Source organism: Lepus europaeus, chromosome X (assembly GCF_033115175.1).
Source record: "Lepus europaeus isolate LE1 chromosome X, mLepTim1.pri, whole genome shotgun sequence".
NCBI lineage: Eukaryota > Metazoa > Chordata > Mammalia > Lagomorpha > Leporidae > Lepus > Lepus europaeus.
The window spans coordinates 104626500-104698588 of record NC_084850.1 but is presented as its reverse complement, the minus strand read 5'-3'; the positions used below and the strand labels follow the sequence as shown (position 1 = coordinate 104698588).

General features: G+C 42.0%; 1 protein-coding gene across 1 annotated transcript; it reads right to left on the bottom strand.

Annotated features, from left to right (window-relative positions):
• Positions 1-22302: 22302 nt before the first annotated feature.
• Positions 22303-43549, bottom strand: FUNDC1 (FUN14 domain containing 1). The gene is made up of 5 exons (XM_062183535.1): positions 43405-43549; positions 42546-42702; positions 37688-37763; positions 30046-30174; positions 22303-25941 (listed from the first exon to the last, which is right to left on the bottom strand). The coding sequence occupies exons 1-5, from the start codon at positions 43430-43432 to the stop codon at positions 25864-25866; spliced, it is 468 nt and encodes a 155-aa protein (XP_062039519.1). The 5' UTR covers positions 43433-43549; the 3' UTR covers positions 22303-25863.
• Positions 43550-72089: the final 28540 nt, after the last annotated feature.

Here is a 72089-nt window from a genome sequence, read left to right as displayed (position 1 = left end):
CTGCCACCCATGTAGGAAACCTGGGTTAGTTCCTGGCTACCACATTTGGCTCAGCTTAACCCCAGACAGTGCTGGCATTTTGGGATTGAACCAGTATGTGGGAGATCTCTCTCTCTCTGACTCTCTGTCTCTGTCTCTCTCTCTACATTTCAATCAATTTTTGAAAAGTTTTAAGTAAAAAATTAAGCCACACATCTACATGAAATCATGGGTGAATTCTATAACTCAAGAATACAAAAAAAGAAAAAAAATAAAAACCTTAACTAGGACTCAAAATCAGAGCAAGAAAGGAAAAATAATGTTAAATTTAGCTATTTAAAGCTGAAAAAGTAAAGCACATGCCAAAAAACACCAGAAACCAAAGAAAATAGCAAATGGCAAATTGAAAAAAAATTTGCAACTCACATCACAGAAAAAAGGTTTAATTTCCTTTAAATTTTGTTTAAAAATAGAGAACAAAAAGGCCATCTACTCCACAGAAAAATGGGAAAGGGAAATGAACACACATTGCAAGAAAGAGAAATGCAAATGATCCTTAATCATATGAAAAGATGCTTCACCTCCCTGGTAATAAAAGCGATGCAAATTAAAGTTACACCAAGATACCATTTCTCACCTATCAGATTGGCAAAGTCCCCAAGTTTAATAACACACTGGCTAGAGTCTCCAGTACAATGTTGAATAGAAGTGGTCAAAATAGATTTTCTGATCTCTTTCCAAATCCACTCAGTATTTCACCATAGAGTATGATGCTAGCTGTAGGCTTTTTGTAGGTAGCCTATATTGAAGAAGCTCTCTTTTATTCTTAGTTTGTTGAATCCATATTTTTAATTATAAATAATTTTTAAATTTCATTAAATGCTTTTTTTTTTTTGTATCTAAAGAATAATAATGAAAGGCCACTACAAAACACACCAAACACTGCAATCTAAAGGAAAGGTTTATTGTCGGGTAGGGGGAAACCCAACAGGCTGGAGGGAGAGAGTGAAAAAGAGAGTGAGCCTGTGTGTAAAAGCAAACCTTGTTATAGCTTTGCGGGTATGATGGAGTAGGAACAGCAAATCCCGTTAGAGTGGGGGTGGGGTTGCCGCTTATGGCTGAGCCATTCGGTTACCTGACTCCTAGTAAACCAGGCTGGGTCCTGGAGAGGCCGAACCTAGTGTACAAGGTGGTGGCTGGACCAGATCCCAAGATGGCATCCAGGGCTTAAGATGGCGCCTCAAATAACAGCATCACTAACAAATAATGTGGCTTTTCCCTTTATTCTGTTAATGAGGTGAAATACACAGATTGTTTTATAAATGTTAAACCCATCTTGCATTCCTGAAATGAATCCCACTTGGTCATGATGTATTGTCCTGTTTTTACATTTTCATTTGTAATATTTTTTCAGGATTTAAGAGTCTACATTCTTAGGACATATTAGCCTTTAGTTTTTCTCTCGTAGTGTCCTTGTTAGGTTTTGGTATTAAAATCATGATGACCTGATAAAACAGCTTTGGGAGTGTTTATGTTATTTTTATTCTTTGGAGAAATTTTACTAAGAATGACCTTGGGGCCAGCACTGTGGCATAGCGGGTAAAGCCGCCGCCTGCAGTGGCAGCATCCCATACAGGCACTGGTTCAAGTCCTGGCTGCTCCACTTCTAATCCAGCTCTCTGCTATGGCCTAGGAAAGCAGAAGAAGTTGACCCAAGTCCTTCGACCCCTGCACCTGTGTGGGAGACCCAGAAGAAGTTCTTGGCTCCTGGCTTTGGATCGGTGCAGCTCCAGCCGTTGTGACCATTTGGGGAGTGAACCAGGGGATGGGAAACCTCTCTTTCTCTGCCTCTCCTTCTCTCTCTGTGTAACTCTTTCAAATAAATAAAATAAAATATTTAAAAAAAAGAAAAGAAAAGCATCTGGGGGATTGGTAGAGGATAATGTATTCTGTGCATAGTGAACAATGCATGGGAAATGTCCAGGTGATCCACAGAGAAAAAAAAATGACCTTATTTCTTCTTTAAGTGTCTGGAACAATTCATCATTAAAGCCATCTGGGCCTAGGGTTTTCTTTATCAGAGACCTAAAATTGTGCACTGAAATTTCTTTACTGAATATAAAAATCCATAAATATTACTCATATTTTTTATTTCTCCTTGAGTAAATTTTGGTAAATTATAGCTTTTGAAAATTTATACTTCCTGCAAATGTCCATAACCTGCCTTTCCTGTACCTAAAAGTAAACAGATAGCTAATAAGGAAATGTTTTTTATAAAAGAATTCAAGCGCATACATTCTTTGTTCAAGAGCAAAGAATTAACTTAGAACACAGTTGTTTTGTAATCCCAAATGAAATATGAAAAGTATTCAAAAAGCTCATAGAAAATGCATTATGAGAAAAGTATACATGGGTTTCTTCTTTTGCACCAAAGTAAACTTATCTTTTAATTTCACTTTTTCCATGCATTTTTTTAAAGTCCCCTTGTAATAGATTTAGGCAGTGATCATTAATGGCTGCTCAAAACATTCAAGTGATAAGCTGGAAGAAAATGTTATGACTGACATAAGCTGACATCATCTGAAGCCACTGATCAACCTTTTCTTATTTATTTACATTATTTTCATTTGATTTGAAAGGCAGTGTGACAGACACGTGGAGGTCACCTGGACACCTGGCAATCCAGAAGTCGTTAGTGAAAATGCCCAGCAATAATAAACCACTGGTGACGGAAGAGCCCTCAGCCAGCAGCAATCTGCCTCAGATACGTACCTCCCAGATTATAATCCATGTTGCAACAGTAGTCAGCTCCCAGCTGGTCTGCTTGCCCTCTGCTCCCTTGCAGTACATTTAATAAACCTAACTCTGTTCACTCTTGTCTCTCTGACTGCTGCTGAATTCCTTCACCACGAAAGACAGAGGCAGAGAAATCTTTTATCAGCTGGCTCTCTACCCAAATTCCCACAGTAGCCAGGGCTAGGCCAAGTCAGGAGCCAGGAGCCAGGAGCCATGGACTCCATCCAGGTCTGCCATGTGGGTAGCAGGGGCTCAATACTTGAGCCATCACCTGTTATCTCCCACAGAGTGCATTAGCAGGAATGCTGGAATCAAGCAGAGACTGGACACAAACCCAAGTACTCCCATAAGGGATGCAGGTGTCCCAAGCTATGCCTTAACCGCTATGACAAACATCCACCCCTAAAGCCACTGATCAGTCCTAACATCTCCAAAAGAGAAATAACCAGACATTATGTGTCACTTCTTGTGATACAACAGAGAAAGTACATACTACTGCCTAGGAAATGCCACCCCCCCCCAAAAAAAAAAAAAACCTGAATTTGATTATGTCTGTAGATTTTTTTCAAAGATTTTTAATTTATTTATTTAAAAGGTAGAGTTACAGACAGTGAGAGAGAGACACAGAGAGAAAGGGCTTCCATCCGATGGTTCACTCCCCAAATGGCCGCTATAGCCAGAGCTACACCAATCCAAAGCCAGGAGCCAAGTGCCTCCTCCTGTTCTCTCACGCTGGTGCAGGGGCCCAAACACTTGGGCCATCCTCCACTGCCTTCCTGGGCCACAGCAGAGAGCTGGACAGGAAGAGGAGCAACCAGGACTAGAACCCTGTTGGCACCGGGTACCAGAAGAGACATCTACGATCAGAAGCTAACATTACAGCCAGTGGACAACTCAACGATCTCTCTACAGATGGGAACCAACAAAGTTGCTTCCCAGAAAGGAATGAGTGTGTACGGGCTTGGGCGGCAGGTGTATGATCCCAAATACTGTGCCGCCCCGACAGAGCCTGCCATTCACAATGGAAGCCAAGGGACAGGGACAAATGGGTCGGAAATCAGTGATAGCGATTCCCAGGCAGAATACCCAGATGAGTATCATGGCGAGTACCAGGATGACTACCGCAGGGATTACCAGTATGGTGACCAGGGCATTGATTACTAGATACACCCAGAGGAGCCCAGGATCCAGTCCATCGCTCCTGTTCAGTGAGAACCAAGCTAGCCTTGAGTAATTTTTATCTCGTCTTCCTAAAACACTATTATGCTTATTATACCTAAAAAAGAAATTGCCTTACATACATTCCTTTTTCCTTTCTCTGCCTCTTCCCTCAATAGTTGCCTTTTAGTGCTGTAACAGTTAAATCCTACAGCATAACCAGTAACTCGCACATGAAGTAAAAAGGAATACTGTGAAAGGGGAGTACTCTTGTACAGCCAACTCTTATTAAAGATCTATGCATTTTTACAATCTTAAATCGGTATTTTCAAACAGTAGGAACTCTTTTTTTTTTTTTTTACAGTTCAGTGTATCTGGTTTCTACACGGAAGACTAAACTCATGCTTCTTGCTAATTGTGGTTTTTGCCAACTAAATCTAAGATATGCAGCATTTTAGAAATTTACATATCAATGTTTCTACAGTATTGTTTGCTAATTTTTAAATAAAGTCCTGATCAGTGTGCACCTGTGATTATATGTGTACTCATTCTCTTACCCAAGCTGACAAGATCTTTTCAGAGCGGTGTTGCTGAAGGAGCGTGCACAGAAGCGGCCTGCAGCCTTCCGGGCCTTTGGTGGTGCATGCTCTTCCTGTTTGTGCCAATGTATCAATGTAGAGTTGCTCTGTTTTCTTCAGCTGTATTTATTGCTGCATTTCTCAGCATAAACTTATCCCATTGTATTTTTTATAAATAAATATTTTTTTGAACATTAAAAAAAAAAAAAAAAAGAACCCGGTGCCCATATGGGATGCTGGCGCTGCAGGTGGAGGATTAACCTAGTGTGCCACGGCACCGGCCCCTGTCTGTGGATTTAATTACCAGTTTACAACTGGTAATAAAAGGGACAGCAGAAGGACATGTTAAATATCACAAAGAGGCTGGTGCCGTGGCTCACTAGGCTAATCCTCTGCCTGCGGCGCTGGCACACCGGGTTCTAGTCGCGGTTGCTCCTCTTCCAGTCCAGCTGTCTGCTGTGGCCCGCGAAGGCAGTGGAGGATGGCCCAAGTGCTTGGGCCCTTCACCCGCATGGGAGTCCAGGAGGAAGCACCTGGCTTCCGGCTTCAGATCGGCGCAGTGCGCTGGCCGTAGCGGCCATTTGGGGGGTGAACCAGCGGAAGGAAGACCTTTCTCCTCTCTGTCTCTCTCTCTCTCACTGTCTAACTCTGCCTGTCAAAAAAAAAAAATCACAAAGATACAATCAGCAATATCCAAAATGTCAGAAATTCTGTAGAAAAATGACCTGGTTCCTTTAACAACCTGTAAGGGGGGTGGAGGTGGGAATAGATCCAAGAAATTAAGAGAGAATTATCAGTTAACAGCAACCAAATACAATGCGTGGACCAAGTTTCAACACTGATTTGAAAAAATCAACTGTAATGAAAACAAAAAAGTTGAGATAATTGGGAAAATTTTAACACTGAGAGGATATTTACTACTATTAAGGGATTAATGTTAATATTTTAATGTTATATCAGTAACAATTTTTTTTAAAAAAATGAGTTCTCTTTTAAAGATGCATACAGAAATATTTACTAGTAAAATGATATATCTGAGGGGCTGGCTCTGTGGCATAACGAGTAAAGCTGCCGCCTGCAGTGCCGGCATACCATATGGGCACCAGTTCAAGTCCCAGCTGTTCCACTTCTGATCCAGCTCTCTGCTATGGCCTGGGAAAGCAGTAGAAGACAGCCCAAGTGCTTGGGCCCCTGCACCCAAATGGGAGACCCAGAGGAAACTCCTGGCTCCTGGATTTGGATCGGCGCAGCTCTGGCCTTTGCAGCCATCTGAGGAGCGAACCAGCAGATGGAAGACTTCTCTCGTTCTCTCTCTTTCTGCCTCTGCCTTTCAAATAAATAAATAAATCTCTTTTTTAAAAAAATGATTTCTCGGGGCCAGCACCATGGCTCACTTGGTTAATCCTCCACATGCGGGCAGGCATCCCATATGGGCGCCGGGTTCTAGTCCTGGTTGCTCCTCTTCCAGTCCAGCTCTCTGCTGTGGCCCACAAAGGCAGTGGAGGATGGCCCAAGTGCTTGGCCCTGCACCCCATGGGAGACCAGGAGGAAGCACCTGGCTCCTGGCTTTGGATTGGTGCAGTGTGTTGGCTGTCATGGCCATTTGGGGGTGAACCAACGGAAGGAAGACTTTTCTCTCTGTCTCTCTCTCACACTAACTCAATCTGTCAAATAAAAAAAAAATGATATCTCTGAGACATACCAAAGCAGTTCAAGAAGCTCATGAGGCAGAGGTCAGCACTGTGGTGTAGCAGGTTAAGCACTACCTGTATCCCATACTGGAGCATGGGTTTGAGTTCCAGCTGCCCCACTTCCAATCCAGCTGCTCCCAATCCAGCTGTCTGCTAATGCATCTGGGAAAGCACTGGAAAATGGCCCAAGTACTTGGGCCCCTGTCACTCACATGGGAGACCCAGGCTGTTGCCCTCATTTGGACAATGAACCAGCAAAGGAAGCTCTCCTTCTCGCCTTGTCACTCTGGTTTTCAAATAAAAGAAAATAAATCTTTTTTTCTTTTAAAGCATCTCTCCTTAGGGGAAAAAAAAAAGTTCATGGGGTGACTTGTTGCTGTAGATTTGTTCTGAGAAGAGAAGCGTGGTGGGGGCAAGAGGCGCGGAGTCACCACACAGGTCCCGGGAGCAGGGTGAAAGCAGGCCAGAGGCGAGCAGCCTGCAGACTCCTTTAATTTCAGTTGGTACAGCAGCTTATATAGCCAAGGTAGCCAATCTGATCAAGGGGCAGTCTATGCCCTAACCAATCACAGCCTGCTGCCAGGCAGTTTCTGAAGCCATCCAATTATAGCCTGTTGTTAGTCAGGCTCCATTGTCATGTGGTTTCCGAAGCCATCCAATCACAGCCTGTTGTCAGGCTCCGTTGTCATGTGGTTTCCAAAACCATCCAATCACAGCCTGTTGCCAGGCAGTTTCTGTTGTTGGTGGCCATCTTGGCATGGCCTTCTCATTCCACCACAGTGACTATTGTGGTACAGCAAGTTAAGTGGCTGCTTGAGATGTTAGTTAGAGTTCCAGTTACTCAGCTTCCTGCTGATGCATCCTGGGAGACAGCAGATGATGGTCCAAGTGCTTGGGTCCCTGCCACTCATGTGGGAGACCTAGATGGAGCTCCAGGCTCCAGGTTTCGGCTTGGCCCAGCCCTGACTGTTGCAGGCATTTGGAGAGTGAACCAGGAGATTGAAGGTCCTTCTCTTTCACTCTTTCAAGTAGATGAAAAGAAAGATTTTTAAAAAGTGTTCATGAGAAATAGAACTAAAAGATAAGTTTGTGCTGGTGCAAAAACAATTTTGAATTCCATGCAGTTTTTCCATAATACACATCTTTTCACAAACTGTTTGAAGAACCCTTGTACACATGGATTTCAAAGTGTTTTGCATGAAGTGGGCTTGTGGTGCAGTGAAGCTACTGCTTGGGGTGTCCACATCCCATATCAAAGTGCCTGGTTGGAATCCCAGCTATTCTACTTCCATTTTGGCTTCCTGCTAATGTGCCTGGGAGGTAGCAGATGATGGACCAAATGCTTGGGTCCCTACCACCCACATGGGAGACCTGAATGGCATTCCTCACTCCTGGCTTCCACTTGGCCCAGCCCTGGCTGCTGCAGGCATTTGGAGAGTAATCAAGCAGATGGACAACTTCTTTCCCTCTTTCTCTCTCTCTCACTCTAACAAAAAAAAAGTAAAAAATTTTTTTTTCACCAAAATGAACATCTTTTAATTCTGTTTTTCCACAGACTTTTGGAAGTACCCTCATACTTCAAAATAATTAGGGAGTGTTGCTAAAATAAGACTGGCCTGTGGTGATCACTGTTGAAGCTGAGTGACAGGTTCATGGGGTTTCATTATATTATGCCTCGTACACTTACATATGCTTGGAAATTACCATAATAAAAGGTTTTCAAAAACCTTAACAGTGTTGGAAAACAAAGGTAGCATTCATAGACCAAAAATTGTGTGCAATTCAGGGACATTTGAAAACACGTGGGCTCAGAACAGAAGAGAAGGTAGAGGGCAAGAAACCTCAGATCAACTCATCAAAAGGGTTTTTACCAAAGGGACCTTGGAGAAGGGGGCGCTGGGTTGTAGGACTACCTAGTTATTTATTTTCAAAGCTTAATGGCAGAAGTAGGGACATACTCAGCATAGACTGCTTTCTCTCCACCCTACTTGTTTTTCCTTTACCTGAACAAAACTGCTGGCAGCAAAAGTCCAAGAATGGTCTCTAAGGAAAATGCAATGCCAAAACCTGAGAATGTAGAGTTGGCACTATCCTAGGGACAAGGAATGGGAAGCTTCCCTGGAGTTGCCTTCGCTTACCCCTCCAGAAGTAGAGCAGCCAGGACTTGAACTGGCACTCAATTGGGATGCCAGCATCACAGGTGTCATGTTAATTGGCTGTGCCACAACACTGGCCCCTGACTTGTCAATCTTAAAAAATAAATTGGAAAAAAAAAAGAAAAAAGAAAAAGAGCCACCTGTTAGGGATGCCCACCAGCACAGCTGCCAAGGAAACACACCCTGGCTATCTACAGTAACCAAAGCAGTCTCTCAATTCATAAACAAAACCAGAAAATGAAGAATTGCCAGATCTTGGAGAAAAACTCATACCATAAAAGTCTCAATACGAATGATGAACAGAACTAATCCTTAGAAGAAACAGTGATTTTGGAGATAGAAGTGAAAAAAAACAGGCTGCAATAAAAAAAAAAGAACATCCAGAGAGACAGAAGCTTCTTTGAAAATGGATAAATGAATGAATGATTACTGACATTCTACTCCTGGGAATTTACCCAAATAAAACGAAATCAGCCTCTGAAAGAGTTATCTGTAACCCCATATTCACTGCAGCACAACTCGCAATTGCTAAGCTATGGACTCAACCCGGATGCCCATCAACTGTTCACTAAATAAATTATGGTGGGGCCAGTGCTGTGGTGTGGCAGGTAAAGCCGCTGTCTGCAGCGCTGGCATCCCATATGGGCGCCGGTTCAAGTCCTGGCTGCTCCACTTCTGATCCAGATCTCTGCTATGGCCTGGGAAAGCAGTAGAAGATGACCCAAGTGCTTGGGCCCCTGCACCCATGTGGGAGACCCAGAGGAAACTCCTGGCTCCTGGCTTTGGATCAGTGCAGCTCTGGCCATTGTGGCCAACTGGGGAATGAACCAGCAGATGGAGAACCTCTCTCTCTCTGCCTTTCCTTCTCTCTCTATGTAACTCTGACTTCAAATAAATAAATAAATAAATAAATCTTTTTTTTAAAAAAAAGGCAAAGACATGAATCTTCAGAATGAAAGAACCTAAGGAAAGTTGAGTATAATAAAAGAAAAACACTCAAATTATTATGTGTTTTACTTCCATGATTCTGAGTCTCTCCCTCTCATAGTTACTAAATGCTTATATTTGGGCTCTTCACAATTGAGGGAGTCAGTTTTGACCCTCCCACTTGGCTGCAGTTTTTCAACGCTTTTCAATGTTAGTTATGTGTATGTTCTTTGGAATGATCACAATGCCCAGGGCTGGTATTGTGGTATAGTAGGTAAAGCTGTTGCCTGAGATACCTGGCATCCCATATGGGCAAAGGTTTGAGTCCCAGCTGTTCCACTTTGGATCCAGCTCCATGCTAACATGCCTGGGAAAGCAGCGGAAGATAGCCCAAGTGTTGGGAGACCCAGATGAAGCTCCTGGCTTCAGCCTGGCCCAGCCCCAGCCATTGTGCCCATTTGGGGAGTGAACCAGCAGATGGAAGACCTCTCTCTCTATCTCTCCATTTGTCTGTAACTCTGCCTTTCAAATAAATAAAATAAATCTTTAAAAAAATGCCCAGTGAAAGAACACTAATGTGAGTTTTGTAAGTTCTCTAATTCAGTTTTTTAAAGCTCACACTTAGAAATAAACATATTGAGTTTCAAACTCCAAAGCAAAAGGAAAAATCCAAAAGCTTTCAAAGAAAAAAAAAAGAAACAAAAGAAAAGGTTACTGAGAAAGGTTTCAAATCAGACTGACATCACATAGCATCAGATACTAAGATACGAAAATATAATGAGGTGATACCTTCAAATTTCTAAGGGGAAAAATACTGTCAATCTTGAATTGCATGAGAACAAGGTATTTTAAGACACACAAGAATTCAGCAAGTTTACCTCCCACACTCTGTAAGAATTACTCTTGAAAATAGTTGAACAAAAATACAAGTAATCCAAGAAAGACGATATAAGACTTAAGAAACAGTAGGTACTGGGTCTGTCCCAAACTAGGGGTAGGGACAGGAAGATTAAAAAAAAAAAAAAGTAAGAGGCTTTATTCTATCTCAACGCCAAGAAAATTCTCCATTGAATGGTGAAGTTTTATAAACATTTCCTTTTCTATGAGCTAATCCCACTACTTCATTCCACACACAAAGATGTTTATGAAAACATCACATTGTGAATTCTGTTCATTTTTTTCTTTTGAAGGATGTTACTATTTGCATTTATTTTTGCCAACTTATTTTATGCTTCCTCTTTATCTTGCTTTTTTGTTTCTTTCTTCTTCCTTTTCCAGTCTTCGTTTAGATTGGATTGCTTGTTTATATATTTGAAACCTATCTGTTCACATTAATGGGAACACATTTAGGGACTGCCTTTAGAATTGACCATGCCTGCACACTCCATGGCTGAGGTTAATCAATATGTTCTGGAACAATACAAGTTCTTTGTACAACAGCTCCAAATATTTAGTTCTATATCTGTTTTAGTGCCCTCTCCTCCCCGACTCAAGTGGCCAGAACTATTGTCTGACACATAAAGTGTTGGCTTAGCTTTGCCCACTGCAGTGGACATCACTGGTGTCCCGTCCAGATCCTTTTTACTGGGACAGTTATACCCACAAGCCAGCTCAAGTACGAGCTGCTGAAGGCCAGCAGTGGTTCCATTCTCCTGAGGACAGGGCCTTCCTGGCTCGTAGGTTACCCATGCCAGTCCCTGAGAGTACAGTGCATCTAACACCTTACTGATTCAGAACAGAAAAAGCCAGCCCCCACAATGTTCCAGGGGGGAAAACTTGGGTGCCTGTATACATTTTCCATTGCAGCTTTAACAAATTACCACAAACTTAGTGGCTTAAAACAATGTAAATTTATTATCTTACAGATCTGGAGGTGAGAAGCCTGGCATGCACCTCCCTGGGCTAAAATCAAAGTGTCAGCAGAGCTGTGTTGCTGGCAGCAGAGGAGAATCTTAGCTTTCCTTTGCCAGCTCTAAGAAGCCACCAGCAATCCTTGGCACGTGGCCCCCTTCCTCCATCTTTAAGGACAGCAACATAGCATCTGTCCGAGCATTCTTCAAACTCATCTCTCTGTCTTGGGCCTCCCTCTTCTTTTGTAAGGACTTTAGGGATTACACTAGGCCCACCTGAATAATCTGTTGATTTGAGGTCTGCAAGCATCTTTAATTCCATCTGCAACCTTAATTCTCCTTGGCCATGTAGCCCAACATATTCAGAGTTTCTGATGATTAGGATGTGGATTTCATTCAGGGTTATCATTCTGCCAACTACGGTGCCCTTCATGCCCCAGAGCTATCTGCAGGATCAGGTGAAGGCTAGATTCCAGCTGAAGCCACAGGAGGGGATTGGTAGGAAATTGTGTCTCTGTTCAACCGTAAACAGTATTTGTCATAATAATATACACAATTTTATAAGAATTTCATAAATTGTTACAAGGATGTGAAAAGGAAGGTATTATAGAGCTAAATCTACATCTACCATAAAAGGAACTCTGAAGGTGAGTCATTTATCAAAACAGAAAGTCTAAAAATATGATTGTAGTAAATACTGAGAAATAAGTAATATCATTGAAACTTTTCTAGGGAAAAAGCCATTAAGTTGGAGAGAGAGAACAAAGAAATGCTCTTTTTTCTTTAGAAGAATTATAACAATATTTGACTTCTTAAACTATGTGTATTATATTGTTAAGAACAACTTAGCGGGAGGTGGGGGGCAGCGGTTAAGATGTTGCTTGGGAAGCCTGCATCCCTTATCTGAGTACCTGGGTTCAGGTTTCAACTATACTCCTGATAAAGCACACCCTGGGAAGCAGCAGTAATATCCCAAGTGACTGGAATCCTGCCACTCATGTGGGACACTGGGGTTAAGTTCCAACTTGCAACGTAGATGGGGGAAAGGGAGCACTGTGCACATTTTGAGCGATGAACCAGCAGATGGGAACTCTCTGACCCTCAAATCGATAAAATAGTAATATAATAATAATTTTAAATTCCTATTTGGGGTTCTAAAAATTGACCATATATTAACAACTCTTGTGTGTATATTTATGTTTGCTGGAATATTTTTCCAAAAACTGTGACATTTGTTTGCCATCTGATTTTATCCCTAATATGTGTATATCTTTGTAGATCAATTATATAGCTCTACATTGCTCTTAATAACGGTATAGAGGCAACTTCTAAGATGGTGCAGTAGGGAGGGAGCTTACTGCTCTAGTCTAGAAGATAGTTTAAAAAAAGTGGAGAGGGAGCCAGCACTGTGGCGTAGTGGGTAAAGCTACGTCTGCAGTGCCAGCATCCCATATGGGTGCCGGTTCGAGTCCTGGCTGCTCCACTTCTTATCCAGCTCTGTGCTACGGCCTGGGAAAACAGTGGGAGATGGCCCAAATATTGGGCTTCTGCACCCACGTGGAAGATACAGAAGAAACTCCTGGCTCCTGGCTTTGGATCGGCTCAGCTCCAGCCATCGTGGCCAATTGGGGAGTGAATCAGCAGATGGAAGACCTCTCTTTCTCTGTCTCTCTGCCTCTACTTCTTTCTCTGTGTAACTCTAACTTTCAAATAAATAAATCTTTAAAAAAAAAAAGTGGAGAGAATGCAATCCTAGGTAAGAGGGAGAAAACAGCAAAGGAAACTATACAAATTAGAAGGACACAGTGGACCTATGTGGAAGGTGTGGATTCGCGCAACTCAGGACCCCAAATGCCAAGAGCTTCCCCACCAGCATTGGAGAGTGAGGCGAGACCAGACTGCAGCAGCCCAAGCCACTGACAATAAAAATGCAGGAAGAGCCTAGAGGGAACCCAACTTGGAGCCCTGTGGGGGATAGTGTACCTGCCCAACTAGAGGAGAAAAAAAAGGAGGGGCACATTTCTCTCTCCCTGATCACCCTGCAATGGCATCCTGTAGCAAGCCAATATAGCAGGCGTCATTTTGGACATACATAACAGCTGTACCAGCTTATGTCCGCGCCTAGCAACTAGCCAAGTGGAGACTCCTGAGTCTGGTGGGGAGAACAGACAAGGGGATGGGTGCTCAATACTGTGGGAGGCTTGTGTGCTGAGACTGTGAAAACACTGAGGCTGTGTGGGAGGGCTCACAGTGTGGCTGAGATGTTGGGCAGTCACTGTGGGAGGCTCCACATGCTCAGGGCTCCCTGGTTACCTGCTGAGGGGGACATTGTTGGGGAATCTGAGCATACACTGAGGACTGCGCAGATCCTTTGTGTGGTTCTTGTGGCAGAACGGACAAATATTATACCCACTGGGGCTAGTGTCCAGGCACCGGTCTCCTTTGAGGAGAGGAGATCAGCTGAGCAAAGGTAAACCTCCCTTCTGATTAAAAAAAAAAAGGGGGGGGGGATTTACCATGCCAAATCTGGATGTGTCACCTTAGACATGCCCTTGACACTGGAGAACTGAACAGAGCTCCCTGCCCACACCCACCACAGGCCTCTTGATAGTCACTGAAAGCAGACACTCCACTTATCTGCAGAGGCATAGTACAAAGATAAAAGCTACCACAGCAAAAAAAACAAAAAAGAAACCAACAAGTATGTCTACAAATGCCAAACAACAAACGCACCAATTGAAGAAACAAGAATAAGAAAGACAACATGATGCCCCTAGAAGAATAAAACACTTCACACTAGATTGTTCAGAGGATGAGATTGAAGAAATGCTGGAAATGGAATTTAAAAAAATGATCATAAGATTAAATAGAAGTAATCAGAAGCAAATGCACGAACTAGGACTGCATTCTCTCCATTTTTTTTAAAAAGATTTATTTATTTGAAAGTCAGAGTTACACAGAGAGAGAATTAGAGGCAGAGAGACAGAGAAAAAGAGGTCTTCCATCCGCTGGTTCACTCCCCAATTGGCCACGATGGCTGGAGCTGAGCTGATCCGAAGCCAGGAGCTTCTTCTGGGTCTTCCACGCAGGTGCAGAGGCCCAAGATTGAAATCCATACAGGACATGAAAGAAAATTTCTCCTACAAAATTGAGATCCTAAAGAGAAATCAAAATGAAAGGAAGAATTCAATAGAGTGAATAAAAAATGCAGTGGAAAGGCTTAAAAACAGAATCAGTGATGCAGAAGAAAGAATATCTGACTTAGAAGACAAAGCACAGGAAATTATACAGTCAGACCAAAGAAAAGAAGAGGAAATAAGAAAAATTAAAAAAACACTGTTGGTAATCTACAGGATACTATCAAAAGACCCAACATACGGGTTCTAGGAGTTCCCGAAGACATGGAAAGAGAGAAAGGATTAGAAGGCCTTTTTAGTGAAATAATACCAGAAAACTTCCTTAATTTGGAGAAAGAAAGGGACAGAAAAGATCTTCACCACAACATTTTGTAGTCAAACTCATCACAGTAAAAGATAAATATTCTAAAATGCACATGAGAGAAATTCCAGATTACTTTCAGAGGATCTCCAATTAGATTTACAGTGGACTTCTCCTCAGAAACCTTACAGGCTAGGAGAGAATGGCAAGATACATGCCAAGTTTTAAGAGAAAAGAACTGTCAATGCAGAATACTATATCCTGCAAAGCTTTGATTTATGAATGAAGGTGAAATAAAGACCTTGCATAACCCACAGAAATTGAAAGAATTTGTCACCACCCGTCCAGCCCGCAAAAGACACTTAAGGATGTGCTGCACAGAGAAATACAAAATATGGTCATCATCACAGAAGAAAGTAAAGGAAGAAAATCTCCCAATAAAAATAAAAAGGAAATCCAACATAGAAAATAGAGATATTTTTGGGAAAATGGTAGAGCAAAGTTGTTACTTGTCAATAGTCACCTTGAATGTAAATGGCCTTCATTCTCCAGTTAAAAGACACAGACAGGCTGAATGGATTAAAAAACTAGATCCATCTATTTGCTGTCTACAAGAAACACATCTCACCAACAAAGATGCATGCAGATTGAAAGTGAAAGGTTGGAAAAAGATATTCCATGTCAACAGAAACCAAAAAAGAGCTCCTGTAGACATCCTAATATCAGACAAAATAGACTTTAACACAAAAACTGTTGAAAGAGACAAAGGACACTATGTAATAATTAAGGGATCAATTCAACAGCAAGATGTAATTGTTGATCAACCAGACAGAAAATCAGCAAGGAAACAACAGATTTAATCGACACTATAGACCAAATGGACCTAACAGATATCTACAGAACTTTTCATCCCACAGTTGCAGAATACACATCCTTCTTACCAGTACATGGAACTTTCTCTAGAACTGACCACATGCTAGGCAATAAAAGCAAGTCTCAGCAACTTGGGATGGGAGAGGGAGTAGGAGGTGGGATGGGAGTGAGGTTGGGAGGGAGGGTATGGGGAAAAGAAACACTATATTCCTAAAGTTGTACCTGTGAAATTTGCATTCATTAAATAAAAGCTTTAAAAAAAGACATAGATCTTGCTACTGCAAAGAATGTAAATGAGTACAAGCATTATGGAAAACTGTTCTTCCAAGCATTTAAAATAAAACTGCCATAGGATCCAACAACAAAAAAAACCTCAAAAAAATCTAAATCATACTATGTATCGTCTCAGACCACAATGCAATGAAGCTGGATATCAGCAACTCAGGAATCTCTAGAACATATGCAAACATGTGGAGACTGAACAACATGCTCCTGAATGAAGAGTGGGTCATAGAAGAAATCAAAAAATTTCTGGAAACAAATGAAGATGACAATACAACATTATCAAAACTAATGGGAGACACCAAAAGCAATGTTAAAAGAAAAACAACAAACCAAACCCAAAACTAGTAAGAGAAAAGAAATAATTACAATTAGAGAAGAAATCAACAAAACTGAAACAAGGCCGTCGCCGCGGCTCAATAGGCTAATCCTCCGCCTTGCGGCGCCAGCACACCGGGTTCTAGTCCCGATTGGGGCGCCGGATTCTGTCCCGGTTGCCCCTCTTCCAGGCCAGCTCTCTGCTGTAGCCAGGGAGTGCAGTGGAGGATGGCCCAAGTGCTTGGGCCCTGCACCCCATGGGAGACCAGGAGAAGCACCTGGCTCCTGCCTTTGGATCAGCGCGGTGCACCGGCCACAGCCGCGCCAGCCATTGGAGGGTGAACCAACGGCAAAGGAAGACCTTTCTCTCTGTCTCTCTCTCTCTCACTGTCCACTCTGCCTGTCAAAAAAAAAATTGAAACAAAAAAAAATACAGAAGATCAGCAAAACGAAGAGCTGGTATTTTGAAAAAATAAACAAAATTGACATACCATTGGCCCAACTAACCAAAAAAAGGAGAGAGAAGACCCAAATCAATAAAATTAGAGATGAAAAAGGAAATGTAACAGACACCACAGAAATAAAAAGAATCATCAGAAATTACTACAAAGAGCTGTATGCCAACAAATTGGGAAACCTAGAAGAAATGGATATATTCCTGGACAACTGATCCATGAAGACACAGAAAACCTAAAAAGACCCACTAACAAGATGGAAATTGAATCAGTAATAAAGACCCTCCCAACAACAAAAAACCCAGGATGGGTTGCCTTCACTGCTGAATTCTACCAGACATTTACAGAAGAACTAACTCCAATTCTTCTCAAGTTATTCAAAACAATTGAAAGGGAGGGAATCCTCCCAAAATCCTTTCTATGAAGCCAGAATCACCTTAATTCCTAAAACTGAAAAAGATATAACAGAGAAAGAGAACTACAGAGCAATTTACCTGATGAACATAGATGTAAAAATACTCAACAAAATTCTAGCCAACTGAATCCAAGAACACATCAGAAAGATCATCCACTCAGACCAAGTTGAATTTATCCCTGGTATGCAAGCATGGCTCAACATTCACAAATCAATGTGATACATCATTTTAACAAACTGAAGAACAAAAACCATATGATTGGGGCCGGCGCTGTGGCACAGCAGGTAAAGCTGACATCTGCAGTGCAGGCATCCCATATTGCAGCCAGTTCAAGTCCTGGCTGCTCTACTTCCAATCCAGCTCTCTGCTAATGACCTGGGAAAACAGTAGAATATGGTCCAAGCCCTTAGTACCCTGCACCTGCGTGGGAGACCCAGAAGAAGCTCTTGGTTCCTGGCTTCAGATCAGCATAGCTCCAGCTGTTGCGGCCATCTGGGGAGTGAACCAGCAGGTGGAAGATCTCTCTCTCTCTCACTGCTTCTGCCTCTTTGTAACTTTGCCTTTCAAATAAATAAATCTTTAAAAAAAATCCATATGATTATCTCAATAGATGCAGAAAAAGCATTTGATAAATTACAACATCTATACATGATGAAAACTCTTGAGCAAATTGGGTGTAGAAGGAACATTCAACACAATAAAGGCAATTTATGACAAACCCAAGGCCAACGTCCTATTGAATGGGGAAAAGTAGGAAGCATTCTCAACTGAGATCCAGAACCAGATAAGGATGTCCACTCTTACTACTACTATTTAATATAGTCCTGGAAGTTTTAGCCAGAGCCTCTAGGCAACAAAAAGAAATCAAAGGGATACAAATTGGGAAAGAGGAAGTAAAACTATCCCTATTTGCAGATGACATGATTCTATACTTAGAGGATCCAAAATATTCCAAGAGACTATTGGAACTCATAGAAGAGTTTGGTAAAGTAGCACGATATAAAATCAACACAAAAAAATCAATAGCATCTGTATGCACAGACAATATCAAGGCTGAGAATGAACTTCTAAGATCAATCCCATTCACAATAGCTACAAAAAAATCAAATACCTTGGAATAAATTTAACCAAGGATGTTAAAGATCTCTACAATGAGAATTACAAAACATTAAAGAAAGAAATACAAGAAGACACAAATAAATGGACAAATCTTCCATGTTCATGGGTCGGAAGAATCAATATTATCAAAATGTCCAAACTACAGAAAGCAATTTACAGAGTCAATGCAATACCAATCAAACTACCAAAGACATTCTTCACAGATCTGGAAAAAATGGTGCTGAAATTCACATGGAAACACAGGAGACCTCGAATACCTAAAGCAATCTTATACAACAAAAACAAAGCCGAAGGCATCACAATACTAGATTTCAAGACATACTACAAGGCAGTTATAATCAAAATAGCCTGGTACTGGAACAAAAACAGATGGATAGAGCAATGGTCAGAATAGAAATGCCAGAAACCAATCCAAGCATCTACAACCAACTTATATTTGACCAAGGAGCTAAAACCAATCCCTGGAGCAAGGACAGTCTCTTCAACAAATGGTGCTGGGAAAACTGGATTTCCACATGCATTAGTATGAAGCAAGATCCCTACCTTACACCTTACACAAAAATCCACTCAAAATGGATTAAAGATCTAAATCTATGACCCAACATCATCAAGTTATTAGAGAACATCAGAGAAACCCTGCAAGATATTGGCACAGGCAAAGACTTCTTGGAAAAGACTCCAGAGGCACAGGCAATCAAAGCGAAAATTAACAAATAGGATTACATCAAATTGAGAAGTTTCTGTACTGCAAAAGAAACACCCAGGAAAATGAAGAGGCAACTGACAGGATGGGATAAATGATTTACAAACTATGCAACTGATAAAGGATTAATAACCAGAATCTACAAAGAGATCAAGAAACTCCACAGCAATAAAACAAACCATCCAATTAAGAAATGGGCAAAGGATGTAAATAAACATTTTACAAAAGAGGAAATCCAGGGGCTGGCGCTGTGGCATTGTGGGTAAAGCCACCGCCTGCAGTGCTGGCATCCCATATGGGTGCCATTTCGAGTCCAGGCTGCTCCACTCCCGATCCAGCTTTCTGCTATGGCCTGGGAAAGCAATACAAGATGGCCCAATTCCTTGGGCCCCTGCACCCATGTGAAAGACCTGGAAGGAGCTCCTGGCTCCTGGCTTCGGATTGGCACAGCTCTGGCCACTGCGGCCAACTGGAGAGTGAGCCAGCAGATGGAAGACCTCTCTCTCTCTCTCCCTCTCTCCTTCTCTCTGTGTAACTCTGACTTTTGAATAAATCTTTAAAAACAAAGAAACGAAAAAAAGAGGAAATCCAAATGGCCAACAGACACATGAAAAAATGCTCAGGATCACTAGCCATCAGGTAAATGCAAATCAAAACCACAATGAGGTTTCACCTTACCCCAGTTAGAATGGCTTTCAAACAGAAATCAACAAACAACAAATGCTGGAGATGATGTGGGGAAAAATGTACCCTAATCTACTGTTGCTGGGAATGTAAACTGGTAAAGTCACTATGGAAGACAGTTTGGAGATACCTCAGAAATCTGTATATGGACCTACCATATGACCCTGCCATCCCCCTCCTGGGAATTTACCCAAGAGAAATGAAATCAGCATATCAAAGTTATCTGCACCCCCCCCCCATGTTTATTGCAGCTCATTCACAATAGCTAAGACATGAAATAAACCTAAAAGCCTGTCAACCAAAGACTGGATAAAGAAATTAAGGGGTATGTATACTATGGACTACTACACAGCAGTAAAAAAAGAATGAAATCTGGTCATTTGCAACAAAATGGATGAATCTGGACAATATCATACTTAATGAAATAAACCAGTCCCAAAGAGACAAATTACCATATGCTCTCCGTGATCTATGATAACTAATAGGTGATATCTGTAGAAGTGAAATTGACACTTTGAGTAGCAATGAGTTGAACAGCCCTTGTCTCAACTGTTGAGGAACAGTTTTTTTTTCTTCTTAATATTTGTTGAACTTTTACTTAACATAATCATATGTGTATAAAGTCAATTGAAATTGATCTCAGTAAAAAGAGTGGGAATAAGAGAGGGAGGAGGAAGTTTGGAACTGTAAAGCTGTATAGTTCTGCATATATTCCAATGAACTTACTTCTAAGGGTACAGTTTAAAAACTTGTCATGGGACCTCAAACCCCATTAAGCTGGGTGGTAAAAATGCCATCTCATGTGCTAAAGTGATATTGTTAAATGTTAACAATGTGTTAAAGTGAACATAGGATTAAGTGTTAAAGGGATCATATAAATAGGATCAAGTGTCTGATAATAATAATAGTTAGAATTAAAAAGGAGAGAATGTTCCAACGTGGGAACAGTCCACATAACAGACTCTTAGAATGACAATCGCTTTAAGTAGCACTCTGACCTCAGAATCAATCCTTAAGGCATCCTGGTCTGGCTGAAAAGCCCATGATAGCATTCCAGGCATGGAAAGCCAAGACATTGTGGCAAAAAATGTCCTACATGAAGGATCTCTGTGAGACACCAGTGGAAAGAAGTGGCCATCAAAGAAGGATGTACTTTTCCCTAAAGGGAAAAGAGACCTTCCACTTTGCTTATGGCCCTGCCTAAATTCTGACGGAGTTTGTGGTCTCAAAAGGCTTCCATAGCCTAGGCAGCTCATGTCAAGAGCCTCAGGTGGTCATTGATACCATATATGAGTGTTATTGTTAAATTAACAACAGGAGTGACTGTGCACTAACTTCCCATGTAGGAACTCTGTTCTTAATAAGTTGTCTTATGAGAGTTAACTATAAAACTTTTTCTCAAACAGTTGTGTGTGTTTGTTGAATCTTTATTTAGTATAGTTAGTCTTCTGTGTACAAAGTTAATTGAAAATGAATCATAATGGAGAATGGGACTAGGAATAGGAGAGGGAGGAGGAGGGGTGAGAGTGTGGGTTGGAGGGCAGGTATGGTGGGAAGTATAACTTTATTCCTAAAGTTGTACTTATCAAACTTGTATTCATTAAATAAAAGGTTTCTTTTCAGAAAAAATAATTGTATAGAATTCTATCATTTGAATTTACCATTAAAATAATAATTTAACAAAAATTAGGAGGGAAGAGATGCTTTATTGCCTTTATCTTTTTTAAAAATTTATTTATTTGGAAGGTAGTTACAGAGAGGCAGAGAAAGAGATCTTCCATCCACTGGTTCACTCCCCAAACGGCCACAACAGCTGGAGCTTGGCCTATCCAAAGCCAGGAGCGAGGATCCAGGAGCTTCTTTCAGGTCTCCCATGCAGATGCAGGGGCCCAAGCACTTGGGCCATCTTGTACTGCTTTCCCAGGCCACAGCAGAGAGCTGGATCAGAAGTGGAGCAGTCGGGACATGAAATGGTGTGCATATACGATGCTGGTACTAGCAGGTGGCGGCTTTACCAGTACACCACAGCACCAGCTCCTACTGCCTTTAACTCTCATTGGATAGAATTAGAAGATATTAACTAACATTGGCAAATGAAGACAGAAAAATTAAAGTATAATATTTAAAGTAATAAAGGCAACCTTCCTGGTGATTTCTTTTTCTATAATTAACATATTTCATTTGTACTGTATTTGAAATAAGAAAGCACTATAAAAAATAGTCCATTTATGTGAAGAGGGGGTGGAGAGGACTGCAGCAATAAAAAAATAACATGTCAAAATGTCCCTATATATCTTCCAAAACCCAGGCACAAGATAGCTATAGTTCATATACTCAAGTGTGAATAAATCTTGGGAACAGTCTTTCTGGCTGCAAACATAAAAATCCTCATTTTAGACAAAGGTAAGCTATATAGGCTTTTCACAGCAACCAGGTCTCACCAACTCATTTCTGATGGAGTCTCTGACTTACTGGGCTGCTATATAGAGAAGAAACACAGTTTATTAGGTTGACATTAAATTTAGCACTGTAATATGCTTTTCACATGCTTCTGTACTCATTCACATGAACTGAACATCTACTGTGGGCAAAGCACTACACTACATGCTTTATGCGTTTAAGATTGATTAACACGAAGACTACCTGAAGTAGTGTCCAATGCAGTGGGAGAAAACTGCAAGAACAGGAGGCAGAACAAGTAGTACTACCAGGAATGGGAGAATTAGCGAGAGCACTGATAAGATCTCACATTTGCACACAAATATTTTCAAACACTGCAACAGATACTTACAAATGTATACATAAAAATGAAGCACAAATGCCTAGTACACTGCCTGGTTCATAGTAAAACCTGAATGAATGTGAGGCACGAGGCATCATTCTTTAAGAAAGATTATTTTATTTATTTGAAAGACAGAGTTACAGAGAGAGGGAGAAAGAGAAAGAGCAAGAGCGAGAGCGAGAGCGGTCTTCCATCTTCTGGTTACTCCCAATATGCTGCAACAGCCAGGGCTAGGTGAGGCCAAAGCCAGGAGCCAGGAGCTTTTTCCAGGTCTCCAAGGTGGTGCAAGGACCCAAGGACTTAGGCCATCCTTCCCTGCTTTCCCAGGTACATTAGCAGGGAGCAGGATTGTAAGTAGAGTAGCCAGAACTCACACTGGCACCAATATGGGATGCTAGCACTGTAGACCAGGATTTTAACCTGCTGAGCAACAGTGTCAGCCCAAGTCATCATTCTTCAGACCTTACTTGGTAATCCTTTTATTAGGGTGTAAGATGAAATAATTCACATGACTAATATATGACTTTGTTGAAAAGTAGCAAATTCTTGGGCTTCCAGTTATTTACTGATCAATGGCTTGGATCAGAGAGCTCATTTGATACCTTTTGTGGTTAGTTCTGATAATATTTTAGATCTATGTTTAACCCAGAGAGAAAATATCACCTGAAAGATATCATAGTGACTAACAGGAAAATGGTTTACTGCTGTTAACAGCAAACAGGGGCTGGTGCTGTGGAATAGCGGGTAAAGCTGCCGCCTGCAGTGCCAGCATCTCATATGGGCACCAGTTCAAGTCCCGGCTGTTCCTCTTCCAATCCAGCTCTCCGCTATGGCCTGGGTAAACAGCAGAAGATGACCTAAGTCCTTGGGCCCTTGCACCCACGTGGGAGACCTGGAAGAAGCTCCTGGCTCCTAACTCAGATCGGCACAGCTCCAGCCACTGCAGCCAATTGGGGAATGAACCAGCAGATGGAAGACCTCTCTCTCTGTCTCTCTGCCTCTCCTTCTCTCTCTGTGTAACTCTTTCAAATAAATAAATAAATCTTTAAAAAAAAAAAAAAAGTAAAGCTCATTTCTTTCTTGCCAAAGTAACACATTCTGATGCTGTGATCATGTTCTACTAAAGAAGTTTTCTGAATCAAATGATTCGGCAGATGAATTCATTTCTTGTGAGATGTACAACGCAGCCAAGGTTCTTGCTATTGTCTCACTGACATGCTCTAATCCCACTGGCTAGAGAACTGATTGATTATTTGCCTTGGCAAGAGAGAAATTCTGTTTGGACACTCTCTTTAAGTTTGATGATACATTATTCACTGAGTGCTTGAGAAAAATGTAAAAAGGAAAAAACAGTCAAAATCCAATTTGAGTAGATTCCATTTGCAATAGCTAGAAAAGTCCTTTTTTTAAGATTTATTTACTTATTTGAAAGGTAGAACTACAGAGAGATAGAGAAAGAGAGAGCAAGCAAGTGAAAAGGCTTCCATCTGCTGGCTCACTCCCCAAATGGCCACAATGGCCAGGGCTAGGGCAGGCCAAAGCCAGGAGCCAGGAGTTTCTTCTGGGTCTCCCATGCCGGTGCAGGGGCCCAAGCACTTGGGCCATCTTCTACTGCCTTCCCGGGCCATAAGGAGAGCTGGATTGGAAGAGGAGCAGCTCGGACATGAATCAGCACTGCAGGCAGAGGCTTAGCCTACTACGCCACAGTGCTAGCCCCAAGTCTGTTTTTCAAATAAAACTTTTTATTGACTTAAGGCTAAAACAAAAGAGTGACTATTCTTGTAAATATTCTAAAAAGAAGTTACAATAGCAAAATAAATAAATAAAGTGCTATCTCTCAAAGTTTTCATTTCTATATAAGGACTCTCAAAGTACCTATCTTTCCAGGTACCCCTCACTTGTCAGGTCCTCATATTCTAGTATTATTACAAAATTCTTCATAAGAATATCTGGATATCTATTCAATTGAAAGCTTGAGGGCAGACATGTTGTACCCCCTCACACCCTTTCTGAGTGAATCATGCGCAGAACACACATGAGCATTTTCAAACTGAACAAACTGAGCCAGCTATAAGAGCTTTCCATTGTAGCCTGCTTCACTGTATCACATCAGACAGGTGTGGTGCACAGAAGCATGGTAAAGGTTCTACCTAAAGTGACTTGACCAGACTCGTGAATATTTGTCCCTTTTCATCCACAGCCAAGAAAAGCTTAGCAAACTAGAAAGAGATAGCCTTGAAGAAGAACCAACAAGTATTTATAAGCAAAAGCACTTCATATTAAGAAAGTCTGAGATTTATTCAGCATTGTATCTGAGGCACTAATGAGAATAAATAAATAAATTTGAGTTCACATTTAATTTTAAGGAGTCTCGTGATAATGAGAAAGTATGAAATGTTGTATGTTTACAATACACAAAAGAGACTAGGGAATTCCCTATGACAAGTACATGGTCTGAATACCTGCCAAGTCTCTTTTCAGTCTAAAGACTCCAATTTACATTGCTCTCTACCTTCTTCCCTAATTTCAACCTAGAACTATGTGGACAAAACTAAAATCCAGAAAGCTTTTTTTGGGCAAAGGAACCTTTTAGAGAGTGTGACATTGGCCCTGAGAAACAAGTAAACTGGTCTAGTGTTCAAGTAACATAATGCTACCAAAAGCCTGAAAGCCTTGGTAGTTACATCTCAGACTAGATCAAGGAGACAATTCTCCTACAATGCCATGGTTAATGCAGAAAATTAAAGTTCTTAAGAAAGTAAATTCATACTACACTACTAAATCTTTTAAAGTGATTTTTACCTCTTGGTGAAGGGGCCAAACTAATTAGGATTTTCAGAATGAAAATGGAGGTGTTTTCAAAGTTAATAGTCTAAACCAATGGCCCAACTATATGTACCCTCAAACTAATGAGTCTGACTCAGGCTGTAGACAAATAAAACAAATTAGAAGCTGACACACAAGAAGATATTTTAAAAATGACAGACATCAAAAAAGGACAAAGAGCTTTAGACCATGTTTTACCTTTCCTTAGAAGAGCCTTCTTTGAAATGTACAGTTATTAAATAAGCAAAGTTAAGAATTGCAAAAAAAACCTAAAAATTGGTTTTTGATTCCATCAGCAGAATCTATTTAACATCTTTAATAATTCTATTATTTCTAAAGCCTTCCACACAAGGGCATTGTGGTTCTTCAGTTTATTGCAAGGATATCTTTAAAAACGAAAAGCCTTACTATTGAAGCTATAATACAATTTTAATTATCAGTACTATACTGTAAAGCACAATGAATAACACCTTATTTAAACAGAGGCTAACACTGGGCAACAAGTCCAACAGATTCTTTTTTCTCTTCAAATCTACATGTAATGGTGATATTTTATAGGCTAGTTTCTAAAGAGACACAAATTTTTAAAAAGTAATGAAAGCCATGTCTTGCTCAGGAATACTATTATTCACATACCACATAGGTTGTTTTACAGCAGATACTAGTTTGTCAAGCTTCAGATGGCAAGATGCTAAGTTGTGAGTTCAGTTTTGTCCAGCTAGTTGGTTCTCCTTGCCTGGGAGACTGTGGCAGCACGTACTTTGAGAGAGCATCCCGTCGCCTCCACTTCTCTTCTCACATTTGAATCCACTGTGGTAGAACCTTCATGTCCTTAAGAGGCAAGGCCTAGCAAAAAGCCTCCCACAAAGCCACTGGATATCACAATGTTCTGTTTGATAAATTCGGTTGCCTGAAACATGAAGTACATTTAAACACAAACACTCTTAATTATGGATGAAATTTGAAAACATGTTAAACGGAATAAGGCAAACAAAAAAGGACAAACATTGCATGATTCCACTTACATGAACAGTCAAATTCATGGAGTCAGGAAGTATAAGACAGGTATCTGGCCTAGCAATTAAGATTGCCTGCATCCAGGGCCGGCACTGTGGCACAGTGGATTAAGCCACGGCCTGCAGCACCGGCATCCCTCATGGGCCCCAGTTGGAGTCCTGGCTGCTGTACTTCTGATCCAGCTCTCTGCTGTGGCCTGGGAAACCAGTGGAAGATGGCCTAAGTCCTTGGGCCCCTGCACACATGTGGAAGACCAGGAGGAAGCTCCAGGCTCCTGGCTTCAGCCTGGCCTAGCCCCAGTTGTTGTGGCCAATTGGAGTGTAAGCCAGCAGATGGAAGATCAGTCTTTTTCCTCGTTCTGTAGCTCTGCTTTCAAATTAATGAATAAATCTTTAAAAAAAAAAAAAAAAAAAAGGATGCCTGCACCCCACATCAGAGCACCTGAGTGAATCTCCACTTTCGCTTCTGACTCCAGCTTTCTATTAATGCAGATCCTGGGAGGCAGTGGTGATGGCTCAAGTGACTGGGTTCCCACCACCCAAGAATGAGACCTGGATTGGGTTCCCAGCTCTCAGCTTCAGCCTGGCCCAGTCCCAGCCATTGTAGGCATTTGGAGAATAAACCAGCAGATGAAAGCCCTGTCTCTCTCTGCCTCTCAAATAAATAAAGAATTTTTAAAAGATTTATTTTATTTATTTGAAAGTCAGAATTACAGAGAGAGGGAGAGACAGAGAGAGACAGAGATCTTCCATCCACTGGTTCATTCCCCAAATGGCCACAATAGCCAGGGCTGGGTCAGACTGAAGCCAGGAGCTTTTTCGGGGTCTTCCAAGTGGGTACAGGAGCCCAGGTACTTGGGCCATCTTCTGCTATTCTCTCAGGTCCATCAGCAGGGAGCTGGACTGGAAGTGGGGCAGCCGGGACTTGAATCAGTGCCCTTGTGGGATGCCGGTGTCACAGATGGTAGCTTATCCCGATACGCCACAGCACCAACCCCAGTAAAAAGAATTTCAAAAGAAATACAAAAAAAAAAAAAAAAGAAAGAAAGAAAAAAAATACAAAAAAAAAAAGAAATAGAAAACAAAACAAAAAAAAAGAATTTCAAAAGAGACAAGCATTTGGTGCCTGCAACCCATATTAGAGTGCCTGATTCAAGTCACGGTTACTCTACTTTCCCATCCAGTTTCCTGTTAATGGAAACCCTAGGAGGCAGGAGATGACGGTTAGAGTACTTGGGTCCTTGCCACCCAGATGGGAGACCCAAATGGAATTCCTGGCTACTGGCTTCAGTCTGGCCCAGCCCTGACTGTTGTGGGCATTTAAGAAGTGAATCAGTAGATGCAAAATCTCTGTCTCTGAAATAAGTGAAAATAAATAAATTTTTAAAAAATTTTAATTAAAAAAGAGAGATTACCAAGGGCTGGAGAGAGGGAGAAACTGTGGGAATTGGTGTCTAATGGGCACAGAGAATGACAGGAGTGATAAAGTTCTGGAAATGGATATTGGTCATGATTGCAGAAAAGTACAAATATACTGAATGCCACTGAACTGTACACTTAAAAATGGCTAAAACAGCAAATTTTGTTATATATATTTTATCACAATAAAAATGCAAATTTTAAAAATATATTGAATCTGGAGCTAAGTAACATCCTCAACTATTTTCCTTAATTCAATATTCAGCAAAAAATTCTATGCACCTACTTCACCAGGTGCCAAACACCATATAGGATGCCAGAGCTGCCCATTGCAACCTGAAGGAAGCTGCCCATTGCACTCATAGCTAGCCCCAGGAAGCTCCCTGGCTGCACAGATAGTAAGTACATGGGCAGCTATAAGCTCATGGGCACCTGTAGGGCAGATGTCAATGGTCCATTCATCCAATTATTAACACAGATAATTTAATACATTGCCACAGCAGGCACAAAAATATTTGTTAGTAGTTCATTTAGCCAGTTAGAAAAAATGTGCAGGATCAAAAGAAACATCACCTTGGTAAAATGTTTAACCTAATTAAGATCACAAGGAAGCCATTAGACAGGGCCAGAGTGTGAGAAAGTCTGCCTAGATGCCTGCCGGTGCCAGGAAAGATGGGGAAAGAACAACAAGATGAGAGAACGGTTTAATCTAAGACTAAAGGAGACTTCAGAGACACGACAACCAAAAGCAACAAATAATTCTTCATTAGGACAAAATTCATTAAAAGTATTTTATAGAAAAATGTTAATATGAACTGTACATTACAAAGTATTATGGTATCATGTTAAATTTTTTAATAACAGTGGTATTTGGAGTTATGCAAAAGAATGTCTGTATTCCTAGGAGAAACATGCTAAAGTTATTTAGGAATGAAAAACCATGGTGTCTTAAATAGCTTGTCAAAATAAAAAAGCATAAATCTCACCCAGACAGAGATAAAGCACATGTGGTAAAACAAAGAATTTGGTAATTTGGGTATTCAGTGCATTTATCTTTAAGTTTTTCAATTGGTTTCAATTTTTCATATTAAAAGGCTGGGGGAAAGCAAATGATGAAATACAAAGGCAAGGGAACATCAAATTCACTTCCAAACAGAATACGAGATGCACAAAAATGTTAAAACTGATATATTAATCATATTGATAAACAGAAGGAATACATTTTCAAACTATTCTACCTCTAGAGAAAAATGAGGGGCCAGCTCCGTGGCATAGCGGGTGAAGCCTCCACCTGCAGCACCAGCATGCCATCTGGGCGCCAGTTTGAGTCCTGGCTGCTCCACTTCCAATCCAGCTCTCTGCTATGGCCTGGGAAAGTAGTGGAGGACGGCCCAAGTCCTTGGGCCCCTGCACCCACGTGGGAGAACCAGAAGAAGCTCCTGGCTTCTGGCTTCAGATCACACAGCTCTGGCTGTTGCAGCCAACTGGGGAGTATAGCAGCAGATGGAAGAACTCTCTGCCTCTGCCTCTCTACCTCTGCCTTTCAAATAAATAAATAAATCTTTAAAAAAAGAGAAATGAGTTTTAGTTTTACTATACCTCGTATATACACATACACATTTACAAAAACAGGAAAGATATGTGCGTTTTTTTTTTTTTAATGTTTTTTCTTCTACTTGAAAGGCAGAATAAGAGAGAGAGAGAGAAACAGAGAAAGAGAGAGAGAGGCCTTCCATCCACTGGTTCACTCCCCAGATGCCTACAACAGCCAGAGCTAGCCAGGCTGAAACCAGGAGCCTGGACCTTCATCTGGGTCTCCCACATGAGTGGCAGGAAGCTAGAGTGGAAGTGGAACAGCCAAGACTCAAACCAGCACTCCATTATGGGATGCTGGCATTACAAGCAGTGGCTTAACCTAGTGTACCACAATACTAGCCCCCTTTTAAAGTTTTATTTATTTACTTACTTGAAAAGCAAGAGGAAGAGGGGGGAGGAAGGAGAAAGGAAGAGAAAGAGATCCATCTTCCATCTGCTGGTTCACTCCCCAAATGCCCACAATAGCCAAGGCTAGGTCAGGCCAAAGCTGAAGGCCCAGAACTCCATCTGGTCTCCCACACGGGTGGCAGGGACCCAAGTACTTTATTAGCTGCCATTTCCCATGGTTTGTACCAGTAGGAAGCTGGAACCCAGAGCAGAGCCAAAGCACTCTAATATTGGATGCAGGTGTCCGAAGTGGCAGTTTAATCTGCTGCACCACAAACCCAGTCCCCAGAGGAAAGAATGTGGAAACAAAAGGTATCAGCTTTTATATGCAGATCAAAGTAGGTAGGAGATGGGCAGAGGAACCTATGTTAACTGCCAGAAAATTAATGACCGATTTAAACTGTGGCTTGATTTTCACTAGCACTCTAGATATAGGACTAAAAGCACCTTTTACTAGCACTCTAAATATAGGACTAAAAACACCAATTTTTTTTTAAAAGAAGATAATCCTGTCACATTTTCTGCTAAGTGAGACCCATTTACCACCACCACCACCACCACCACCACCAAACAGCCAAAATTACGAATCATCTTACTTCTTCGATTATATTGTTGATTTCAGGTGCTGCTTTATTTGCTCGTTTCTTAATCTGTCTTTTTGCTTTGTTGACATCTTTTTCAACTCTCTTCCAGTCAATCTGCACATAGCCACTGTGACTGGCGATCTGAAAAATGTAATAAAAATGATTAATTCTAAACCGTCTAGGTTATTAACTAATCTATTACCCAGGAACATATGAACATTTAGATTTCAAGAGATGTACGGAAGTTATAGGTAAGACATTACTACTTACTCATGAATTTATTCATTCAACAGACACTGAGTGCCTACTCTGTGCCAAGCACTAATTATTTACACTTCATGTCTGCTCTCCTTAAAGGACTTAGTCTCTCATTAGATGTGATGAACACAGTAAGAGAAGTATAGTGCATGATGGGAAAAAATTGCAAAATCTGAAATATAACTGTGCTATAATTCTATCACACCTTTTTGGAATAGAGAATTTGCTAAAAAGATAGAGACTATACAAGTTATTTAGCTGATTAAAGAAAGTACCTTTTAATTAAAAAGATGCTTAATTACTAGCAATCAGAAACCCAACAGTTTTTGGGTCCCTAAAAGAAGTCTTGGCTAGCGCTGCGGCTCACTAGGCTAATCCTCCGCCTGCAGCGCCGGCACCCCGGGGTTCTAGTCCCAGAAGGGGCGCCGGATTCTGTCCCGGTCTCTCCTCTTCCAGTCCAGCTCTCTGCTGTGGCCTGGGAGTGCAGTGGAGGATGGCCCAAGTGCTTGGGCCCTGCACCCACATGGGAGACCAGGAGGAAGTGCCTGGCTCCTGGCTGTAGCGGCCATTTGAGGGGTGAACCAACGGAAGGAAGACCTTTCTCTCTGTCTGTTTCTAACTCTGTCAAAAAAAAAATAAAAAAAAGAAGTCTAAAGTAGCCTGATACAGGCCCTTCACTAATTCTGACCCTTTACTGAATAATCATATTTTCTAATAATTGCTTCTAAAAGTAGAGTATAAGAGATATATGTTCTACCCAAGATCCATACCAGAAATCCTTTCAATAAAATTACAGCTAAATAACTATGAATCATGAGAAAGCCCTCACATGGTGCTACTGAGATGCTGCAAAATCTGCACAGGAACAACTGTGTGTGTCTAGACTGGTACAGGAAGTTAGCACCTCCAAATAATAAAATCAAAATATAATCGCACGAGTAGTAAACAATTAAGCCACATATGCCACTGCAAATCACCCCTATTGAGCTTATGCTTTATCACCTTTTTATGTATCACTGTGACTTTAAATCACCCACAAAATATTTCAAATAATAAAAATATCTGGTTTTACATAAAGAGGTAGACTGGAAATCTTGGGTTCTACTTTCTCTGTGCATGACTCCATAGAACTTATTAACTCATCTGCATTTCTTCCTGTATTTATTCACCTACTACCACTTCAAACTCCAGACTCAGCTGAACAGAGTGGTGAACACATCGAATGGCAAGTGCACGCTTGTTCTGGTAGTACTTGACCCAGCAGTGTGGATCGCAGCTCTGGAGGTGATGATGAACCTTAGAAAAAGGAGCCTTTTCTACATATAGATTGAAGACTCCTTACTTGCATTAAGTAATCAAACTGGCTGATTTCTTTGAAGCTTTTACAGAATTTAACTTTTTGTCAAATCTAACATAGCTTTTTAATCCAAAGCTTGTGAGAAGTACAAAGATTTTTATGTATGTATATGGCTTTATTTTTAGTTAGAGCAACCCAAAAATGTTATCTATGCCACAACTCATCAGCAATTCCCAATGTAATTGTCATTTTCAAGACTCAACATTTTAAGTTACAAAGTTTTTCAAAAAATTCATCTTCATGCCATGAATTATCCTGGTAATGAAAAAAACTTACCTACATTCCCTGGCTAACCCCTTACCTAACCTCCTAATGAAGCTATTTAATAAGATGGATTAAACCAATTCTCAGCAGCAGTATTCTACACAATATCTAAAAATATTTTCATCATAGCCACTTGTCACTGAAAATTACTAAATTTGAGGTTATCTGAAATAGACAGAATGACCTATGTTTTGGGATAAAATGTCAAACAGTTGCAAGGAAAGTAAAAAAAAAGAAAGAAAGAAAAAGAAAAACTCTGAAATACTACTTGCCTCTCTAGGGTTTCCTGATTTCTGCAAAGAGCGGGAGCACTCTCTCAGCTGCAAATACACCCTTCTGGCTCAGCTCCGCACTGACCAGGTCACTAAATTTGTCAGTACCAGGGACTGAGAATGTTTATGTCCCTAGAGTCCCACCCGAATGTCAAATAGACAAATGACACACATTGGATGACTGTTACAAAGACAATGAATAAAAACTAAACCCCTAAAGCTGTGTTATCCAACCTGACTCAAATAGTAACTCTCAGCAACAAAGTGGATGAGCTAGATTAGCGCGAAGGGCCCTATCTCGTCTACTAGCGAGTGAGAGGATGATCTCTGTCTGATGCTGAACTGACCTACTATCCCTGAGGAGATTTCCTGGAGAAGTTCACGGCTCTCTTCACTTAGAGGTCAATCTGGTCAGATTGAAGTTTACCAGTCCAAACGGGGCAGCATGCTCCAGAGCAAAGATGCCCCAAGACAGGCACTCTATCCTCGGTGGGGTTCAGGTACATCCAACCTAACTCCCCAATACTTCAGAAGAACTGACCAAATGGGACCCAATTCAGTCCGTCCACCCAGAACTCATCTGAGTAATTAAGGGAAATGTAAACCAACAGAAGCATCCGGTACTCCAATATGGGATGCTGGCATCAAAAGCGGTAGCTTAACCTGCTGCGCCACAACACTGGTTCTAACACTAAAATATTTAATGAGATTATGTAAAGAGGCATCATCAGAATAAAAGCTTCCAAGTTAAAAATAATGCCAGTCTATCAAGCAAAGATTCATGTCTGCTAGAAAGCTATAAATGAGTACATAGGGTTTTTGGCTTGTAAGCGTCACCATATGGTGATCTAACCAGGCTATTTTCATGGGGAAAATTCCCTCCACCCTTAAATCCAGATCTTTAAATCATTTTTCTTGGACTGGTCAGAATTCCCAGAGAAGGGAAAGCCCCATTACACATTTAGAGCTTCCATCAGTTTTTAGTGCCCAAATCTTAAACATAAGCAATCCAGGATCATTAAGCATGTAAAATGGCACTTAATATGCTACTAAAGACTACAACATGCAAGATGTTCAAAAAGTTCATGGAAAATGTATATTATGAACAAACCAGGAGCCAGCATTGTGACACAGCAGATAAAGACACTGCCTGCAACACTGGCATCCCATACAGGTGCTGGTTCAAGTCCCAGCTGCTCCATTTGCGATCCAGTTCCCTGCTAATGGCCTAGGAAAAGCAGCAGCAGATAGCCCAAGTGCTTGGATACCTGCACCCACATGGGAGACCTGGAAGAAGCTTCTGGCTCCTGGTTTTGGCCTGGCCCAGCCATGGCAGTTGCAGCCATGTAGGGAGTGAACCAGCAGATGGAAGATCTCTCTGTGTCTCTCCCTCTAACTCTGACTTTCAAATAAATAAAATAAATCTTTGGAAAAAAGAAAAAACTATGTGTGGTGGGCAGCTGTTGTGGCTCAGCAAGTTAAATTAACACTTGGGACACCAGCAGCCCATAGCAGAGTACCGGTATAAGTCCAAGCTACTTCGCTTCTGATCCGGCTCCCTTCCAATGCTCGTCGGAAAGCAGCAGCAGATGGCCTGCCCAAGAACTTATGTGAGATCCAGAAGGAGTTCTGGGCTACTGGCTTCTGCCTGGCTCAATCCTGGCGATTGTGACCATTTTGAATCAGCAAATGGAAGATCTGTGTCTTTCTACCTGTCACTCTGCCTTTCAAATAAATAAATAAATCTTATATCCACAGTGCAAGGAGGCTGAAGATGGGAGCCAGAATTCAATCCAGGTCTCCCACAGGGGTGGCAGGGACTCAATTAGTGGAGCCATCACAGCTGCCTCCAACATCTGCATTAGCAGGAAGCTACAATTAAGGGCTGGAGCCAGAAATCAAACCCAGGTACTCCAGCATGGGATGCAGGCATCTTAAACAGTGGCTTAATCGCTAGGCCAAACACCTGCTCCTTTCTATGAACTTTTAGAAGCACCCTGGTAAACAAACACGGAGAGGGTGAGGGGGGAGTTAGAAGAACAGAGACTATGTAGGGATAAGTTTAAAAAACAATCAATCATTTATGTCCTCACATAGATTTAAAAGGATAATGTATAATTGAAAGAACTTTCAATGGCCAAAGCTGGAATAATCTGAGGAACAAAATAGTATTAGATTATAAACCAAGGCATAAAATAAATGTCTATCAGTTAATGCTATAAATGAATTGGATAAATTATAGTGTAGATTAATAATTTATATTCAACAACTTGTCCAGGGGATCTATGTATCAGCAAGTACAGGAGGAAAAATTAGAAAAAACAAAAACGCAGGAAATCATTAGCTAAATAAATACCAAGAATATTCCCCCAAACTGAAACAGCCCTCTGAGTTTCCAGTGCAATGAACAAAATAGGGCCATAGCAAAGCACATCAATGTGAACAATTATAAACAGGGGACAAAAAGCTGAGCTTGGGCCGTTGCACCCATGTTGGGAGTGAACCAGCAGATGGAAGATCTCTGTCTCTCCCTCTCCTCTCTATAACTGCCTTTCAAATAAATAAATAATTTTTTTTAAAAGGTATTATTTTAGACTGAACAGGAACACTGGAACTCAAAAGACAATGGAGTAGTATCTAGACCCAGGTAAACTATCAATCAAATGTAAGAATGAAATGAAGAATTATTCAAACCTGCAAAGTCTTAAAAGCGACACCCCCCATGCACAGCTTCTCCAGAAGTTACTGGAGGATATGTTCCTCTCAAATAAGAGAACAGATCAAAGAGATGTGAGATACAGTAAAGGAAACAATCCATGACAAAAGCAAAGGGAATATCCAAGAACGGTACTGAAGGGAGATCCCAGGATAAGAGACATACACCAGGCCTAGACAGCGAGCAGGACACAGGGCTCTGGCATCAAGTCTGTCCCCAAGATTCAACTGGCAGGCTAGTTCATGCATATGACCACAATGACAGGAGAGTCAGACAACCAACAGTTGTTCAGTAAATTCCAGGCAGTGATCGAACACAATTATGAAATAATAATATGCAGGGAGCAGAAAGCATTCAGGTGTGTGAGATGGAGGGCAGGTATGGAGAGGACAGTTCAATAAACAATAGCCAAATTTTCATATTCCATAATGGGAACTGTTCCACATTCCAACAGTTACCATCTAAGATTGAAAGATTAAGAAATGCCCAATTAACTTGTTTTGGGAAAAGGAGAATCAGCTGAGTTTAAGGTGGCTGCCTCGAGAGAGGGAAAAACAGGGGTACTGAGGAAAGGCAGAGGATGACTCTAAGCGTTGTGCAACTATTTGACTCTGTGAATTATGTATATATTCATAACAAACAAAAAGAGACTTATATCATTATCTATTTTTAAAGATGTATTTATTTATTTGAAAGGAAGAGTTAGAGAGGGACAGAGAGAGAGAGAGAGAGGTCTCTTCCATCCATTAGTTCACTCCCCAAATGGCCACAATGGCCAGGAGCCAGGAACTCCACCAGGTCTTCCACATGGGTATGAGGCTCAAGGACTTGGGCCATCTTCCACTGCTTTCCGGTGCATTAGCAGGGAGCTATATCAGAAGTGGAGCAGCTGGGGCTGGAAACAGCACTCACATGGGATTCCAGAATCAGAAGTGGCAGCTTAACCTGCTGCACCACAATGCTGGCCCCTATCATTGTTTATTTTAAGACAGCATTGTGATAAACAACTACTGGAAAACAGTATTGCTACTAGAAAACTAGCCTGTGTTTTTGGGGCTAGTTATATTTGTGGGAAAAACTGGTTTGACGCAGACAGGTTCTTCTACCTTAAAGGCTTCAAGGAACACGTGGACTAAGTGGAAAAGCAGCAGGTGGCAATGGCAAACTGGATTTCAGTGATGCACACTGAGGGCCACTGAAATGGACTATTGAAAAATGGACATATATAGCAGAATAAAATATATAATGCTGGGGCCAGTGTTTTGGTACAGCAGGTTAAGCCACAGCTTGCAGTGTTGGCACCCCATATCAGAGTCCCAGTTCAAATCCTATCCATCTACCTGCTAACGCACCTGGAGAAGCATTGGGCCCCTGCCACTCACATTAGAGAACCAAAATGGAGTTCTGGGCTCCTGGCTTCAGCCTGGCCCAGCCTTGGCCATTGTAACCATTTGGGGAGTGAACCAACTCCGCCTTTTAAATAAATAAATAAATCTTTTTATTTATATGTGTGTATATATAAATACACACGCACACATATATACACAATGCTCTCTAGTCTATAAACATTTCTGGAAAGTCTGCTTTAGTTCCGTTCCCTTCTACACTAACAGAAAGGACAACACAGTTTTCAAAACGGCTATAGAATTAAGTAGATTGTGAGCTGTTTACTAATCAGCCTTTTTAAAGACACATTCTTTCTACCAGTGACATCATTAGGAGTAATCATGTTATTCCTTGTGGTAAGAGCTGAAAAAGAAAACGATTAACATCCAAATTTAATCCTTTGGATGAATATCCCAGCATTTGTACAGAACTGAATTTTACCTAAGCTGATTTTGACTTGGATTTATATAAAATCAAGAAAATACTTGACACGTACGACTTTAGTCCCTTTGTACTTAAGGTACCTACACTGATTATTGCATGATCAGAGGCTTAGGTGCTAAAGTAAGATTCTGATTGCTGTGAACATCAATCATTTTTTAAATCTGGTACAGCTGACAGTTTTCTGTATCTTCAAAATTATTGCTAACATTCATTCCCAGAGATTTTCAATTTTGGCATTTACTAGATTTGATCTTCAAGGAATGATATTTTTGAGAAAATATATGCCAAACAGACATAAATGCCAGATAATGTCCTGATAAACATCTTCTAACGGCAAGGCATTTCTTGATCTTACTCTAAAAGGGAGATGAATGAAACTAAAATTTCAAATCCATCTGCCTCAGAAATAGGATTATGGATGATTTTTTAAACCCAACTTTCCACTTTCTATATTATTACAGTTCTTCCGGTTTTTTAAAAAAATTGTTAGAAATCGTTGATAGCAGTTTCTTCTGAGGAAAAACTGTAAGTTAACAAACAGGAAAAAAGAAACCTTTTATATTTTACACGCTATGTTTAAAATGGTCAGAATGAGTAAGTTATATTATTGAAATGTTTAATCTGCTAGAGAGAGGCTTCAAGGGAAATCTGGATATGTAATAAAAAATGGACTGTAAAATTCATTTTGATTTTTGAATTCTAATAGCTGTCTTAATAGCTGGGATCAAACTATGCTTAGTGAACTTGGAAGTATTTGTTATTGTCTTTCATGACAGAAGCCAGCTTTGAAAATTCATTATACTTTGTTCCCATAAACATGTCTAAAAGGAAAATTCTACCTTCTACTAAAATGGACAAAGAATAAAATGGACAGAAGTAAAATGGCTAGCCTTGACTTTCTCAGTTCCCAAGGGCTACCTATGTAAGCAAAGGCAAGTATGTAAACCCAGGACATACCTGAAGGAGAAGAAAACCACCACCCACTGCAGTTGCTGCAAGTTTTCCAACTTTCTGGAACAAAAATCCTGCACACCTTGAGTGAAAGAGATAATAAAAGATGAGAACAATCAATGGTGTACTAAACCGCTTCCACTTTTCATTACTTCCCTAATAAAATCTTAAAGCTTTCCCATTTCTTCTGACCATGCCCCTTATCTGCTCAGAAACCCTCAGTGTTTTCCTTTGGTGATACAGCTTAGTCAAATGCACAATCTAAAATATATGAGATTTGCTTCAAAATAAAGGATAGAGAAAGGGAATTTATGGGGGAAGGGGGAAGTGGCTACTGAAACTCAGGGGTTCATTATACTCCTTCTACATTGCGTAAGTTGAAATTTTCCACAATAAAAACGATTTGTTTTGTTCTGCCTAATACAATCAAGATGTTCCATACGCCTGACTGATCCTCACCCTACCCAAACCTTCTGCTCCAATGCAAGTAGTTTCCAAATAGGTCATCACCTTTGTTCAAGCGATTAATCTCTCTGCTTTCTGCCTAGCTCTGCCAAAGCTTTCCAACCCTTCCAGGTCCAGCTACAGTTCCACCTTGATGACACTTCAGCCCACATTTCTCACGGCTTCCTCATCTATGCCTATTTTTATATTAAACCTATTTTGTCTCATCTATCCTGTCAAAGAGTATCAGCCCATACTTCAGTTGTGATAATTATCTCCTTCAGTGAACTCACACTCCCTTCAGTAAGATTCATACTGTGCAAAAGAAATCAAGGGTTCCTAACGCTACCCTTCTACACCACTGAATGGTGTCCCCCCAGAATTTATGTCCTTTGTTGAACCTCAACACGTGACCTCATTTGGAAATGGGGTCACGGCAGATATAGTTAAGATGGGGTCATACTGGGGCAGGGTGAGCCCTTAATCCAACCTGAGTCACATCACAGAAGCACAGACCACAGAGGGAAGATGACCACGTGACGACCGAGACTGAGATGGGAGTAATACATCGTCGACAAGCCAAGGAATGTCAAGGATTGCTGGCAATGACCAGGATCTAGGAGATAAACAGGGAACAGTTTCTCCCCCTGAGCCTCCAAGAGGGAAACGACACTGCTGACACCTTGATTTCAGATTTCTGGACCCCAGAACTAGGAGAGAATCCATTTCTCTTGTTTCAACCTGCCGAGTTTGTGGTACTTCGTGACCTAGCCCTAGGGAACTAATACATCTTCCTAAATGGAAATTTCACCTTCTCAATGCCATGACAGACTTCTCAAGCAGCACAACCACATAGTCAAAACGTCCCAGAGCAAATAGCATCTTTCCTGGCAAACCGAACGTTGTTAAGGTCCCAGCATACATTGAGAGCACCCTTCCCAATACTGCCACCTCATACTCACCTCAAGTCCTGCCTCCTGCATCCTTGCTGTAACTGACTGCAAAATTCTGTATATAAGGGGTCTCCAAAAGGTTCATGGAAAATGCATATTATGAAAAAAAAAACTATTCATGGATTGCAAAATCTTTTGCACCAAAAGAACACTTTTTTTTTTTTTTGACAGGTAGAGTTAGACAGTGAGAGAGAGAGAGACAGAGAGAAAGGTCTTCCTTCTGTTGGTTCACCCCCCAAATGGCTGCTACAGCTGGCGCGCTGTGCCGATCCGAAGCCAGGAGCCAGGTGCCTCCTCCTGGTCTCCCATGCGGGTGCAGGGCCCAAGCACTTGGGCCATCCTCCACTGCCTTCCCGGGCCACAGCAGAGAGCTGGACTGGAAGAGGAGCAACTGGGACAGAATCTGGCGCCCCAACAGGGACTAGAACCCGGGGTACCGGCGCCACAGGCGGAGGATTAGCCTAGTGAGCCACGGTGCCAGCCAAGAACACTTTTACTACCATTTTTCCACACACTTTCTGAAGCACCCTAGCACTCTATTTCCAAAACATTATTTGACTCTGCCTTCTCCTTTCCATTCTCAAGGGTATCATTACCTTGCCATGACTCAGGCTCCCATTACTTCCAGACTACTTGAAGGGGCCTCTAACTGCTCTTTATACCTCCCATGTCTCCTAGCAATTGCCCACCCAGATTATTAGTTTCAATTTATCATGATCAAAAACCTATAGCTACCTACAGATAAATCAAACCTCCTCAGCCTCCCGTTCATGTTCTGAATTGTTAACTGGTTAGGCTAATACCTATTACCTTCTCCTTCACACACACCACATTATGGCAGCAGTTTTATACCCTTAGAAAACTGCAAAAATCTAAATCTCAATTTAAATGTCACTGAATCTAAAGTCACTGCAACAAATAATTCGTGTAATAATTCGAGTCCTAATACATAGCTCCTGGGCTGACAACTGGCTATAATCCAAATGTACGTATTTCTACACAGACCAGGTCCCTAGGTGGGGGAGTCAGCAACAAAGGCTCAGAAAAGGGGGAAGAGGCCAGCAGCAGCTGGGTGTCCACAATATTCCAGGGAGCGAGCTCCACTAGCATGTGTGTCCACTGCTTGATGGCATCAGTCACTAAAATGAACCTACTAATTCCCACTGCTCTGTCTCTAGGCTTTCCAGGCACACATCTGTCAATTACGGGCCTTCTCACCAAGTTTAGTCTACAAGAACACATACAATGACTTGATAATCCCATTTTTCAAATTTTTTTTTTTAAGTTTAGGCTTTAGGGCCGGTGCTGTGGCACAGCAGATAAAACTGCTGCCTGCAGTGCCAGCATCCTATGTGGACACTGGTTCAAGTCCCCTTTGCTCCACTTCCAATCCAGCTCTCTGCTATGGCCTGAGAAAGCAGCAGAAGATGGCCCAAATGCTTGGGCCCCTGCACCCGCGTGGGAGACCCAGAAGAAGCTCCTGGCTTCAGAATTGGTCCGCCTGCAGCCATTGTAGCCATTTGGGGAGTAAATCCTCTCTCTCTGCCTCTGTTAAGTCTGCCTTTCAAATAAATAAATAGATCTTAAAAAACAAAAATAAAAAAATGTTTAGGCCTACATTCCCATTAGCCACTCACCTATCACACCAAATTGTGAGCTTATTTAGGCAAAAGGCCATCCACTGAATTATGGGGATAGAGGTATAAACAACTCGTGGAAAATTAGCTGAGCGACCAGGGCTCTAAAAAGGCATCTCTCTTCTAATTGCAAGCTTTTTAAAATTTAGTCCTATTAATAAGTAGACATCATGAATAACGACTACACTTCTGTGTCACAGAAATCTTCACAATGAGTTTCTCTCATCAACTGGCATTTACAAAAAGGCACTGAATGTGCCAGTGTCCCAAGGTGCATGTACAACACAAATCAAAAATTGTAATTTTATCCTTATCAAGCAGAAATATGTAAATACTTAAATTAAATCAATGTAACATGAATGTAATTTAGAACCTAAGGGAAAAAAAATGACTAGTCACAAGTTAGGCACCTTCACAAACTTTAAAAATTCTCTCCATTGATGAACATTTAAAATAAAAGGGCAGGGGTGCCAGCGGGGGGGGGGGGGGGGGGAGGGGGGGAGGTCTCTGCTAGGGATACTCTTATCCCTTATTAGAATACCTACCCCTTCCCTGTATGTCTTCAGCTTTTCATGATCAAGGGAAAATACTGGACAGAAACGCGGGAAAACTCGTAAAGAAATACTTAAAATGTGAAGGTTTGTAAATAGTCTAGTCCAGAATGATGTTGGGGCAGAGTCTGGTTTCTATGAGATGACTTTTTTCTTTTAAATTCCTTACTGTGTAAGCTCTGTGCTTCTAGAGTGTGGGAAATGACGTGGGGAGGGTGGCACCCAGCAAAGGAAGACTGTTGTGTTATTTGTTCGATTTCAATAAAATTATTTGTAGATTGTGCAAAAAAAAAAATATATATATATATATCTGACTCAAGTCCTGGCTACTCCATTTCTGATCCAGCTTCCTACTAATGTGTACTCTGGGAAGGAGGGAGCAGATGATGGCTCAAGTACTTGGGCCCCTGCCACCCATGTGGGAGAGCTAGACTAAGTTCTGGACTCCTGGCTTCAACCTGGCCCAGTCCAGGCTGTTGTATTTGGGGACTGAATCAGGGATAGAAGATAGATCGATCTCTCTCTCTCTCTCTCTCTCTCTCTCTCCCCCTGCCTTTTAAATAAAACTAAGAAAAAAAATTAAAAAGAAAGCATCAACGTTGTTTTTGCCCCCTTGTTATCTGGCTGATCTTTTATTTCAAGAATAACAGAATTAGACCCAGAGTAGCAAGTGTGTAATCACATAATCTGAAAGGTTACCTCCTTAGGTTCATGCTTACTGAGCACTCCCAAATGCACAGCACAATATTATTAGAGTAAGCAATCAGTCCCTTTAATTCCGACACAGAAGCAGTGCCCTATCGCTCCTCTGTAGAGCGGAATTACCATCTGCATCACCATCAACAATTGTTACAGAGCATTATACGCTCTCTACAAGGGCTCACAATCCTTGAGGCCACTTCTGCTGAGCGAAGTTGCCCACAGATTTTTTCCAGCTGTTAGCACTGAATGACAAGGAAAAATGGACAGATAATTAGCTATCACCAAATCAGATCCACTACATTTGCTAAGAGTGAGAAAGGGGAAAATCTATAAAGAATCAGAGCGAGAAGGGAAGAGTGGAACATCGGGTGGGCTTTGAGGGAGGCGATCACCCAAACCTCACAGGCAGCCTCTGAAGGCAGAGCGCACCGACAACAAGCTCAGAGAAAAGCCTCAAGTTAGTGCTCTATGGGAATGAACAGTGTACACCCTCTGAACGTGCACTGGGACTTCGGCCCCTGTAGAAAAGGACAGCAGCAAGGCTACCAATGAAATGGAATGAAAAAGATGTTCTCACCAGCCAGTCACGCCACCCATTACAATCTGGGTAGCTACTGAGTATTTTTCTACCATAGGTCCCGAGCTGTGGCCAAACACTCGATTCCACCAGTGGTGTCTTCTTGCATACTCAGTTAAATCCAACACTTCGTAAGAGTCGTCATCACTTTCATAGTCTTCAAAATACAAAATGGAAAAAAATACATTCAATCAAAAGTCAGAAACGTCCTATACCTTTTGTTCTGTTACAACTCATTGTTAACTTCTGGCCTACAGCTAAAAATGCCCAAATGGAAACTATTGAGTTTAATTCAATTCCTGGGACTAGGGTCTCAGGAATACAGGGCCTGGCAATCCTAACCCCGTCTCCTTTGCAAAGGCCCGGGGCTTAGCCCGGGAACACGGAGCCAGGGCCCAAGATACGCGGCAATGAGGATCACACAGGAATCTCACTAGGGTCAGGGTCAGAGTAGGATCTATTTTCACCAGTCGGAGGAGGGGGGTCCTCCTTTCGCATAAAACCAGTCAGGAGCCAGCGTGGAGAAAACCACTTTAGAATCAAGACTCAAAAAAAAAAAAAAGTGCAGATGGAAATGACGGGTCAGAGGTAAAGGTAGGCAGGAGGGAGGGCAGGGTAGGAGGTGGGCTGTGTTGGGGGTGGGTGAGGGTCGCTCTCCGCCCGAGTTCCGCAGGCAAAGGAGGGAGACGTCTAGTTGGGGGCGGGGGTGAGGAGCAGGGGGTAATCGAAAGGGCTGCCTCAAAAAAAAAAGTAGAGCCCTGGGAACCCTGAGGCAGAGGAAGGAAAAAAGACGACCCGAGAGCAAGGTCGAGAGCTGTGAGCCGCGTCCCAGAAACTACTTCGGGCCCTGGCCGCTCACCTTGGGGAGGGGGGTTCCGGGTCGCCATGATACCGCCGGCGGCCTGTTCTGGGGTGGTCCCCGCCCGCCCTCCTTTCCCCCAGCACTGTAAGGGCCGCTCTAGGCCGAGGTAGACGTCTATGGTTTCTTTTTCCCTCCTCTCCTTCTCCTCCTCCTTTTTCTCCTTCTCCTCCCCCACCGGGCGCGTAGTTCTGTCCCCGCCCATTCCCGCGCCACGCAAAGCCTTCTGCGCATGCGCAGAATTCCGGGCTGGGGGAGGGGATGGTGGGATCGCGGCTCCGCGGGGCCTTATAGGAATTGTAGTCTGTTGCTCTACGCAATTCTCACGTGGTGGTAAGGGTCGTCCCCGAGAACTGCCGTAACTAGAATTTCTTGATTTTGTTTTAAAGAGCTTCGAGACGACAGGATGGGCTAGAGAGGCATCACGTGGTGGTATAAAGGGAAACCAGCTTGACATTGACAAAGTGTCAAACTTTAGTTGGAGGCTACTCAGAGCTCTCTTTTTGGTCAGGCCTCCTGCTAAGTCATTTTAATGAGGCTCTCCCAGTCCTTAATAGCTAATCATTCTCAGTACATATTCAAATGCCTCATCCCCCAACCTTGGTATCTGCTCACCTTCCTCAGGAATACTGTTAAATCCATTTAGCAAAAATGCCCCTGGGGCCAGCGCTGTGGCACAGTATGTTAATCCCATATGGGCGCCGGTTCCAGTCCCAGCTGCTCCAGTTCCGATCCGGATCTCTGCTGTGGACTGGGAAAGCAGTAAAGATGGCCCAAGTGCTTGGGCCCCTGCACCAGAGTGGGAGACCCAAAACAAGCTCCTGGCTCCTGGCTTCAGATCGGCCCAGCTCCAGCAGTTGCGGCCATTTGAGGAGTGAACCAGTGGATGGAAGACCTTTCTCTCCGTCTCTTCCTCTCTCTGTAACTCTACCTCTCAAATAAATAAATAAGAAATCTTAAAAAAAAAAATACCCCTACCCTTGATGCCTCCTTTGGGTAATAGTCCACCCATTGGTTCCCTCACCTTTGATCATTGGCTACAAATCCCCAGTTGTCTGTATTTGTTTGAGCCCAATGCCTTATCCCTATAGTGATAGTCTTGACACCTATTGCAATAGTTCTGAATATAGTTTTCCTTACTATTTTAATAAGTGTCAGAATAAATTTTTAACAGTATTTCACTGTACCACAATTCCAGCACCTGAGGAAAGGACTTTTTTTGTTTTAAGAGCTATTTATTTGAAAAGCAAAGTGACAGAGAGAGGGAGAGACAGAGAAAAAGATCTTTCACCTGTTGGTTCATTCCCCCAGTGGCTACAATAGCCCTGGCTGGGCCAGGATGAAGGCAGGAGCCAGGAGCCCAGAACTGGTTCTCCCCTCCAAATGTCAGGGGCTGAGCTAGCTGAAGCCTGGAGTCCAGAACTGTATGTGGGTCTCCCACATGAGCTGTGGGATCCAAGTACTTGGGCCATCACCTGCTTTCCAGCCAGACACATTAACACAGAGCTGGATCAGAAGTGGAGCAGCCAGGATTTGAACCAGCACTGTGATATGGGATGCTGATGTCGGAGGTGGGTGGCTTAACCTGTCATGCCACAGCATCAGCCCAGAAAACACTTTTAAAAAGAAGTAAGAGAACCCATACTTTTCTAGAAAGGCAAGGGCTAACCAAGGGGTGAAGTTTTTCTAATGTCATGCTGTTAGATATTGGAACCTGCTGCCCCTCCACACATTTTCTGCCAGGAACCAGAGGAAGGTAGACAAAGTTCTAGGAGCTGACCTGAAGGGAAATACTCAACAGAATGTCATTTTTTTAGCAGCATTCTTGCTATTTTAATCTGACACAGGAATAAGGTCAAGCCCTTCACCCAGAAGCCCCATGAGATTCTGTAGAATGAAAAACCACGATGGTCACCAAACAGCCAACCAAAGTTCACATAAACCAGCCTCCGACTTGTTTTGAACTTGTGTTGCATGCCCATTTGCTGCATAATGAAGCAAAAGAGCCCTCTCAAAATAAGTTTTAAAGGAAAAATAAAGAATGCTGTACAAATTGCATTTCTTAAAATATTGACTTGCATAATGGCACTTGATTTTTCAAACCCTGGCATTTTAGTTTTTTGACAGTATTCTTACGTATTAACATTCCTTTCATTTTCTTAGCTTGCAACATTATTTCAGTCGTTGACTAAGAAAGCTCATAGTTTTTCTAAGCATGTAATATCCCTGTAAATTCAACGACTTACCTTCATTACCAATTTGTTTTAGGGAACTCATTTCTAGTAACTGTTAAGTAACTTGTATTTATTTCTTATCACATCCATGCAAGTAGTTAGCCTGTTGGTTTCAATTATATACTTTTCTTTCATTTAAAATTGAAAACAAATTCTCTATTGCCATGACCTGAAATAATGGCCCAATATAATTTCACTAATCTATACACAATAACAAGTCATGAAAACACGAGGCAAATCCTGGCACTCATTTGACTTAATATTTTTTTAAAAAAATGTATTTATTTACATCTTATTTGAAAGGCAGAGAGAAAGACAACAAGAGACATATCATCCATCCTCTGGTTAACCCTCCAAATGTTCTCAACAGCAGGGGCTGTGCCAAGCTGAAGCCAGGAACCTATAATTCCATGGCAGTCTTACATGTGGGTGGCAGGGGCCCAAGTACTTGCTTTCAAAGTACCTGCTGCCTCCCAGGGTGTGATTCAACAGGAAGCTGAATCAGAAGCAGAGGGACCAAGACTTGAATCAGACATTCTGCTATGGGACGCTACATCAAATGCCTATCCCAATCATTTTATTTATTTATCTATTTTTTTGACAGGCAGAGTGGACAGTGAGAGAGAGAGACAGAGAGAAAGGTCTTCCTTTTCCATTGGTTCACCCTCCAATGGCCGCTGCGGCCGGCGTGCTGCGGTCAGCGCCCCGTGCTGATCCGAAGCCAGGAGCCAGGTGCCTCTCCTGGTCTCCCATGCGGGTGCAGGGCCCAAGCACTTGGGCCATCCTCCACTGCCCTCCCGGGCCATAGCAGAGAGCTGGCCTGGAAGAGGAGCAACCGGGACAGAATCCGGCGCCCCGACCGGGACTAGAACCGGTGTGCCGGCGCCACAGGCGGAGGATTAGCCTATTGAGCCACGGCGCCGGCCTCCAATCATTTTATTTATCTATTTGTTAAAGATTTATTTATTTATTTATTTGAAAGGCAGAGATACGGAGAGGCAGACACACACACACACAGACATAGGTCTTCCATGTGTTCGTTCACTCCCCAAATGGCCACAGTGGCCAGAGCTGGGCTGATCTGTAGCCAGGAGCCTGCAGCTTCTTCTAAGTCTCCCACCTAGGTGCAGAGGCCCAAACCCTTGGGCTGTCCTCCACTACTTTCCCAGGCACACTAGCAGGGAGCTGGATCTGAAAGGGAGCAGCTGGGACTCAAACCAGTGCTCATATGGGATGCTGCTGCACCACGATGCCAGGCCCCCACCAGCAACTGTTAACCGATTAACTTTCCTCATCTCCTCCTCCTCCTCCCTGCTCTGGCCCTCGTAATTAAGGTTATAACATTTCACAATTTTTTTTCATCAATACACTCCTTCCTCATTGGGAGCTCATTCCTAATGACATGCTAAAAACTAGAGAAATAAGAGCCTGTGTTGTGACATAGCAGGTTAAGTCTCCACCTGTGACATGCTCCTGGCTTTGTCATGGCCCAGGGCCAGCCATTGCAACCATTTGGGGAGTGAACTAGTGGATGGAAGATCTCTCTCTCTCTCTCTCTCTCTCTCTCTCTCTCCCTCCCCTACTGTTTCTCTGTATTTCTGCCTTTCAAATAAATAAAACAAATCTTTTAAAAAATTAAAAAGGAAAATTTGTTTTGTCAGCACAAATAAACATTTTCATTGTGAACACTGTATCTTATCTATGACTATACCCAAACACAATTCAGGTACTCCCCAACTTTTCCATGGCTGTTGTTCCAAACGGTTATGGCTAACTTATTTGAAATAAAGAGCATTTTCTCTTTTGTTCACATGAAGCTGTAATGAAGCCTGATCACCCCTTCCCAATCATAAGGACAGGAAGGAGGTCTTTGCAGGAGATAGAAAAAATGGTATAGAAGTTGCTTTTTAAGATATGTCTTTTTTTTTTTAAGGCAGAGTGATGGAGAGAGGGAGAGACAGAGAGAGAGAGAGAGAGAGAGAATCTTCCATCTCCTGGTTCACTTCCCAAATGGCTGCAATGGTAGCAGCTTGGCCAGGCAGAAGCCAGGAACCAAGGCCTCCCACAGGGCTGGGAGGTACCCAGGCACTTAGGCCATTTCCACTGCTTTCCCAGGCACATTAGCAGGGATCAGAAGCAGAGCAATCAGGAGTCACAGGCACCAGCTTAACCTGCTGCACCACCACCCTGGCCCCTAAGATGTGGCTTAAAGCATGTCTGAACATTGTCTGGCAGAGACGAATCACTGTTTTCACATAGAGGAAAAAGCAAGAAGCAAGTTGTGGAGGTTGGAATGAGCAATGTGTATTCAAAAATCTTGGTAAATTCAGGAGTGCACATTCAGCCTAGCCGTTAAGATTCCTGTGTGATTTGGGACTTGAGTTCCTGGTTCCAGCTTTCTGCTAACGTAGACACTGGAACATAGGGGACACGGCTCTACTAACGGTTTCTGCCACCCACATGGGAGACCTGGATTGAGTTCTCAGCCGCTGACTTCGGCCCAGCGCAGTACCAGTCATTGTGGGCATTTGGGTAATGAGTTACCAGAGGGGAGTGCTCTCCGGCTCTCTGTTTGTGTTTTTCTCTCTCGTTCTGTCTCTTTGCCTCTCAAAATAAATTTCAAAAATTTGTTTAAAAAAGTCCAGTGAGCATAAAAGAGGAGGAAACTTGGAGCCAACTGCAACAGGAGGCCAGAGCGGTAACTTGGGTCCAAACAGTGAAGGGTCCTGTATGCCAGAGGTCAGCAAACGAAGACGTGCAGATCAAGTTTATTCTATCCCTTGTCCCTTGCAGCCTGCAGAGGATTGGTTCCAAGATCCCCCAAGGACACCAAAATATGCAAATGCTCAGATCCCTTATATGGAATGGTATAATATTTGCATAGAATCTATGTACATCTTCCTGGATACTTCAACTCATGTCCAGATTACTCATAACACCTGATACAGTGTAAATGCTGTGCAATAGTTGTTACTCTGTATTGTTTAGGGACTAATGATAAGAAAAGTCTATCCGTGTTCAGCACAGATGGAAAAAATTCTGTGAATATTTTCAATCCATGATTGGTTGAATCTATAGATACAGAACCTGTAGATAAAGAAGGCCAACTGTATTTACTATCTAATCCTTTACAAAAGTCAGCCTGGAGAGGTTTAATTAATTAATTAATTAGAGAGACAAAGAGAAAGAGAGAGCACTTTTATCTACTGGCTCATCTCCGAAAGTCCACAATGGCTATGGCTGGGCCAGGACTGGAGCCAGGAACTGGGAACTGAATCCAAATCTCCCATATGGATATCAGGAACCCAATTACTTGAGCCATCACTGCTGTCTTCCAAGATACACATCAGGAGGAAGCTGATGTCGGGAGTAGAGTTGGTTATGGAGCCCAGGTACTCCGATGTGGGGCACATACATCTTAACTGGCATCTTAACTGCTAGGCTAAACACCTGTCCCCACCTGAAGAACTTTAGACTTCATCTTTTAAAGACTTCACTTTGTAGGGGCAAATGTGAACGGATGCTTACCTATTGGAGAAAAGGGAAGGAAAGAGAGGAAGCTGAAGTTGTTTTGAACTGGTTAAGTTGTGTAGATCATTCAAATACAGATAACTAGTAGGCTGTGACAGGTGTAGCCAAGACATGGAAGTGAGATTACCCAGGGACTGGAAAATATTGTTTGTTATCCTGTCTGCTTTTTTTCTTAATTCAGACTTAATTGCTTTTTTTAAAAGATTTATTTATTTATTTTAAAGTCAGAGTTACACAGAAAGAGGAGAGGCAGAGAGAGAGACAGAGAGAGGTCTTCCATCCGATGGTTCACTCCCCAGTTGGCTGCAGTGACCGGAGCTGTGCCGATCCGAAGCCAGGAGCCAGGAGCTTCTTCCGGGTCTCCCATGCAGGGCAGGGGCCCAAGGACTTGGGCCATCTTTTACTGCTTTCCCAAGCCACAGCAGAGAACTGGATCGGAAGTGGAGCAGCAGGGACTCGAACAGGCGCCCGTATGGGATGCCGGCACTTCAGGCCAGGGCCTTAACCTGCTGAGCCACAGCGCCAGCCCCTAAATTGCGCTTAATAAATGAAGATTCCAAAGAGGAGACCTTCAGGAAAGGTGATGATTGGGAAGGGGTGATAAGTCTTCGCTACAGCTTCATTGTGGATGAAAGAGAAAATGCTCTTTATTTCAAATAAGTCGTATCCGTTTGGAACAACAGCCATTGAAAAGACGGGGAGTACCTGAATTGTGTTTGGGTATAGTCATAGATAAGATACAGTGTTCACAACAAAAATGCTTATTTGTGCTGACAAAACAAATTTTCCTTTTTAATTTTTTAAAAGATTTTATTTATTTATTTGAAAGAGTTACACAGAGAAGGAGAGGGGAGAGAGAGAGAGAGAGAGAGAGAGAGAGAGGTCTTCCATCCATGAGTTCACACCCAATTGGCCGCATTGGCTGCAGTTGTGCCAATTCAAATCCAGGAGCCAGGAGCCAGGAGCCAGGAGCCTCTTATGGGTCTCCCACGAGGGCACAGGGGCCCATGCACTTGGGCCATTTTCCACTGCGTTCCCAGGCCATAGCAGAGAGCTGGATTGGAAGTGGAGCAGCTGGGACTCGAACAGGTGCCCATATGGGATGCCAGCAAAGCAGGCAGTGGCTTTGCCTGCTATGCTACAGCGCTGACCCCTTCTTTTTAATTTTAAAAGATTTATTTATTTGAAAGGCAGGAATAAAGAGAAACAGTATGAAGGAGAGAGGGAGAGAGAGAGAGAGAGAGAGATCTTCCATCCACTAGTTCACTCCCCAAATGGTTGCAATGGCTGGCCCTGGGCCATGACAAAGCCAGGAGCATGTCACAGGTGGAGACTTAACCTGCTATGTCACAACACAGGCTCTTATTTCTCTAGTTTTTAGCATGTCATTAGGAATGAGCTCCCAATGAGGAAGGAGTGTATTGATGAAAAAAAATTGTGAGATGTTGTAACCTTAATTACAAGGGCCAGAGCAGGGAGGAGGAGGAGGAGATGAGGAAAGTTAATCGGTTAACAGTTGCTGGTGGGGGCCTGGCATCGTGGTGCAGCAGCATCCCATATGAGCACTGGTTTGAGTCCCAGCTGCTCCCTTTCAGATCCAGCTCCCTGCTAGTGTGCCTGGGAAAGTAGTGGAGGACAGCCCAAGGGTTTGGGCCTCTGCACCTAGGTGGGAGACTTAGAAGAAGCTGCAGGCTCCTGGCTACAGATCAGCCCAGCTCTGGCCACTGTGGCCATTTGGGGAGTGAACGAACACATGGAAGACCTGTGTGTGTGTGTGCGCGCGCGTGCCTCTCTGTAACTCTTTTTTTTTCTTTTTCTTTTTTTTTTTTTTTTTTTTTTGACAGGCAGAGTGGATAGTGAGAGAGAGAGACAGAGAGAAAGGTCTTCCTTTTTGCCGTTGGTTCACCCTCCAATGGCCACTGCGGCCGGCGCATCTCGCTGATCCGAAGTCAGGAGCCAGGTGCCTCTCCTGGTCTCCCATGCGGGTGCAGGGCCCAAGGACTTGGGCCATCCTCCACTGCCTTCCCGGGCCATAGCAGAGAGCTGGCCTGGAAGAGGAGCAACCAGGATAGAATCCGGCGCCCCAACCGGGATTAGAACCCGGTGTGCTGGCGCCGCAAGGCGGAGGATTAGCCTGTTAAGCCACAGCGCCGGCCTGTCTGTAACTCTTTCTTTCTTTCTTTCTTTCTTTTTAATTTTTGTTTATTTATTTGAGAGGTAGAGTTGCAGACAGTGAGAGAGAGAGAGAGACAGAGAGAAGGGTCTTCCTTCCGTTGGTTCACTCCCCAACTGGCCACAACAACTGGAGCTGCGCTGTTCCAAAGCCAGGAGCCAGGTGCTTCTTCCTGGTCTCCCATGCGGGTGCAGGGGCCCAAGATGATATAAAGAGCTCTTCATAAAAAAGACATTTATTGCAGTGTTGAGCTCTCTTTTTTTCCATAATGAAAGGAAACAGAACAATAGGAAAAAATGGAAAGAATCCGACAATAAATGAACAGTTAAGGAAATTATCAAGCATTATGTTTAAAACAACTGTAATACCAGGAAAGTGCTCAGGTGGGGAAAAAATAGCAAATTGTAAATACAGTTTCATTGCAAGTTATTTACTCAATTTCTGCTAAAAATGCAGTCAGACTTGATCCTGGAATGGATTACATTGTAGACCTGATTCTGGCCTTGTTGTATTTCTTCTAGCATTGGGCTGAACTAAACAGTTTATGAGGTAGTGATAGCAAAGGACTGCATGGAAAAAGAAGCAAAGACAGACAAAGACTAAAAAGGAAGAGCAAAGAAAGACTAGTCCAACCAAATATAAAAAATAGCATGTTTAAAAGGTCACTAATTAAAGCAATATGATACTGCTGTATAAACAAAGGACAGAATAGAAAGTCCAGAAATTTAAAAAAATATACAGCAGAATTCAGTACATGAAAAAGGTGGAATCTCAAGAAAGATAGATGTTATTAAAAACTATTGGCAAGAAACTAGAACTGATATCTTGACATCTGGTAAAAGATATGGGGTACTGTTGTGGTGGTGCATCTGGTTAAGTTACCCCTGTGACACCAGCATCCCATATGGGTGACAGTTGGAGTCCCGGCTGCTGCACTTCTGCTCCAGCTTCCTGCTAGTGCGTCCAGGAAAGCAGTGAAAAATGGCCCAGGTACTTGGGCCCCTACACTCACATGGGAGACCCAAGTGTTCTGGGTTCCTGGCTTTGACCTAACCCAGCCCTGGCCATTGTGGCCACCTGGAGTGTGAGTGTGTTCGCTCTCTCTTTCTCTCTCTCTCTCTCTCTTTCTGTAACTCTGCCTTTCAAATAAATAAATGCATCTTTAAAAAAAAAAAGAGAGAGACATAGCTGGGGCCATACCTACAATATGTAGCAGGATAAACTCCAAATGGTTCAAATATCTAGATGTAGAAATTGAAATAATAAAATCACTTGAAGGAAACATGAGCAAATTCCTTTATAACTTTGTAGTGGGAATAGCCTTTTATGAATGACTCAAAAGAGTTCAATTTGACTATGTAAAAATTAAAACTTAAGCACTAAGGAAAAAAAAGAAGCAAAGACAAAAGACAAGGTACAAAATGGAAATCATGTTTGCAATTCATATCAAAAGCAAAGGCCTAATCTCCCTAACCTGTGTAAGCTCCTGTAAGAGACAGATAAAAAAAAATCAACCACCCCAGCAGATCAATGGCCAAGGACATAGAGACAAGTCACAGAAAAAGAACTATAAATTGTTCTTCAGCACTTGGAAGATCTTCAACCTCAGTCAGAATAACTCAATGTAATAACTCTCATTTAACAGATACTCCAAAATCTGAAAGTTTTTAAAAAGGACAGACTTGATGTCTTCATGTGATACTTTCACACGAACACACAAAGTTATTCCCTGTAGCATTGTTTAGAACAGCAAGACTGGAAACCACCCAAGTGTCCAGCATTGGGGGACTGTAAACCATAGCGTAGCCACACAGCCACAGCTGTCGTAAATAAATAAGAACAAATGAAGAAGTTCTCTGTTTCCTGATTTGGAAAGCTTTCTAGCATATGTTATTAAAAGGAAAAAAAGGACACAGAACGCTGTGCTACATTTTTTTAACAGCCTTATTGAAATATAACTGACATATTATACAGTTCATACATTTAAAGAGTATAATTTTTGGTATATTATGTTATTGATTTTTTTAAAATTATGATAAAGTATATATATGCATAAAATTTGCTGATTTAAGCGGTTTTATTTTTAAAATGTTTACCTATTTTCATCTACTTGAAAGGCAAATTAGTAGTGGGAGAAAGAGTCAGAGATCTTTCATTTGCTGGTTCACTCCCCAAATGTCCTCTCTCTGTAACTCTGCCTTTCAAATAAATAAGTAAAATCTTAACAACACTGAGTTCACCATCTGAGAAACAGAACACTTCTTATTGCTGCAGGCCAGTAGGAAAATTGGCCAGACCCAAATCAACCTCCCTGTACAGAGAGAGGTTTGAGAATGTATGGAGCTGGGGTAGTTGGGGTGGAACGGGGTGAACACAGAACTACAGGACAGGATAGGTGCAGAGGAAAGGTGGGGAGAGGGGGAGTCCTCTGATCATGCGCCTTGACAAATCCTGTCTTTCCATGCGTAGTGTGTTCAAAGATGGCTCGGGAATGGCACTGGAGGCGTGTCATGTAACATAATAGCAAACCACAAGGTAACCCTCCCTGTCTTAATCAGTCTGCGACAGGCTCCAGTTACAAGGTTGGCTGCAACTGGTTCTCTCTGGTTTTATCAGGGACCCTGAAAAGACAGCTCGGAGGTTTTTGTTTTTTGCAGAAGCAGCTATTATAGGATGGCAATTTACTCTGCAACAGGTAGGCAAAGTACTATTATGGGCTGTTAGTATTATGGGCAACCGGGGAACGCTTGCTATTCAGCAAGGGGTGGTGGATCCTTTGTTAGCTACGGTTTCAAAACTGACACAGGATGGGAAAAGCAAAGTAGATGTGATTAGAAAGTTATCCACTCTCCAGTCAATGAACAATTTCTACAAGTCCAAAGTGAGTAAAGAATAACTTAGCTATTTACAGGAGTGCTTTCAAAGGTGCATGGAAAATAAGAACCTTGTGTTTATTCAGAACAGTGTTAAGTTTTTTATATGTGCAAAAGTACAGGAACGTCAAATTATGCTGATAATTTTTACCACTAATGTTATATTAAAGTAATGATTCTTGTAAACTGCACCCAACATTGCAAATAATATTATCTTGCTATTTCTCAAATTGCAGTATTCCGGAATGGAAAATAACATAACCTCCCATTGGAGAACGGTGGTTGAAGAAAGTTAGTTGTCCACGGAAATAAATGAAATAAAAAACAAAACTGAATTTTCCTGGTTCTATCAGGAGTACATAGCATTGCTGGAGAAATTCAACCCACACTGCCCCATACTTCTCCCTCCAAAAGTAGAATTCTAATGGCCCAGGACCATTAAAAAAAAAAAAAAAAGGAGAAAAGGAGACTCAGAAGCCATCATCTCTTGTTGTAACCAGAAAACCCGGTACATGAGAGAAATAACCGACTGTTCAAAGAAAGGCACAGAGACAAGGTTAGTAAGAATGTCACCCAATTATTTAACAAAAGGCAAAAGAAAGCAAGACACCCCAGATCAGTAAACATGCTACTGTTAAAAAAAATACCCAGAGGAGAAAGTTGTTCCCATGAGTCAGAGAGAGTGGAGGGAAGGAAACAACCCACAATCAGATAGGAATCCCTAAACTCAGAGGCAAAATTTGTTGCAACACCTGGCTGATCAGAGGTTATCCAAAGCTTGTGGGTGGGTCCCAGGAAAACTCCCAAGCTGTATTTTTTTCTGGCTACTTTTTCTCTCTAACTCAACACACTTCCCGCTTCCCCATGGGACTACAAAGCAAACACGTGGCCAGCCCACTCAACCCCCGAGTATGTCAGGAGCCGGGAAGGCTGCCAACAGCCCCATTCCCCGATGAAGTTTTCCTGCCCATAAACAGATTGCAAAATAACATTTCTCACTCCAAACTGTCCACCGCATTCTGACAGTTCTTTGGGGGTGGAGGTGGGGAGTGTGTCTGTTCTTGGAGGGTACTTTGAAAGTACATCTCTTAGAAAAGTTTGGAGACTGACCCTACATTCCAATGGAAAAAAAAAAAAAATCCCAAACTCCAAGCCATTGAAAAGAAACAAAACAAGTAAAAACAGAGCAGCCTTTGCAGCAATTTCTTGTGCCCTAATCACCTTGTGCTGACCATTCCTGTCCCTAGATCAATCACTCTTCCCCTGCCTGATTGTGCCTATAAGCTGTACTCTTCTAGCCTGTGTTTGATTATAACCTTGGGGTTTTTTATAAGGAAAAATTAAAAACATTGAATGCTGGTGGCTTTCAATTCCTGCCGCAGAGTTTCAGTTAAGATTTTTGAATTAGCTCTTCTGAACGAAGAAAGCTCTAGATTGCTAAACATGAGATCAGCGACCAGCCAAGGGAAAGCTCCAAAAACAGCTCCCCAAAGGCCCAGGAAGTGGCTGCAGAGCCAGGAGCAAAATGAGACGATGCCTTACCCAGAGTAGGCAGCTAATTCACTCCCTGTGCATTGGAAAACTTCCCCAAGTTGTTGTTGTTGTTGTTTTTTTAAGCTCTTATCACTGCCACTTGGACGACTAAATATTAAACAGGGAGTTTGCTTAAAGAATCATTATAGCTTCAAGGTCTTTGTTTCACTTAGAGGGATCCCAACATTCCACAGTGGACTGGGGGATGGGGTGGGGAGGGGAGGCCATAGAGTGGGAGGAGGGAGCTGAGCTATGCAGGGTGTAGTCTCCAAGCTGGAAAGACAATTTGGAGAAAAATGCTGATGTCTCAATTTCACAAGGTGCAGTTAGTAGAGTACATTTCTATTTTCTTGTACTCATAATTTTTCTAGCGTTTGATGAATTTAAAAAATTATTTCAGGCCAGGCGTTTGGCAGCATTGTTAAGACTCTACTTGGGACACCTGCATCCCATGTCAGTATCTGAGTCCAGGCTCTGTTCCCATTCCAACTTCTTGCTAATGAGCACCCTGGGAGGCAGCAGGTGATGCTCAAGTGCTTGGGTCCCTGCCACCCATGTGGGAGTCCCCAGATTGAATTCCCAGTTCCTGGCTTCACCCTTGGTCAAGCACCAGCTGTTGTGGATATTTGGGAGGTGAATCAGTGGATGGGAGCACTCTCTCGCTTTCTTTCTCTCTGCCTTTCAAGTAAATACAATAAACACATAAATTTTTAAAAATCATCGGAAATGTTAAAAACATCTGACTTACTTCATGAGGGTAGTTAGCAGGTTGTTTTTAACAGATGTTCTACCTTGGTGGTGGGACAGCTTTTTAATTTTTTTGGCATAAAATATTTCAAATGTTGAAATGAAAAGTAGCATTCTTTTTACTATTGAAAACTGAAAAAGATAAAGTTACTAATGTGCCGGTTTTAAAAAGCCACTTATAACTGGGTAGAGCGATTATATGAGGGTTTTTTTTTTTCTGCCTTCTCTAATTTTGTTTGAGTATTTTATATAATTCCATTTTGTATCCTCTCAGTAATATATGGAATTTTTATCTCATTTATAATTTTCTCTATTTTTCAAACGTTCTACAATGACAATGCTTATTTAAACTTTTTTACTTTTTAATCAAAGTTGATCCATGCCTGTAATTTCATAGTTTTATAAAGATCATTACAAAGGATAGCAGGGCTCCCAATCCCTCAAGCCCATTTCTCTAGAGGCAACAACTTTGCTATTTACCATGCCATCGCCACATGTTCCTGTTTTTGTATTTGCAGGCCCTGTAAGTGGGTTTCCCCCTATGGTAGAAGCGGATTTCTGTCTGTCACTCAGGTAAGTCCACACCTCACTGCAGCCATTCTCCCAGTACTCATATGGCTATGTTGCAGTTTTGGTTAGAGCAATTAGGTATTTAAGCTGTTATATAAGTCCTATTGATCACCAAGACATGGTATTTTATATATTCCTGCCTTACAGCAAAATGATATTCTTTGTTTTACAATCTGAAGAAATTTACACAGACCACTTTGGAAATGTGGGTAGCTCATCTGCATACTATGTTACTCAGTAACAGGGAATTTAAGAGAGCTTTGTGGCTGACTGTCTATCTGGCTCATTGCTGGCACTCGGTAAGTAGTTATAGAAGGCTTAAACACAGACGGGTCCTCAAGTGACAAGTTCAACCTGTTTAAGACCCTGATTGTTTGAGGTCCATTACGCAAACAAACCATTCAAGGTCATTGAAAGAGTCTTTACTTGGGTTACAAATGTGCCAAAGAATTTTGTAGACTCTGGATGCCTTTTCCCCAAGCAGCAGCATGGTGTAACGTGGAGAGCAGTCTTCTGCTGTTTTGCAGATTGCTCATTACTTCACACATGATGCTGAAAAAACACGATTTAATCATAAGCAATTTTCACTTTTCTTGCAACAAAGTCAGGTTGGTTTGTTTTGTGTGGGTTGTTTTCTGGAATACAGCAGGGTGTGCGAATCGACATCAACCTTGAATTTGCTCTGTGTATAAAGGTGGTTGTACCTGAAGACCAATCCACATTATTGTCCCAGGTACACTTCTGTCTTTGCCAGGCGCATCATGGCTCAGAAAATAACCACTAGTGAACAAAACACCTCTTCTCCTGTAGCGTGATTTCTCAGTTATAATGAGAACAATCTGTCATCCAGCCCTTCCTCTTCATGTATGTGTGACATGTTTGCTAAGTGCTGAGTCATACTTGGCACTTCAGCAGTTTCACCTCACTGTAAAGCAAAATATCAACCTAGCACATGACATTATTTTTTGCCAGTAGCTAATTCTGCTTTGTCTTTGAGCCTGATATAGCTCATCAGTTTTGAGTTTGCTTTTACAAGCTCCCAGAAATAATGGGATATATATGTGCATTTGCCACAAGAAGAGCAATTTTGAATCATGCTTTTTTGATTGATCTCTTCTCTATCTTTAGGCATAAAATTTTCATTTGCATGATGCAAAAGCATTATTTTATGCTTATTGTGACTAAATACAATCAATTTACCAGGCAGGTGACTCTCATTTGAAATAACAGAAGTTTCAATGCCTTCTTGCACTATTTAATAGAATTACATACCAACGCCCTGGTTGTTTAAATCATAAGTCTAATAAAAATCCCTTTTTCAGATGTTATTCATTGTACTCCTGATTCAAACTTTTCCTTTCCAGCTATTCGTCTGAAATCGTCATGTTGCATAGTAAAAAACTAGACTGGATCCCTGTTGATTGTACTAATAACATTATTTTAAATTGGAGCCTATCACTATATCACTGTTTTTCATCACTACTTTTAAATAAACCACTTGTGAGTCATTGACCCATTTCTGTACGTTATGGATTCAACATAACAACACAATAATGACCATGGAAAAATGCTAATTGAACAAATGTACTCAACAGTTTGGAGACAATATGAGATAATATAAGCTGAGTCCAACAACATGGATAATGTTAGCAGTGAGAAACTGACTAAGTTGCAGAATGTGTTTATCCAAACATACATGATAGATCTTCCAAAAGTTCCTGGAAAATGTGTATTATGAAAATACTGTATGTGGGTTTCAAAATTTTTTTTACACTACAATAAACTTTCCTTTTAACTGCATTTTCCACAAACTTTTTGAAATACTCACATGCAAGTTCAGCACATGAGGACCCAAAGACAGAGCTGGAAGAAGTACTGGGTTGACCCCATATCACCAGTTGGTAGGAAAATGAGCATACTATGTGCACATGAAAAGGGCCTACACCCTTTAACTACCTGCTTCTGTGCCAAAGTCTAGTTTGCCCACCCCTTCATCTAACAGTATAGTAATTGGTTTTTTTTTAATTGATTTATTCATTTTCATCTACTTGAAAGGCAAAGTGACAGAGAGAGACAGACAGACAGACAGACAGATCTTCCATCCACTGGTTCACTCACCAAATACCTGCAATAGTCAGGGCTGGATCAGGCTCAAGCCAGGATCTAGGAATTTCACATGGGTTCCACATGGATGACAGGAGCCCATGTACTGGAGCCATCACCTGCTGCCTTTCCAGGATGCGTTAGCAGGGAGCTACTTAAAAATGAACGTGCCAGGACAGCATTTCATCACAATATTAACCATGAAGCCAGCAAAATACCATAAACATTGCTAAGAAGTTAAACCTTTTGAAGGCTCAGCTTGGAAATCCTCCCTGCTCACCACTTCTTTCTCTCCTAGCTACACTAAGCAGCTAATGCTCATTAAGAAGCTCACAAGGAGCTCAATGAAAATATTATTTTTCAAGTTTGATGAAAGTGAAAGAATGACATTGTTGTTTGCTTCTTCCTCTGAAGCCCCCATACCGTCCACAGACACCACTGCCCCTTTTGTCTCAGACCTTATTGAGAAGGATGAGGAAGGCTCTCTTGGAGGGACAGGAAGATGTTAATGGGCAGGGTGTCAACAGATCATGGAGCTGAGCTGCAGAAGGAAGGCCTCAAGTGCACCCATGTCCTCTATTTTCCAATCGCAGGTGACACTTGGAGCTCAGACACAACTCAGCTCCATCTCCTTGATTGACAGAGGAAGAACCCAAGTTTCATTTTGAACATGTCACTTTAGGGCTAGCCCGTCTGTGGTTAATCATTCTACAGCTACTTACTGAGTGCCAGCAATGTGTCAGATGGACCGTCAGGCCAAAAGCTCTCTTAAATTCCCAGTCTTTGAGTAATGTGATGAGCCTTCAAAAATTAGGTGGAGAAATGGGATTAAAATATAACTGCCTTTGGGTACAACAATTTTTTGGAAATTCATGCATAGTTTTTTCATAATACACATTTTCCATGAACTTTCTGAAGACCCCTTGTATGCATGGATTTCAGTTGTTTTTTGCACTCAAATAAACTTATCTTTTAATTCCATGAACTTCCATATAATAAATAGATGAGATACCTACATTTCCAAAGTGGCCTGCATAAATTCTTTTTGATTTCCAAACTGTAAAAGAAAGAATATCATTTTTCTGTTTATTAGGAATATATAAAATGACATGACTTCATGCCAGTAGGATTTACATAGTCATAATCATATAAATACCTAGTTGATCTTGCCAAAATGACCACATAACTATATTAGGAAAATGGGTGCAGTTGGGTAGGAGGTAGGTGTGCATAACAGAAATCTACTAAAAAGGAAACTCCAAGGTGAGTGTTTGGTGAAAGGGTTAGAATGCTTGCATCCCATATTAGAGTACCTGGTTTGAATCCTGGCTACTCCACTTCTGATCCAGCTTCCTGCTAATGCTCACCCTGGGAGGCAGCAGTGATGGCTCAAGTACTTAAGTCCCTGCCACCCATGTGGGAGACCCAGATTGAGTTCCCAGCTCCTGGCTTTCGCCTGGCTGTTGCAGATACTTGAGGAGTGAACCAACAGATGAAAGATCTCTTTGCATGTGTCTCTCTGTTTCTCTGCCTTTCAAATAAAATGTAAATAAATAAATAAAAATTAAAGGGAAGCCGAACATCTAGGTGACTGCAGCAGCTTGAGTGACCCAGTCATGCTGACAGGAGGACTGGCCAGCCAACCCACTGGCTCAAGAGAAATAATAACTTGCTGTTGAACTTGATCCACTAAATGTTATAGTGATTTGCAGTACAATTATTGGCATAGGGAAGACAAGAACCAAAATCACTTCAGAGAGCATCAACTTTGAGTATACAGATCTGGGTTCAGCCTAGTTCATTCACTCACTAGCTGTATGACCTTAGTTAAGTTCTTAAAACTGTCTGAACTTCTTGTTTTTTTCCCATAAAATGGAGAGAACTATAACTATCCCACAATACTGTTATAAGGACCAAAATAGTTTACTGTCTTATAGGTATTGTGCTAAGAATAGTGCCCAGCAGAGAGTAAGAATCTAATTCCTATCTTCCATTTAATACTCAAATGGTTAGCATTGGGGTACCAGTATTAATAATAATTTGTAAGGCACATGACACATAAGACTCAATAAATATATGGTAGCTAGTGTTGCTTCTCTTCCGAACTTTTACAATATTCTTGTTTCTACTACTGTTTTCATGATGTTGCCATTACTTATGTACATCACCGCCATGCTAGGTTATAAACTTCTTTAGGACATGGTGTATGTCGCTCATATTTACATTTCCCATTATATAAACCCTCAATGTTTATATGTTAAGTGTCTACATGTTTGTAAAAAGACCATTGATCATAACGTTATAGATATTTCTATGGTGAAAGAGTACTACACTGTGAGCAAATACGTATGGATTTTTAAAATTGTATTTACTTTATTTTTATTTGGTTGAAAGGCAGAGACAGAAGCAGACACAGAGACAGACAGATATTCCATCCCCTAGTTCACTTGCCAAACACCCACAGCAGCTGAGCTGGGTCAGGCTAAAGCCAGGAGGCAGAAACTCAATCAGGGTTTCCCAAATGGGTGGCAGGGACACAGGTACTTGAGCCATCACCACTGCCTCTGAAGTGTGCTTTCCCAGGAAGCTGAGTCAGAAGTGGAGGCGACTGGGACATAGGCACTCCAATATAGGATGCTGGCTTCCCAAGGGGTATCTCAACCACTGTGCCGGACGCCTTCCCTGGTGGGCAAATGTTAGCAGCGGCTTTCCCAGTAAGAGAGAGTACAATAGGTTTTTGCCTTCCTGTAATGCACTAGAAAGCCCTGTACTTAGTTAATTAGCTGTCCATTTAACCAAACAGCTGCTCCACACAACAGATTCCTTCCTTCATCAAAAATTATAAATTTATTAAGTAATTGTTTCCCTTTTGGCAGTAGAACTAAGTAGGAAATACTCATTAAGAAGATCACAGGAGCTTGGTGAAAATAATAATTAATCTTATGTTTCCAATTTGACAGCAGAGCTATATTCTAACAATTTATAGCATGGTATAATGCTTTCTGTATTTTTATATCCAATTCAATTTACTGAAGAAATATTTCAAATATTGATGGGTAAAACATTATTTCTCTCTTCTCCAACAAAAGATCATATTCACATGCTCATGAAGAAAAGTTGAAAACAGTAGAATTTTCTATCAGAACTGACATCGTATGTCATGATGTTTTGCATTTAATACAACAAGATGTTTGCGGTGTTCAACAAATGCAGGCTGCAGCGTGAACAACAGATGTGATAAACCTAGAAGAGACAAAGATCCATTTTGTCACTGTGAGTTTCAGACTGTAAACAAATTAAAAGAATGCTGCATTTGTCTCCTGAGAAGGCAGTGGCAACACTTGGCTTATTAGGGTAAAGGCTTTCATTTGTATCCAAAGGAAAAAATGAAATTCCAATTCAAATGCAACAACAAGCTTATTTAAAACTGATTCTGCACGTTATGCCAGTACATGTGTATGTGTATATATAGTATAACCACAACCCACAAAGCAGCTGCAAGATTTGGGAATCAAAGAGAGAGACAGAGACAGAGAGAGAGAGACAGACAGACAGACAGACAGAGAGAGGCTGGAAGGATTGATAGCAACCTATCCAAAATACCAGTTGCTTTACAGGTTCACCTAATGAAAGGTTTCTTACTTTGAACAACGCAGTAATGAAGAATAGAGATGGTCACTGCCTGGAGGAAACTGCAGTCTGCAAAGATAAGCAGATATATCTGTGGTATGAAGAAGCTGTGTCAGAAAATGAAGCTAAATTGAGGGTTGGTACTGTGGCGTAGCAGGTAAAGCTGCCACCAGCAGGGCTGGCGTCCCATATGGGCGCCTGTTCTTGTCCTGGCTGCTCCTCTTCCAATCCAGCTCTCTGCTAATGTGCCTGGGAAGGCAGTGGATGATGGCCCAAGTGTTTGGGCCCCTGCACCCACATGGGAAACCTGGATGAAGCTCCCAGCTTCAGTCTGGCCCAGCTCTGGCTGTTGCAGCCATTTGAAGAGTGAACCGGGGATGGAAGATCTCTCTCTGTCTCTCCCTCTCTCCCTCTGTAACTCTGCCTTTCAGAGAAAATAAAGGTAAATCTAAGAGATCACTTTCTAAATAGTAGTATTTTAGGAAACAATATGTTTTTATTAACCCACATCAAAGGTTTATAGTTTCTACTAAATAGGCATCTACTTTCTCATTCCTGCTATCTTTGATTATATTTATATTTTACTGTATATATAGATTTTCAGTTTTCTTCTTATATTTCAGATTTTTTTAAAAAAGTAAATCTTTACAGACTAAATTTAAGATCTCTTTGTTTCTCACCCCAGTTGTGGCAGACAGATTCTAGCAGGGCTTCCATGATCTCTACCTCCTGAGATTCACACCCTTTTATATTCCCTTGAGTGTGGGTGGGAGCTGCGACTTGTATCTAAGCAATTGGATACTGTAACAGTGATGGATATCACTTACATGATTAGATTATGTCACATAACTCCATCTTTCTAGCAAACTAGCTCTAGACTAGAGTGGCTCTCTTTCTCTTTGCCAGCTTTGAAGAAGCCAGCTGCCATGAATCCTACAACCACAAGGAATTGAATGTTTCCAACAACCTTGGGAATGTGGGACAAAATACTTCCATAATAGAGTCTCTATTGTAGCTTGTGGGACCCTAAGTAGAGTACCCAGCTAAGCAGTGTCCAGACTTCTGACCCATACCAACTGCAGGACAATGCATGGGTGTTGCTGTAGGCTGCTAAATATATTCGTTATGTAGGCAACAGAAAACAAATACAAAGTAGAGTGCTATTGTAACATGTACCTTAAAAATGTGGGAATTGGGTAGTGAGTGGATAATGGAGGGATTTTAAGAAGTTTGGTGGAGAAAGCCTAAGTCACCTTCACAAATTGTTGGCAGAAATCTGAACTTTGAAGATGTTGCTGTGAGGGCTCAAAAGGAAGTGAAGGGGGAAGGAAGGGATGGCAAAAGGCTGATTAATGGGTACTAAGTTGTAGTTAGATAGGTGAAAGAAGTTCCGGTATTCTATTGCACAGTAGTGTGACTATAGATCATGATAATATACTGTACACTTGTGTTTTTAGAAAAAACTAGAAGAAAGTTTTTTTTTAATGTTTTCACCATAAAGAAATGATAAATATTTGAGAAAGCAGATATATTCACCCTGATTGGGACATTACACAATATATACATGTATGAAACATCACATCATAAATATGTATGATTTTTGCATTATCAGTTTAAAGGTTTCTTTAAAATTTTTTTTTTATTTTTTTTTATTTTTGACAGGCAGAGTGGACAGTGAGAGAGAGACAGAGAGAAAGGTCTTCCTTTTGCCATTGGTTCACCCTCCAATGGCCGCTGCGGTAGGCGCACTGCGGCCGGCGCACCACGCTGATCCGAAGGCAGGAGCCAGGTGCTTCTCCTGATCTCCCATGCGGGTGCAGGGCCCAAGCACTTGGGCCATCCTCCACTGCACTCCCGGGCCATAGTAGAGAGCTGGCCTGGAAGAGGGGCAACAGGGATAGAATCCGGCGCCCCAACTGGGACTAGAACCCGGTGTGCCGGCGCCGCAAGGCGGACGATTAGCCTAGTGAGCCGTGGCGCCGGCCTAGTTTAAAGTTTTTAAAATAAAAAGGAAAGGGGCTGGTGCTGTGGCATAGTGGGTTAAGTTTCTGCTTGTGGTACCAGCATCCCATATGGATGCCGGTTCTAGTCCCAGCTACTCCTCTTCGAATCCAGCTCTCTGCTATGGCCTAGGAAAGCAGTGGAAGATGGCCCAAGTGCTTGGACCACTGCATCCACATGGGAGACCCAGAGGAAGCTCCTGGCTCCTGGCTTTGGATTGGCACAGCTCTGGCTATTGCGGCCATTTGGGGAGTAAACCAGTGGATGGAAGATCTCTCTCTCTCTCTCTCTCTATCTGTGTCTCTCCCTCTCTCTCTGTCACTCTACATTTCAAACAAATAAATACATATTTTTAAAAGAAAAAAAAACAGGACTTGATGATTTAGGAAATTCTCAGCCTATCCACAGGCCAAAGGGAATAAAGTTAATTAAGACAATGCTTTAGAGAAGAAGCTGAGGGTCTTCCTTTTCTTAAACCTCAGAAACATTAAAAGATCTGGGCCGGCGCCATGACTCACTTGGCTAATCCTCCGCCTGTGGCGCCGGCATCCCATAGGGGCACCAGGTTCTAGTCCCGGTTGCTCCTCTTCCAGTCCAGCTCTCTGCTGTGGCCCTGGGGGGCAGTGGAGGATGGCCCAAATGCTTGGGCGCCTGCACCCACGTGGGAGACCAGGAGGAAGCGCCTGGCTCCTGGCTTCGGATTGGCGTAGCTCTGGCCATAGCGGCCATTTGGGGGGTGAACCAATGGAGGGAAGACCTTTCTCTCTGTCTCTCCCTCTCACTGTCTGTAACTCTACCTGTCAAATAAATAAATAAATAATCTTTAAAAAAATTTTTTAAATAAAAAATAAAAAAAAGATCTGAGTACAGAGAGTCCCAATGTACAATGGTTTGAGGATTTCTTGACTTTGTTACGGACCTACAGCAATACACTTTCTGTAGAAGTAGTGCTTTGAGTTTGAAACTTGGGTCTTGTCCCAGCTAGAGCCGTACAGTCAGTCCCTGTCTGGTGATGTTGGTTAGCAGCCAGCACAGCTCCCAGGTAGCCTGGCAGTCACCACAGTGCTCTGTGCTGCTGAGCTGGCTTGTACCTCTTAGGATATGCCCAACTTCTGGTGAATGTATTGCCGTGTGATGCTATCCTACCTGGACAAACGTGTGTATTCAATCATCCAAAGGGTCTTTCAATGCCATTAAAAGTGTTGCCTCCCAGATCTTCTAAATCAAATCACAGAGCCTCTCAGGAGCTTAGGGTGTTGCCGCCCAGTCATTTAACTGGGATCCAACAAGCTAAAGAAGGGATCACAGAACGGAGAGCCAAGATCCATGGGTATGGCTTTTATCTAAAGGAGTGAATCCATTCAAATGAACCCAAGTCTCAACAGCTCCTTGAAGAAATGATTTCAGCAGAAACACTGCCATCTTGGACTGAAATGGACAGAGAATACAGAGAAAGGGAGCCTGTTGGAGTCGCAAAATTCTACTGGCAGGAAGTAGGCTGTTCAAACTACACAACTGAAAAAGAGAGATGGAAGCAAAGGCCTTGAGGGTAGACCAAGAGCCACAGAGAATTTTTCCCAGGCCCTAAAAACATAAACAAGGAACTCCCCATATTTGTCCACATTCCTGACCCACAGAGACTATAAAATAATAAATGTGTGTACTTGTATGCCACTCAGTTTATGATAACATTGCTACATAATACCAAATAACTGACACAACAGTCTTTCCCTATCTCCTTCTACTCCAAAACTAAGTACTATCATGCACTGGGCATAAGTCTTTGCTCTCATGCTGAAAAATCTTTCTTTCTTTCTTTTTCATTTATTAAACTTTTATTTAATGAATATAAATTTCCAAAGTACAGCTTATGGATTACAATGGCTTCCCCCCTCCCATAACTTCCCTCCCACTCGCAACCCTCCCCTTTCCTGCTCCCTCTCCCCTTCCATTCACATCAAGATTCATTTTCAATTCTCTTTAGATACAGAAGATCAGTTTAGTATCTTTTTTTTAAAACATTTTATTTATTTGTTTGAGAGGTAAAGTTACAGACAGTGTGAGGTAGAGACAGAAAGGTCTCCTGTCCGATGGTTCACTCCCCAAATGGCTGTAACGGCCGAAGCTGCACCGATCCGAAGCCAGGAGCCAGGTGCTTCTTCCTGGTCTCCCGCGTGGGTGCAGGGGCCCAAGGACTTGTGCCATCTTCTATTGCTTTTCCAGGCCATAGCAAAGAGCTGAATTGGAAGAGGAGCTGCTGGGACAAGAACCAGTGCCCATATGGGATGCTGGCGCTGCAGGCAGAGGATTAACCTACTGTGTCACAGCACCGGCCCCTGAAAAATCTTTCTTACGTGAACAGTGGTCTTTCAAAAAAAATCACGATAGTACATATTGTGATAAAACTAAATGAATGGATTTAAAAAGTACTTTGCACCAAAGAAACTTATCTTTCAAAAATCTTATTTATTTATTTATTTGTATTTATTTGAAATGCAGAGACAAAGATCATGCATCTGCTGGCTCACTCCCCACCCTCCACCCCCCAAATGCTTGCAACTGGCAAGGCTGCACCAGGCCAAAGCCAGGAGCTGGGAACTCAGTCTGGTTCTCCCATGTGTATGGCAAGGACCCAACTGCTTGAACCATCATATTGAGAGTTAGCAGGAAGCTGGAATCGGGAACAGAGCTGGGACTCAAACCCAGGCACTCTAATAGGAGATGCAGATGTCCCAAAAGGCATTTTAACTATGGTGCCAAATGCCCACCTCCTCAACTTATCTTTTCATTTCATCTCCATGAACTTTTTAAAGCTCTTGCATACTTACTGAACATAATGTATGCTATTCTTTTATGAGTTTTTAGGATTACATAAAAGGCTTACATATTGCACAACTGGCCTTTTTCTCTCAGTGTTTCTTTTGAGAGCCATCCATATGCTCCATTGTACAAGTACACTACTTTTATTTATCCATTCCATTATCGATGGACATACAGATGGTGTATGTACAGCAGTTCTTCCTTTATCCAGATTTTCATTTTCTGCAGTTTTGGTTATCCAAAGTCAACTGTGGTCCAAAAATGCTGCATGGAAAATTTCAGAAATAAGCTATTTAGAAATGTTAAATTATGCCCCATTCTCAGTAGCATGATGAAATCTCATGCTGTCCATCTCTATTCTCCCAGGGAGATGAGTTGTCTCTCTGTCCAGAATATCCATGCTTTATGTGCTACCTACCCATTAGTCACTTGGTAGTGTCTAAGTTATCAGAGCAACTGTCACAGTCTCTCATTGCTTGTGTTCAAGTAACCCTTATTTTACTTCCTAACGGTCTCTGAGCACAAGAGTAGTGATGCTGGCAATTCAGACCTGCCAAAGAGAAGCTATGAAGTGTTTCCTTAAGTGAAAAGGTGAAAGTTTTTTACTTAATAATAATAAAAAAATCTTGTCTGCTGAGGATGCTAAGATTGACAGTAAGTTATTATTGTTAATCTCTTACTGTGCCTAATTGACAAGTTACCTTCATCATAGGTGCAGGGAAAAAACATAGCATATGCAGGCTTCTGTACTATCCCCCATTTTAGGCTTCTACTGCAGGACTGGAACATACTGCCTGCAGATAAGAGAGACTAACTACTGTATCACTTCTCAACTCTAAATTCAAAGATGTCAGCAGCTAGACACCAACCACAGTGGGAGTGTGTACACCACCAACATTGGCAAATGCTAGAAAACAGGGCTTTTTATCCTCTCAGAAAGCTGATGGCTACATATTTACTAATATACCGCTGAATACCATGGTGTTTGCATGAGGAGCACCTCTAGGTTATAGTCATAGAAGTAGAGTTTTTAGATCTTAGAGGATTAACACTTCTAATTTTACTCTGTTGCTGAATTGCCTGGAAACTGTGTATACCATTCCATGTTCCCATTAACAGTGTGCAAGTTCATTTTTTTCAAACCCTCACCAACAGTTGGTATTTTGGGGGGTGGGGCGAATTGGTGGGCCTGAAATAGTATCGTTTGATTTTTGGTGGATAGTAACAGCCTTCTTGGGAAATAATAGAGTGCACATATTTAAAGTGTGCAAAATTAAGAACACTTGAAACCATCACTATATTGTGACAAGCAATAATGAATATATCTATCACCCCTGAGGGTTTCCTTGAGCCCTTTGTTATCCCTCTGTCTTCGTCTGTTTGGGCTGCTATATAATAAAAATAGCATAAACTGGGTGGATAAACAGCATGAATTTATTTCTCAGTTCTGAAGCCTGACAAGTCCACAGTCAAGGCCCTGGCAGATTCAGTGTCTAATGAGAGGCCATTCCTCCTGGAGGGTGCACTGTCACTGAGGGCTCACATGGCAGAAGGGATTCATACTTTTTCAGTTATATACAGGATACTTGTGTAGTATTAGATGAAATTCATGACCTTGCTACTGTCTTTATTTGGAGATTAAGTATGGCTTAAGGTGACATGTACAGGCCCCAAGATGACAAGTGGGTTTGTGATGGTTAGCTTTGTCAACTTGACTGGATTAAGGGATACCTAGGTAGCTGGTAAAACATTATTTTCTGAGTGGGTCTGTGAGGTGTTTCTGGAAGAGATTGATTCAGTGGACTGAGAAGAAAAGATGTACTCTCACCAATGTGGGCAGGACTCATCCCATCCATTGAGGTTCTGTATAGAACAAAGGAAGAAGAGAGCTCCAGAATCTTAGGTCTTCAGAATCATAACTTACACAGCAGCTCCCCATATTCTCACGTCTTTGACCCTGGACTGAGAGTTACAGCATCAGCTGTCCTGGTTCTCGGGCCAGAACTCTTAATTATACCACAACTTTTGTGGGTCTTCAGACCAAATTGCAAATGATGTGTCATGGGACTTCTTGGTCGCCGTAATCACATGAGCCACTTCCCTTAGTAAATCCCCTTATATACCTGTATCCTACTGGTTTTCAAGAATCCTGTCTAGAACCCTCGTCTATCCCTTTCACCATACCCTTGACCCCACTGATCTGTTTGCTGTCATATGGATTCATTTTAAAATTTATTTTATTTACCTGAATGGCAGGAAGAGAAACAGAGACGGATGTTCCATCTGCTCATTCACTCCCCAAATGCCTGCAATGGCCAGGGCTGGGCAGGTGGAAGCCAGGAAACCTGGAACTCAATTGGAGTCTCTCACGTGGGTGGCAGGGCCCCAAGTACTGGAGCCTTCACTGCCACCTCCCAGAGTACACAGCAGCAAGAAGCTGCATTGGAAGTAAAGGAGCTAGGACTCAAACCAGGCACTCCAATATGGGATGTGGGCATCCCAAGCAGTACCTTAAAAACCATGCCAAAGGTCTACCCCAGTTGTCATATAGAATAATTTGAGTTTTCTAGAAATTTATAGAAATGGATTCATATAGTATAAACTCTTTTTTGTGTAGCTTCTTTCACTCAGAATAATTATCTTGAGATCCATTCATATTGTTGCTTCTTGTTCATTTTTTTTATTGCTAACTAGTATACTATTGTATGGATATACTACAATGTATTTATCATTTACATATTCATGGACAATTGTTCTTAGGTTTTTTTTATTTATTTTTATTTTTTATTTATTTATTTATTTTGACAGGCAGAGTGGATAGTGAGATAGAGAGACAGAGAGAAAGGTCTTCCTTTTTGCCGTTGGTTCACCCTCCAATGGCCGCTGCGGCCGGCACATCTCGCTGATCTGAAGCCGGGAGCCAGGTGCTTCTCCTGGTCTCCCATGCGGGTGCAGGGCCCAAGCACTTGGGCCATCCTCCACTGCCTTCCTGGGCCATAGCAGAGAGCTGGCCTGGAAGAGGGGCAACTGGGATAGAATCCGGCACCCCAACCGGGACTAGAACCTGGTGTGCCGGCGCCACAAGGCGGAGGATTAGCCTGTTAAGCCACGGCGCCGGCCCTTAGTTTTTTTGAAAAAAATATTTATTTTTATTTATTTGAAAGGCAGAATTACAAAGAGAGGCAGAAAGAGAGAAAGAGAGAGAGGATATCTTCTAACTACTGGTTTACTCCCCAAATAGCCACAACACACAACAGCTGGGACAGGGCCAGCATGAAGCCAGGAGCCTGGAACTGCATAGGATCTCCCATGTGGGTGCAGGGGCCCAAGCACTTGAGTCATCTTCCATTGCTTTCTCAGGCACATTAGCAGAGAGCTGGATTGAAAGTAGAGCAACTGGTGCTCGTATGGGATGTTGGCTTCATAGGCTGTGGCTGAACTCACTACACCACAACAGCAGCCCATGTTTCTTAACCAACAAATAACTTTTGGCTATTATAAATAAAGATTCTATGTGCAAGTCTTTATGTGGGCATAAGCTTTCATATCTTTTAGATAAATACTTAAAAATGGTGTTGCTTGGAGCCAGCATTGTGGCATAGCAGGTAAAGCCGTTGCCTGAGAAGCTAGCATTCCATATGGATGCTAGCTCAAGTCCCAGATGCTCCACTTCCCATCCAGCTTCCTGTTAATGACCTGGGAAAGCAGCAGAAGATGGCCCAAGTGCTTGGGCCCTTGCATCCATGTAGGGAATCCAGATGAAGCTCATGGCTCTTGGCTTCGGCCTGGTCCAGCCCCAGCCGTGATAGCCATCTAGGTAGTGAACCAGTGGATGGAAGATCTCTCTCTCTCTTTGCATCTCCCTCTCTCTGTAACTTTACCTTTCAAATAAAATAAAATGAATCTTTTTTAAAATGGTGTTGCCAGATCATATGGTAGGCATCTGTTTAATTTTATAAGATATTGCTAAACTATTTTCCAAAATGACTGTATAATTCAACACTCCCACCAGCAATGTATGAGAATTCCAGTTGCTCCATAACATTGCCAACATTTAGTATGCTCAGATTTTTCTTTTTTGCATTTTAGACATTATAATATGTAAATAGTGATATCATAGCAATCTAGCTTGCATTTCTATGACCAACATATTTTTTTTAAAGATTAATTTATTTCTTTTGAAAGAGTTACAGAGACCAGTGGACTTCTTGTCCCTGGCACATCAGCACCCTTGGGACCTGTCTGTCAGCTGCCTGAACATTTTGTTTCAGAGGCAGTCCCAAGTAGCTGCCCATTGACTAGGGTATCATTAGCCTAAGGTGTTCTTTTTTATTTTTTGACAGGCAGAGTTAGACAGAGAGAGACAGAGAGAAAGGTCTTCCTTTTTCTATTGTTTCACCTCCCAAGTGGCCGCTACGGCCAGCGCGTTGCAGGTGGCGTGCTGCGCTGATCCAAAGCCAGGAGCCAGGT

What these genes read in the sequence shown, in the direction of transcription:
- FUNDC1 (XM_062183535.1), bottom strand. Translation starts at nt 43,432, where the DNA reads ATGGCGACCCGGAACCCCCCTCCCCAAG. An exon ending in CCGGAACCCCCCTCCCCAAG is followed by an intron (nt 42,703 to 43,404) that starts GTGAGCGGCCAG and finishes TGTATTTTGAAG; the next exon opens with ACTATGAAAGTGATGACGAC. An exon ending in ATGGGTGGCGTGACTGGCTG is followed by an intron (nt 37,764 to 42,545) that starts GTGAGAACATCT and finishes CTTTCACTCAAG; the next exon opens with GTGTGCAGGATTTTTGTTCC.